At 41.5% G+C, this 65820-nt stretch overlaps 1 protein-coding gene across 1 annotated transcript; it reads left to right on the forward strand.

Moving 5' to 3' along the window:
- The first annotated feature begins 22301 nt into the window (after positions 1-22301).
- Positions 22302-52249, forward strand: LOC109918584 (AT-rich interactive domain-containing protein 3A-like). The gene is made up of 6 exons (XM_048604583.1): positions 22302-22347; positions 26802-26985; positions 35940-36184; positions 39581-39877; positions 44686-44775; positions 49609-52249. Exons 1-6 carry the CDS (start codon positions 22302-22304, stop codon positions 49764-49766), a joined length of 1020 nt encoding a protein of 339 aa, XP_048460540.1. The 3' UTR covers positions 49767-52249.
- Positions 52250-65820: the final 13571 nt, after the last annotated feature.

Genomic DNA, 65820 nt, shown 5'->3' on the forward strand with positions numbered 1-65820 from the left:
AACATCTTCATTTTGGAAACCCCTGGATGACCCTGGTAGAGTTCAGCCAGTATCTGGTGACGATGTTTGCTTGGGACAGTCACTCCTGCTCCCCAACATAAAATGCCGTCCCCAACTGTGATCTGGACCTCTGGTCCAAAAGGTTTTCAATTTTGGTTGTGAAGGCCCTTTCGTTTTCCCCAGTCACCACCAGATATTTCAGTTTTTCCAGGACTGAATCTTTCTGTGTCCAAAGTCTGATATTGTCAGCTGTGACTGGAAGTGTGCCCAGAAAATTTAAAACCCTTCCAGTGTTGGTACCACTGGTGGTGTATCTGCCAGTAAGAGGCAGCTCAATGCATCCTACAGCTGGTTTGGAACAGTTAAATTGCTCAGCAACATCCAAATCAGAACCAATCAAAATAAACATCAAGTTAAATGGTCACCCAGTCCTAATGGAGGTCAATACCGGTGCAGTCGTTTCATTGATCGCAGAACCAGTTTTTAACAAAATTCCCCCTGGACTCCAACCCTTATGTTTGTGCAAGACCTCAGCTAGACTGAGAACTGGGGAACCCTCACAAATTAAGGGTACAACTTCGGTTCTGGTCTCTTATAAGAAACAGCTGGTTCACTGATTGTAGTAAAAGGCTTGTACCTGAGCTTCATAGAATCATAGAATCCCTACAGCATGGAAACAGGCCCTTCGGCCCAACAAGTCCACACCAACCCTCAGAGTATCCCACCCAGACCTATGCCCAGACATTACGGGCAATTTAGCATGGCCAATTCACCTAGCCTGCACATCTATGGATTGTGGGAGGAAACTGGAGCACCCGGAGGAAACACACGCAGACACGGGGAGAATGTGCAAACTCCACACAGACAGTCGCCCGCAAGTGGAATCGAATCCGGGTCCCTGGTGCTGTGAGGCAGCAGTGCTAACCACTGAGCCACCTTGCCACCTTGATGGGGTGAAATCGGTTGAGAAAGATTCATCCAGATTGGCTCAACATTTTTCGATTAAAAGTGGCTGCCTGAGTGAAGCCATCCTAATTAAATATCCAGCAGGTTTTCAGGAAGGTTTAGGGACTTTCAACAGAGCTAAGATCACCTTGCATGTTTACCACGAAGTAGTTCCATGATTCTGCCAGGCCTGCCCAGTGGCATTTGCCTCATGGGCAAAAGTAGAGGCAGAAATCAGAAGGCTGGAAAGCGAAACAATCATTAAAGCTGTTAAATTTGCAGAAAAGGCAACTCCAGTTGTACTGACTCTGAAGCTCAACAAATTGCTTTGCCGATCTGGGGATTTTCAACAAACGGTAAACTACTTTTCGCAGCTAGATCTCGTGTCTCAGGGAAAGACTGAAAAGGTTGCAGGTTCACAAACTGTCAGGAGAATTACTAGTTGCTTTTCATCTGCCTCAATATTATTTGTCTGGAATAAGATAACACAGTCTTTCCATATACTGAGCCCAATCTTCAACTGAGATTGAACAAGTCAAGCTTCCCAATAACGGCATGATGCAAGAAATGCTTACCCCAACTCAAAGATGACTGTTGCGAGCGAATTTCTTCAGCAGCATGCTTTTCTCTCACTGCCATTGAAATAACTCCACAGAGGCCAGTATCTCATCACCAAGTCACCCTTTATTTACATGAGGAGAGACCTTGACAGTGATCCAGCTCTCAGAGTGAGCAGAACATCTGACAATCCTGTTTATTTCTGTCGGCCAGGGCTCCCTGATTGGACCAGATTTAACAGACTCAAGCAGGGAACTCATATTAAATGAGGTCCACCAAGCTGACCTTGTTACAATTATTACACTTAACCCCTTCACACTTAATCTCTGACAACTATCCTCGACAAATATTATCATTCTAACCTCAAAGCACCCTCCACGTCTTGCTCTCATAGCTGCCAGCTTTCCATAGAATCCCTACAGTGTGGAAACGGGCCCTTCAGCCCAATGAGTCATCACCAACCCTCAGAGCATCCCACCCAGACCCATCCCCCTATAACCCCCCTAATCTACACATCCCTGAACACTGTGAACAATTTAGCCTGGCCAATCCACCTAGCCTGCACATCTTTGGACTGTGGGAGGAAACTGGAGCACCCGGAGGAAACCCATGCAGACATGGGGGGAATGTGCAAGCTCCACACAGACATTTGCCCCAGGGTGGAATCGAACCCGGGTTCCTGGTGCTGTGAGGCAGCAGTGCTAACCACTGAGCCACCGTGATGCCCCTTTTAATCAAAATCCTAAGCACAAGTGCAGAAGGAACAGCCTTAAAGAGAGCTTGGCTATCACATGGTGAGGAGCACAACATGTGTGAGCAGGAACAGGTTCGGGAGACAGGGATAGCCCGACAGGAAACGTGCTCAGCTAAACACAGATGCTGAACCTTGAAATGCATCCACAACATAGGAACTCGTAGACCAGCAATGGGAATGGTTTGTGCTTCAGAGAAAGCACTAACCCTTGGAGAGAGAGGCTATCCTTTGAGAGGACATGGTCTCTTAAAAGGAGGGCCATGATGTCTCAGATATTTGTGCTAAACTCCAGCACTATGGAAACAGTAGCTGCCTTCCTGGAGAATTGGTTGCTGCATTTCACCAAGTGTTAACTAGCCTGATGGTCTGAGCATACAGTCTGCCATGTCACACATGTCTGAAGAAAGTCTGTCCTTGCTTCTCAATGCCTCACTAAAATACAGCCAAGTGCTGTCAGCCTTTGGCTAGCAGGGAAGTGCAGGTGAACTATGAAAGGGAAGATGTAAAAAGGACATTGTCACAGTGAGAACACTTCCCCCATAACTAAACTGGACTCCACACGCTATACAGCTAGGTCACTCTAATGTTGAGGTCCCTGATACACTCCAAACCCAGACTATATCTGCTGGGAACATTTCAAGTGTTGGAGCAGGGACTGAGTGGCCTGCCACCAGCTCTCCTGAAAACACAGCAGATTCACCAGCTAGGAATAACAGGAGGCAGATGAGAAAGCTGTCATAGCTGCAAACAGCTCCACATTTTGAGTGTGTATAACCATGTTCATGGCATTATGAGTCTGTTTATTTCAACAACCTTGAACTTCTCATATCGGTCTTCCTTGTTACATCCTGAAGGGACTATAATCACATCTGGTTTGTCTTCTTCCTATTGCATACATTGGTCATTTTGGGTCTTGCTCTTCCTGCAACTCTACTCCTTTCTGTAGCTTTGTAGTTCTGAAGAAGAGCCATAGTTAACACAGTGGCTCAGTGGTTAGCACTCAGCGCCAGGGGCCCGGGTTTGATTCCACCCTCGGGTGACCGTCTGTGTGGAGTTTCGACGTTATCAGTGTTTGTCTGTGTTTCCTGCGGGTGCTCTGGTTTCCTCTCATAGTCCAAAGATGTGCAGGTTAGGTAAGCAACTGCAAGCAACTTTATTTTACTCTCCACAAATGCTATCTGAGTGTTTCTATCACTTTCTGATTTTATTTCTGAGTTTCAGGATTTTGCTTTACTTCTATTTCAAACATATTGCCAGAGGAGTTATGTAGCACCTTTAATGTAGCATATGCCCCAAGGGGCTCGACATGATCATTATCAAGCTACATAAACCTCATGAGGACAAATCACCAAAAGCTTGGTCAAAGTCATAGATTTTAAGTAGAATCTATATAATGAAACAAAAGTGGACAGACAGAGGATTTAGGGAGAAAGATCCAGAATTAGGCCTGAGGTAACTGAAGATGCAATGACCACTGCTATAATGATTTTAATTGGATTTAAAAAAGCCAAACTAGGGGACAGTAGATATCTCAGAGATTTGTGGGACTTGAAAAAATTTGCAGATATAGGAAGCAAGGTAAGGTCAAGGAGAAATTTGAAAACAAAGATGAGAAGTTTAAAATCATAATATTAACCAGGTGAATAGATTTGGTGCAAGTTCAGCCTTGGGAACAAGTCTTTGAATGACCCTGAGTTCACAGTGACCTTATTTAACCAGGGATCAAATTTGGTCCCAAAATTGATTTAACACCCAAGGGACTGATGCAATGCTATTGAATTTCTCCTCCATTCAAATGTAATTCTCCATACAGATATTCCTGATATCCATTCCCCTTACACACCGTTTTGTACTCTGAACATTAATTCTTGAAATCTTGTGCCAAAGATGGACTGTGAATGCTGGAGATCTGAAGCTAAATTTAAAGTTGGTCTAAAAACAGGCCAGGTGAAGAAGTTTCTGAAAGAGAAAAATTGTGATTTATTTGGCACCTTTCACCGAAACTCCAGTTGGCTTTCACCAGAACTTCACTTTGATGTTCCAAAGGACATTTTGCATGGTTTGTTGTGACTTAGATGTGATGGCTGAACAGTCCAATAACACCAAAGTGTTGCATTTAGAATGATTACAGGGGCAAGGTACAAAATTGGCTTCTCTTCCTCACTGTGTCAGATTACATTTCGAATAACAATATGCTCAATTTAACACACTTTAGGAATGATGACCTCAGAAGTGGTGCTTTTCAATCTAGTAGTGAGATTTCTGGTCTCCCCAGTTAAAAATTTTGAGGAGAGCTTGTATACCCTTGGGTCGTATTTTCTGGAATTCTGAAGTTTAAGGCTGGTTCAGTGAAAGTTTTCAAGATATTAAGGGGAATAGACAGAAACTATTTCTGTTGTTTGGGTGTTGACAAGAATATAGTTGAACATTATAGTCAGAGTCTTCATTCAGAGGATGAGGGCATCGCTGGCTAGGTAGTATTTATTGCCCACCCCTAATTACCCAGAGGGTAGTTAATAGTCAACCACGTTGATGTGGGTCTGAAGTCACATGTAGGCAGTTTCCATCCCTAAGGGACATTAGTGAACCAGATGGGTTTTTCCCCAACAACTGGCAGTGGATTCATGGTCATCATTAGTGTCTTAATTCCATATATTTATTGAATTCAATTTCAATTCCACTGTCTGCTGTGGCAGGATTTGAACCCAGGTCCCCAAAACATTACCTGGGTCTTTGGATTAACAGTCCAGTGATAATACTGCTAGACCATTACCTCCCTGTAGTGAAGTTAGGAAATATCTTTACATGGATAGGGTGGTAGACATTTGGAATTTTCTTCTGTAAATAGCAACTGATGCTCCATCAATTGTTAACTTTCAATCTGCGAGGATTTTGCAGCAAAGGCAGGTGAATGGTTAGATTGCAGTTTAGCGGAAATCTCAGCGAATAGTGGAAAAGGCCCAAGAGGCTAAATGGCTTGGACACCTGCTCTGCTCTTATATTCCACTGTGCAGCATCTTTGTGGTTAGCACAGGGAAGCATTGACACAATAAAAGAAGCTCAGATGCAAACAAGCTCACTGCAAGAAGGAGAAAATGGGGTATATCTCCAGAATATTCATTCTTCTCTTTGTTTGACAAAAGGAGAACAATTATATTTCCAGTTACATAGGTAGTATCAATATTTGATTGATTGTCATTTAGAATGATTCTCCCTAGAATTTCCTCCCCTTTAAAAAAATAAATGATATCAGATTGTAGTAACAAAGCAATGGGCTGTTTCTTGTTCATTTGGGGTTGGTCACGGTTCTTTTCTAACTCAGTGACATGATAGCTGTCAAGGTTCACAACTTAAAAACAACTGCGTGAATGTAACAAGAAAATGTCTAGACGCAACACCATTTCCCCAACTTGAGAAGCCCTGCAAAAAAAATATGAGAAACAAAGTCACAATAATCAGGACTAATAGGACAACCATAGTGAGAATGTTTAAACTTGAGTATCAATATGTTCAGGCAGTGAGAGTCTGTGAGAGGTTTCAAGAGGAGATTTTTGAACTTCACTGCCCTCCTCTGTAAATTTACCTGTAGTTTGTAGGTTTATTTGGAAACACTTAAGTAGAGACATGTGTTTCATCATTGCCAGACTCCAGGCAGACAATCAAACTCCTGACCAGCCCCAACAATAACATGGGAGTAGAGTTTTAGAGGCATACAGCACAGAAACAGACCCTTCAGCCCAACTCATCCATGCAGACCTGGTTTCCTAAACTGAACTAGCCCCATTTGCCTGCATTTGGCCCATATCCGTCTAAACCTTTCTTATTCATTAACCTGTTCAAATATCTTTTAAATGCAGCCTCTACCACTTCCTCTGGCAGCTCATTCCATACATGCACCACCCTCTGTGTGAAAAAGTTGCCCCTCAGGTTCCTTTTAAATCTTTTCCCTCTCACCTGAGATCTGTGCCGTCTAGTTTTGAACTCCCCTATCCTGGGGAAAAGAACTTAGCTATTCGCATTATCTGTGCCCTTCAAGATGCTATAAACCTCTATAAGTTCACCCCCAGGCTTCTTACACTCTAGGGAAAAAAATACCATAGCCTATCCAGCTTCTCCTTATATCTTAAAACTTCCAGTCTCAGTGACATCCTTGTAAATCTTTTTTTCCCTCACCCTTTCCAGTTTAATAATATTCTTCCTATAGCAGGGTGACCAGAATTGTATGCAGCGCTCCAAATGTGGCCTTACCAATGTCTTGTACAGCCGTAACATAACGTCCCAACTCCCATACTCAGTGCTGTGACTGATGAATACAAGGATGCCAAATGCCTTCTTCACCACCATGTCTACCTGTGAAGCCACTTTCAAGGAACTATGTACCTGCATCCCTGGGTCTCTCTGTTCTGCAACACGGCCCGGGCCTACCATTAACTATGTAAAAGAAAGATGACCAGGGCTATACAAGGAAATGAGAACTCCATAATCTCATGACTGAAGCCAGAAGATGCCATTTTCACTCTCTGTACCTGGGAAGTCTGTGGTTCAGCCTCCAGCTCATAAATTCTCGGCTGAAGCTGCTCGAACTTGAGACACTTCCTGTGGATATGTTAATCTTGGATCACAGTAGCAACCAGGAGCTTCCACACATGCGGCTTTGACCCATCACATGTCCTCCTGTCCATATGAATATTGATTAATTAAGTGGATAAGGTGGTTACAAAGGCGTATGGCAAGCTTACCTTCATTGGTTATTTTTATATTTTTCCATGATCTGCTTACATATCTGTTCATCTAAGTCCCACTGGCAATTCTGAAACCTATATATAAGACCCCATCATAGTGATTGCACCTTTCTTATTCCTAAATTCTATCTATATTACCTAACTGGATGAGCATCCAAGCACAGCTATGACATTCTCCTCATTCAGTAATGCAACTCCTCCATCCTGAAACATTGAGCTGCCAGTCCTCTACCTCCTACATTCATGTCTAACTTTCTGTCGTTGTTGCTGACTGTCCATTTGCTTGGTCCTCCTCTCATTTACTCTTCCGGTTGTGGGGTCCTCCTGTGGCATGCTCCTTTAGCACATTAGACAAAGGGCAGATCTAATTATATCTAGGCCAGGTCATGTAAAGTTAATAGTTTAATTTTCTTCTGCTGAAACTTTGTTGCCTGTCGCCTGCTCCTTCAGCTCATTATCCATAGTGATCTAATTATATCTAGGCCTGATCAAATAAACTTTATTGTTTAATAGCCCTTGTTGAAAATTTGTTGAACAAGTTCTTTGATCTTAATAGGCAAATAATTGCTAGCTGTATTGAATTCATTCTCACAATCTCTGTTTAGAACTCCAAAACCGTAACCACTGTGTCCCGTACCAAACTGATGGCTGTTGTAGGTGAGCTAAACATAATTAAGAAACAAAAGCATTTAACCAGTTAAGCGAAGGTGGATTTTAATGAATTTAACCTTTTGTAACTCTTCTTTGAATATTTTTCATTTATCATAACGTAAATTTGTGTATGAAAGTTAAAATTCCAAAATCATTACAAAATGCAGAAGTATACGGCACAGGAACGGGCCCTTCAGCCTACGATGTTGTGCCGAACATGATGCCAAGTGAAACTCATCCTTTCTGCCTGACACTGGTCCACATCTCTCCACTCCTTGAATATTCATGTGCTTATCTAAAAGTCCCTTAAATGCCCCTATTGTATCTACCTCCACCACAATCCCTGGCAGTGCGTTCCAGACTCCTACCACTCTCTGTGTAAAAAGCCTGCCCCTCACATCTCCTTTGAACTTTCCCCCTCTAATCTTAAATCCATGCCCCCTAGTATCAGGCAATTCACCTATGGGAAAAAGATTCCAACTGCCAAACCTATCTTTGCATCTCATAATTTTATAGACTTCTTTCAAGTCTCCCCTCAGCCTGTGCTGCTCAAGAGAAAACAACCCGAGTTTTTCTAACATCTCCTTATAGCTCATACCCTCTAATCCAGGCAGCATCCTGGTAAACCTTTTCTGCACTGTCTCCAAAGGTTCCACAACCTTCTTGTAATATGGCAACGAGAATTGAATGCAATACTCTATGTGTGGCCTAACCAAAGTCTTATAAAGCTGCAACATGACATCCTGACTCTTGTACTCAATTCTCCGACCAATAAACGCAAGCATGCCATATGCCTTCTTAATCACCCTATCTACTTGCTTAGCTACTTTCATACAGCTATGGACTTGAACCTTGAATCTTTCTGTCAATCAATGCTGTTCAGAGTCCTGCCATTAAGTGTATACTTTTCCTTAACATTTGATCTCCCAAAGTGCAGCACCTCACACGTACACAGAATAAACTCCATCTGCCATTTCTCCACTCATATCTACAACTGATCTGTATCCCGCCATATCCTTTGACAACCTTCTACACTATCCACAACTCCACCGATCTTTGTATCATCTGCAAACTTACTAATCTACCCATCTACATTTTCATCTACGTCATTTATATGTATATCACAAACAGCAGAGGTCCCAGAATGGATTCCTGTGGAACATCACTAGTTACGGACCTCTAACCTGAAAAATACCCTTCCACCAATACCCTCTGCCTTCTATAGGCAAGCCAGTTCATATTCCACGTGGCCAAGTGGATCCCATACATCTTAATCTTCTGGATGAACCAGACTAAAATCCATGTAAACGATATCCACTGCTCTACCTTCATCGATCACCTTTGTCATCTCCTCAAAAAATTCAATCAAGTTAGAAGACAGGACCTGCTCTGTACAAAGCCATGCTGAATGTCCCTAATTAGGGCATGCTTTTCCAAATGTGCATAAATCCTATCCCTAAGAATTCTCTCCAATAGCTTCCCAAACACCGATGTGAGACTCACTGGTCTGTAGTTTCCCAGGTTAAGTCTATGTTCCTTCTTGAGCAGAGGAACAACATTAGCTACTTGCCAGTCCTCTGGGACCTCTCCAGTGGCTAGCGAGGATACAAAGATCTTGGTTAAGGCCCCAACAAACTCCTCTCTTACCTCTCTCAATAACGTCGGTAGATACCATTGGGCCCTAGGGACTTATTCACCTCAATACTGTTTAAGAGATCCAACACCACTTCTTTCTTGATCTCATAATGCCCGAGCATATTAGCATGCTCCACACAAATCTCAGTACCCTCCATATCCTATTCCTTGGTGAATACTGATGCAAAGTACTCATTTACGATCTCATCCACATCCTCTACCTCGAAGTACAAGTTCCCTCTTTATCTTTGAGTGGTCCTACCTTCTCCCAAGTTATCCTCTTGTTTTTAATCTGTCTACAGAAAGCCTTGGGATTCTCTTTAACCCTACTTGCCAAGATCATTTCATGGCCCCTTTTTGCTCTCCTAATTCCCTGTTTGAGTACTTTCCTGCTTTCCCGCATGGGCCCTGTCCAGTTTTAGCTTCCTAAACCTTACATATGCTTCTTTATTCCTTTTGACTAAATTCACAACCTCCCGTATTATCCAAAGATTCCTTCCCTTGCCATTCTTGTCCTTCCTCATTACTAGAACATGCTGGTCTTGAACACTCCCCAGCAAGTCTTTAAACAGTTCCAACATATCAGATGTGGACTTGCCTGATAATAGCTCCTCTCAATTACCACTCCCTTGCTCCTGTCTAATACTGATGTAATTTGGCCTCCCCCAATTTAGTACCTTCCCACAAGGTCCTGACTTAACCTTGTTCATAGCTAAGTTAAAACGTAAGAAGTTGTGATCAATGTTACCAAAATGCTCTCCCACTGAAAGGTCAGTACCTGGCCAGGTTCATTAGCCAATACAAGGTCCAGTATGGCCCCTCCTCTGGACTGTCCACATAGTGTATCTACATCATTGTTAGTTCTTATTTAAAGGCAGTCCTAGGTCAAGCAACACTAAAGGAGAATATCAAAGGTTAAAAAATACAAGAAGATGAGATAAATTTGGATGTAAGTTTGATTTGAAAACCAATCTGTGCATGCCCGGAAGATGGAAAGACATTCCACAGTTTTGGAGTAAAGATAATGGTAACTTGCATTTCAATATTGTTTTAAAATGATGTAACAGTATAAAGAATCTGGTGAATCAGTTAAGGGAGAGCATTGTTCTTTCACCTATAATTTTAATATAAATCCAATGTGCATGCAGTGTAGGTGAACGTTTATTTTCCCTGCTGGTCAATGAGCGTAAGACTTAATTCAGTTCCCATTTGGTTTAAATCCACGATTCAAACAGTCAGTAATCTAACACTAATTGGCTCGTCTTCCTCAGAGACCCAGAGGCTAGATAGTGTGGGAAATGGAAAATTCTTCCTTCTGGCGTAGCACATAGTCTGCTGAGATTTGATTTAAAATGTATCACAGATAAAGGACTTTGATCCAGAACTGTCCCTGACCCAGAAGCACTGGATGTTGTTCCTGATAAAAAAAAAATCTGTTTTTATTGTTGTTGATTTCATCTTGTTAAGAATATAGCGCATCATTTTTTAAATATTAAAGCCATAATTGGAGAAATATGCAATGTTTTGGATAATAGAAATTTTCTTTATGTTTTTAAATTCCAACATTTAAACAATCTGCAGAAGCACTGCACATATTGACAACAGTTGTGTAAAATTTTAAATAGATGGATGTATCGCAACACAGGAAATATGTTGAGATACCTCAGGACACAATTTATATGCCACAATTGTGTGGTCAAATTTATTGTTCATGAGTTAGAGCAAATATGGTTCCTCGTATATTCTGTTTAGTTTCAGTTAAACACTTAAAATAATGAAAGTTTGATATATGCTATTGCATCTCTTGTGCCATCTCTGAAGTCTGATATCTGGACAGAATGTCATTCTGAAAGTTACTGATAGCCTAGCTGATCCCGTTAATGACCCTGCTGCAGAATTCTTTGGGCTAAAGAGTATGTTAATTGCTGTTCCTGCAGAAGGTATGACGAGCCTCGATTATGATCCAGAATCAGGTTCTGCAGAGATTCACATACCAACCAGAACTTAAACAAGTCTCTTGTCAGCACTTCATCCTTCTCCTCAATATCCACTCCATCCACCACTTGCATACCATGGCTAAAGTATGGTTTATGGTGCACTGCAGCAAGTTGTCAAGACTACTTTAGCAGCACTTCCCAAATCTTACATCCAAAAACACAAAGCTGCAGATACACGAGAACACCATTTTCTCTAAATTCCATTTCAAGCACCACCACTCCCCAACCTCCTCCCCACAACCACTCCCACCCCAAACCCCCCACCACCAAACATCATGAATGGGACACGAATCCCATCATCACTGGTCAACCACTTTTTTCCTTCATTTTTCAGTTATTTAAAGTTGTCACTGTTGTTGGGCCATTGCTTCCCAGAACGTGTCTTTACCTGCCCAGTATCTAGACCATTTTCAGTTAGTCCAGTCATCAAACAGAATGAACTAGTTGTTTTACTCGGCTCCAAGATACATAACGTTTTTCACCTTGCCATCTGAAGGCAGTAAAATAAACTTTACCTTGGTACTGTGCTACAAATTGTAACCAGATGTGCTAAATAGTAGCCAGGTGTGTGAACAGAAGCAGTGGTAGAATTACATTGGTGTAGGCTTGATTGGTGCTTCATAGATTTGATGGAAAAGTAACAAGTAGTCATGACTGCACTATTGAACTTGGATGTAACGGTAGCCAGAACATTTATATTCTGCACCTAGTGTATCAAAAGACTGGAAGACTGTTTTCTGTTTCTTGTGCCTGGCTATTAACTGCATCTTTGCTGTGATAAAAAGAACTAAAGATAAATCATTGACAAAAATGTTTCATATCTATTTACTGTGTAAAATCATTGAATCATTCAACTTCAATGTGCGTGATAATTTTAGTTGGCAGTAATATCTGTTCTTGCGGAGCTTGCAATGTATTGTGTGAAACACTATGGAAAACCTTAGGGCAAATTTTAAGCTGGTACTCTAGCATCTCAATTTTTGTGCTTTTTCACTTCTTATTTTATACTGTACAATTTTTTTTTGTATTCTTGCCAACCCAGCTTCCCAAATTGCTGATTTTTCTGCAGCATAACTCAGTATCAAATCAAAATGTTCTCTAATTATAGGGACAGGTGATCTAACTTTAAAATAAGAACTGAACCATTTTTAAAATTTTGATTCAATTCTTCATTCCCTTTCTTGCCACTAACTACACAGCAGCTGAGAAATATGTTGGTATTACTGCTTTGATTTCTGGTGGTTCGGAGAAGATGATGGCCTAGTGGTATTATTGCTGATCTAATAATCTCGAGAACCAGATAATATTCTGCAGACCTGGGTTCAAATCTCACCTTTGCAGGTGGTGGAATTTGAACTCAATAAAAATATTTGAAATTATGAGTTTAGGGATGACCATGGAACCATTGTTAATTGTCATAACTTGTTAACACATGCCCTTTAGGGAAGGAAACTGCCGTCCTTACCTGGTCTGGCCTACACGTGACTCCAGACTGACAGCAATGTGGTTAACTCTTAACTGCCCTCTGGGTAATTGGGAATGGGCAATAAATGCTGGCTTGAGCAGCGACACCTGCCCCACTTGAATAGAAACAAAGACAAAACAAAATAGAAAAGACACAAAGTGAGCACCTAAGCCTTCAATAATTCATCTGTCCAGAAGGTGCCTGTCTACCACACTGGATAAAGCAAGAAAGGAAGTGCTGAACACTGCCTGAAACGGGCATTAGTCCCTTTTTAAGTACAAGACAAACAATACTGAAAGGAATACGGAGCAGGAAGAAACAGAAGTATCTCAAAGCATTGCCCTCCTCTAAACAGCGCCCTGCTTGATTGTCACCCCCACACCAGCCCTGGACCTCCTGTGGTTTGCCTGCCAAAATTTAAATAAGATCAATTTCTGAATTAAATGGTAGTCACCTCTCTGCCGTGGGGAAACAAACAGCTAGATAGTTATCCAAATGTCAAAATCACTTTTTTTTGGAATGTGATGGGAAGTGTCCATCTTGATTTTTATATTCTCATTCTTGTTTTCAAATCCTTCTATGATTTCACCACTCCCTGTCTCTGTAATCTCCTCTAGTCCCACAACCCTCTAAGGTATCTATCCTTCTCTAATTCTAAACTCTTAAACATTCCTGATTTTAAGTGTTCAATAATTAGTAGTCATGCTTTCAGTTGCTAAAGCCCTAAGCTCTGGAATTCCTGACTTAAACCTCTCTGCCTTTCCATCTCATTCTGCTCCTTTTAATGCACCCCTGAAAAATTTACCCCTTTTTTCCTCATCTGGCAGGATATCACCTGATGCAGCTGAGGGAGTTTTACTGCACATGTTTTTTTTTTCCTCCCCCTTTATTCATTCATGGGATGAGGGCATCGCTGGCTAGACAGCATTTATGGCCCAGAGGGCAGTTAAGAATCAACCACTTTGCTGTGGGTCTAGAGTCACACATAGGCTAGAACAGGTGAGGGTGGCAGATTTCCTTCTCTAAAGGACATTAGTGAATCAGATGGGTTTTTCCTGACAATCAACAGTGGATTCACAGTCATCATCAGACTCTTAATTCCAGATATTTATTGAATTCAAATTCCACCATCTGCCATGGCGGGATTCGAACCTGGGTCCCCAGACCGTTACCTGGCTCTCTGGATTAACAGTCCAGCAATAATTCCACTAGGCCATTGCCTCCCCACATGTGATGCATTTCGGAATGTTTTATTATATTAAACACGTTATTTGAACGTAAACACAAAGAACTGTGAATGCTGGAAATCTGAAACAAAAACGGAAATTTCTGGCAAAACTGAGCAGGTCTGGCAATATGTGTTGAGAGGAAAACAGAGTTAACATTTCAAGTCCTTCGACTTCAAGTCCTGGACTTGTAATGTTAACTCTGTTCTTTTCTCAGCAGATGCTGCCAGGCATGCTGTGTTTCTCTCGTACTGTCTGTTTTTTTTTTGTTTTGTGAATATAAGTTGCTCCTGTTTTTCTGAACTACTATCATTATGTATGAATATAGAGTGCAAGATCATGATGGAATGACAGTAAGATGGTTGACTACTCAAGGCATGACAGGTGGCATCAGACGTCATTTACCTTACTCATAATTAGGCATCGTGTATTTTTGATTCAAGCACTGTGCCTGTAAATTTACTTATTTGTTTTGCTGGTGATGTTACAGTGACTACCTCTTCAGGAAAGTATGGGTAGAACCATGTTAAAATTGCAAGGGCAGAAAAGGGTTAATCTGCGGTGCGAGCTTTGCGTCTTTGCCTTTGTGCTGACAAGAAAATTTCAGTGTTATCTGTGATTACTCTCGCTTAGAATGATACATGACCCATCGCTGCCAGCAGCTGCTGACAAAAGTTATACTGGTCATGGAATTCTTCTGCTTTTTATTGTCGGTGCATTTCAGGTAAAATACATCTGATTGAATATTGAAAACGGATAAATCTCCTTTATCAGAGGCTGGCAATGTAGCCTGAATCCATTTTTAAAACCAAACAAAACACTCAGCCACAACAGCCACAATTCTTTTAAAGAAATCTTCTTACAATTAAGTTGCAGGTACCTTGCTCCAGCTTGATTTTCATGCCTTTGTTAAGACTGCTAGACAGATAATGGGTTCCTTCCTCGTAAGGATGAAAATTTCAGTGTATTTAATTATATCAAGACAAAACCTCCAGTCAGTATGTTTTGTGTTTTTGAGTAATGTGGCCAGCTATCTCTCAGAATCTTCCTTCACTTTGCTGTACATTACATTTGTTTCTCATGGAGCAATATTTAAGAGATTGCTGTTTAGTCTAAGATATCGACAGTTCATTTTGGCTCATTAATCTGGCCCTTGCTTTCATTTATTTTAAGTTGTTAAAATGTTTTGTTTTTGGAGTTTAATGGTACCATATGAGACAGTAGTTTCCAACTGCAGCCCAGAAAGATGATGTGAGATTAACATTCGTGATTTAGCGTAGTATAGTATTTAGTTTGTTGTGAATTCTCAATGAAACCGTGTCCCCATGGCTTCTACTCAGAGATGTCTTTTTGTATCTTGCAGAGTTGCTTCGAAGTAAGATGATAACTGCAAATTGCTAAGTCTGAATTACTGAAGAATGGTGAATTATCTTGGTCCATGCACTAATTCACCATTACTGATAGTCACAAATGACAAAATAGTGCAAACTTAGCAGCATTGGATAATGTAGTTTAGGGAGAATAATAACTTTGCACATGTTTACACCAGCAGAGTTTGCCTATAATGCTTTGCGTGAACATAGGAACTCCCTTCTCCCATTTATTTCTTTCTGAAGATTTGAAAATCCTTTATTCATTCACGGGCTAGGCAGAATTTATTGCCCATCCTTAATTGCCCAGACAGAAGTTAAGAGTCAAACACATTGCTGTGGGTCTGGACTCACATGTAAGCCAGACCAGGTAAGGATAGCAATTTCCTTCCTTAAAGGACATTAGTGAACCAGACAATCCTGACAATGGATTCACAGTGATAGCAGGAACTGCAGATGTTGGAGAATCTGAGATAACAAGGTGTAGAGCTGGATGAACACAGCAGGCCAAGCAGCATCAGAGGAGCATCTGAAGGAGGGTCTAGGCCCGAAACATCAGCTTTTCTGCTCCTCTGCTGCTGCTTGGCCTGCTGTGTTCATCCAGCTCTACACCCTGTTATCTCAGTGGATTCACAGTCATCATTATATTCTTGATTCCAGATTTTTATTGAATTCAAATCCCACCATCTGCCGTAGCAGGATTTGAACCAGGTCCCCACAATATTGTCTGGTCTCTGGATTAACAGTCCAGCAATAATACCACTAGGCCATTGCCCCCCCAGTATGGAATATGGAAATTAAATATGTCATCACAATTTGTTTTATAATTGCACAAAGTGGTTCCACTAATCTCCATAATTAACCATATTTTTTCTCACATTTCCTTAGCAAACAGGATGACATTGAGATCTCAGTCAATGTTGTGCCGATCACACCACCAGTAAGCGTGTGGGAATTGTACAGAACTAGGGATTTTGAGTCTCAATCAGTGGGCAAAATACTTTCACCCTCATTGGAAACTAGGGACATTGATACATTTGAGATGGCATACAGTTCACTGCTGCCCCAAAGTGCTGAAGTTGTAATGCATTTCAGCATAAAGGAATCAAATTTCATCATATCTTGTTTATTTAGTTTCAATTAAATTACTGTATATTGATTTACTAATTACTTGATCGCAGATTGTCAACTTTGTCAAAGGTGTGTTAGTTAGATCAGAAATGCATTGATTTAAACTTAGTGTTGATTTTCTTTAGCAGATAGAAATTAATTTTTATCTGAGCTATATATTATGAAGGCTGCAATTAGATCAATAATCAAATTTAATAGGCAGGGCATTTGATAGTTGTTAACGTTTTGCTCTGAGAGTTTAAAGGATCTTTACTGGTTAACAGTTTCCATCTGCAGAATAGAAAATGGTGCAAGATTGACAAGAACGGGGTCAATTGCAGTGCCATATATCCCATTCGAAGTTGGAACCACTTGTTCAGGACAAGTGGCAGATGGAGTTTAACCTTGAAAAGTGTGAGGTGATTCATTTTGGAAGGACAAACTTGAAAGTAGAATACAGAGTTAATGGAAAGATTCTTGGCAGTTTGGAGGAGCAAAGGGATCTTGGGGTTCATGTTCACAGTTCCCTGAAAGCTGCCACCCAGGTGGATAGAGTTGTTAAGAAGGCATATGGTGTGTTAGATTTCATTAATAGAGGGATTGATTTCAAGAGCCGTGAAGTTATGCTCCAGCTATACAAAAACCTGGTTCGGCCACATCTGGAGTATTGTGTCCAGTTCTGGCCGTCTCATTACAGGAAAGATGTGGAGGCATTGGAAAAAGTGCAGAGGAGATTTACCAGGATGTTGTCTGGAATGGAGGGAAGGTCTTACAAGGAAAGGTTGAGAGAGCTAAGGCTTTTCTCTCTAGAACGACGAAGGATGAGAGGTGACTTGATAGAGGTGTACAAAATGATCGGAGGTATAGATAGAGTAGACAGCCAGAGACTTTTTCCGAGGGTGGAGGTAGCTATTACGAGGGGGCATAGTTTTAAAGTGGGTAGATATAGGGGGGACGTTAGAGGTAGGTTCTTTACTCAGAGAGTGGTCGGGGCGTGGAATGCCGGAGAGGGTAGTGGAGTCGGCCTCATTAGGGGCATTTAAGCGGCTATTAGATAGTCGTATGGATGATAGTATAAGGTAGGAGTGGAGGTTAGATAGACCTTAGGATTAGGGTAAAAATTCGACATAACATCGTGGGCCGAAGGGCCTGTACTGTGCTGTACTGTTCTATCTATGTACAAGTTGGATGCTTTCAAAGTATATAAAAAAATGAAGTCCTTCAAATAAGCAGCCTTGGTGCAATCTGGGATGAACACTACGCAAAAACTAAATAATCAATTTGTAATATGGCTGAGACTACTTCTGGCACGTTTTAAAATCTGAAACAGGTTTAGTCAAATTCAGAATGTGTGCAAGTCGATGAGCAAACCACATAGACAGGGATTAGATGATTCAGCGCAACCACTGTCGGTCATGACGTTAGTTGAATTCCTCTTCTGGCAATCCAGTATCGACATAACAGACAAAATTACATCCTCTGTCCTATGACCTTTCTAAGATCCATTCAATGGCATTGCAGCTTCACAGCCAATGGACCTCTGAAAGCACTTTGCCAGCAACCGGCTCAAATGTCCCATTAAAGTGCTTTGTTGAATGAGATTCATGACGGCTTGCCCTGCTATGATTCAGAACGACTCCTCATACAATTCTCTGCTCCTCACCCCATTTGTTAATCATCCAGGCTCAGCGGTGCCCTTCTCGTGGAGTCATGGGCAGGAGAGGTGGAAGTCCTCACCGTGCCAGTGGGTTTCACTGTTCACGTTGCTCACAATGTATTTAAAGGCCAGCTGCACTACACTTCAGGTGCTGCATTCCAAGAACTGGTCCTTTAGCTGTGTTGCTCAACAATTATAAGCAAGGACACAGCCCAGAAAGGGAGGCTGGCACCCTGCTCTGTTAAGAGGGTGCAGGAGTTGCTGGTGGATGGGGTAGTTGAGAGGAGGGTGATGATTTTTCCTACTGGCTGCCACACAACCAGAATCAACCAGCCCGGACCCAGGTAGCAGCCTCATTCAGTACTATATTGTGAGTGAAGAGAAGTGCAAAATGAAGGTTAATGATCTTCTACATTCCGCACAGTTGAGTGTAACAATTTTTACTCTGCTATCTCATACTCACACAAACAACACTCTCTAACTCTGCCATCGCATGTGCCTCTCACCAAGAAGATTCTCACGGTCTACTCTTCTATGCCTCTTACAATTTTGTATACCTCAATCAGCCTCCTCTAGTCCAAGATAAACAAACCCAAGTCATAACTGAGACTATTCATCCCAATATCCTGGTGAATCTTGTCTGTACCTTTTCCAATATAATCACATCATTCTGATAGTATGGTGACCAGAACTGCACATGGTATTCCATCTGTGATCTAACCAATGTTTCATAAATTTCTAACAAGACTTCCTTGCTCCTATAATCTATGCCCTGGCTAATGAAGGCTAGTGCCCCGTATGCCTTCTTCACCACCCTGTCAAACTGTGCTTCTGGGATCTAGGGGACTTGTACACCAAGGTCCCTTTGTTCCTCAGTACTTCCTAGGGACCTACTATTTAATGTGTATTTCCTTCCCTTATTAGACCTCCTCAAAAGTCATCAACTGAAATGCAATGTCTTTCTCCTATGTAAATAATGATGAGAAGTATTCATCGAATACCTAACTCACATCCACTGGCTCCACACACAGATTGCCCCTTTGGCCTCTAATAGGTGCAACCCTTTCCCTGATAATCAAAGAGTCTTGGAGTCATGCAGCAGAGAAAATGCCCTTTGCCCCATCAAGTCTGCACTGACAATAACTACCACTAAAGATGCGCTAATCCCAATTTCCTGTGCTTCTCCTATATCATAGAATCATAGAATCCCTACGATATGGAAACAGGTCCTTCGGCCCAACAAGTCCACACTGACCCTCAGAGCATCCCTCAATAGCGCAAATGTCCTTCCCCAGACAAGGAGATCAAAATGCACACAATACTCAAAGTGTGCCCTCACCAAAGCCTTGTATAACTGCAGCAAGACATCCCTTTATTCCGATACTCAAATCCTGTCACAATGAAGGCCGAAATGCCATTAGCTTTCCTCAGCGCCTCCTGCACCTAAATGCCAGCCTTTAGTGACTCTTCCACTGTGACACCCTGGTCGTATTTCCTCAACCGCCACCATTCAGATAATAATCAGCTTTCCTGATTTTGTGACTGAAGTGGGTTACCTCACATTTATCCACATTACGTTGCATTTGCCAAGTACTTGCCCACTCAGCCAGCATGTCCAAGTTACCCTGCAGCCTGTGGCCATCCGCTAGTCACTGTCTGCCACTCTGAAAATGACCCATTTATTCCAACTCTCTGCTTCCTGCCTGCCAACCAGTTTTCTATCCATGAGAATATATTACCTCCAATACCATCAGTTTTATTTTTCCTTACTAATCTCTTGTGTGGAACTTGAGCAGGTCTCAGAGATTTATCTACCTTTATGCTTTATAAGACCCCCCAGCACCTCCTATTCTGTAAAGTGGACTGTTTTCAAGACATCAATACTTATTTCCCCATACTCCCTAGCTTCCATGTCTTTCTCCATAATAAATACTGAATGAATTACTCAGTTAGTATCTCACCCATCTCCTGTAGCTCCACACAAAGACAACCTCGTTGATCTTTAGGGGGCCTGTTATCTCCCTCGTTGCTCTTTTGCCCTTAACATACTTGCAGAATCACTTTGTATTATCCTTAACTTTATCTGCCAAGGCTATCTTATTTCCCCTTTTTGTCTTCCTGATTTCCCTCTTAAGAATGACCCTACTCCCCTTATACTGTTCAAGAGATTCAGGTGATCCCAGCCATCTATACCTGATATATGACACTTTCTTATTCTTGACCAGAACCTTGCTATCTCTATTCATCCACTGTTCCCTACTCCTGCCAGCCTTACCCTTCATTCTAACAGGAATATGTTGTCTGTGAACTCTCGTTATCTCGCTTTTGAAAGTCTCCCACTTGTTGGAAGCCCTTCTACCTGCAGACAGTCTACCCCAATCAACTGTTGAAACCTTCTGTCTCAGACCATCAAAACTGACCTTACTCCAATTTAGAACTTTAACACCTGAGCTTGTTGTGGAGCTGGGTTTTGTCAAATCATTCAAAGCAGAATTGGACTGTTTCCGGAAAAGGAAGAACGTACAGGATTACAGGGGTGAATGTGGCAGAATGTCAGTGTGGGAACTGCTCATTCAGAGAGCCAGTGCAGACACAATGGGCCAAATGGATTCCTTTTGCACTGTAGCAATTCTGTGAGAGATATGAAATGCAAAACTGTATTTTTTTGAAATTACTTTTTTTAAAGAATACCAGCATGGTGTTAGCACTTTAAGTGAATTGGCTAAAATAAAAATGTGTTAGTTTGAGTAAAAAACAATGTTTCAATCGAGTAAAGATACATCAATTTCAGTGAAGTATTGATTTTATACCACTGGCTTTCACACATTGAATTGGATTTACCTAATACATTCGTGCTGAAGCTAATAAAGGTGAAGAAGTTAAATAAGACATTGCAAACAAAGATTTCCAACTTAGACCCTTGCTGGTCACTGCTTGTAGATCATGGCATTCATAGAAGAATTTATCTCAAATTGACTCATTTTACAAAAACAGATATAAGGACAGATTTTTGCTCCCAAGGCAGGGAGGTTGAGTTTGGACATTTTCTGTCTTTCCACATATCCCTCAGTTTAAAGACCTCCAGATCTAGTTTTTTCTCCAGGGATTTGGGGCGCAATTGAGCCAGGCCCACAATCCTGAAGTGATGAAGAAAAGGCCAAATGACAAGACTGGCTGGTGAGAGGGCACCACCCCACCCAACCCCCAGATTTTATCCCAGTCATTTTAGAGTCTGTCAAACCCCTAGCTCCATTCCTCATGCCTCATGCCTTCAACTACCTCACATCCCCCCACCCCCCACCTCAAACCCACATGTCACCTCCACAGTCTCTCACCCAAAATGCAGCCTGTGCTGTTAGCCCCAGAATGGGGATTTTGGAGGGAGATGGCAGGAGGGGATGGCAGTAAGTGGGACAGGGAAGGCTGAGGGCAAAGCAGAGGTAGAGGCTGGGCTGATGAGCCAGGGGTTAATATTTGAATCTGTAGAAAATGTGGACATAAAAAATATCCACATTAATACCCCCTCATCATTCTGAAGGTTCATGGAGTCTTCCTGACTGCATGAAAATCTGGCCCGAAAACATATTATTGTAGTTTGAAAATGGCATCTGTTGGTTTGCCTCAACACGACTTTGAGTTTAATTTTCAATATTCAGAAAGCATTGAAATAAGATTAAATTGCATTATCTAACTTCTTGCTAACAATGTAAATTAACTGAAATAACTGCCTTTCCTCTATAGAATTTTGTAACTGAATATATTTTATTTTAAACAAATTACAACTTCACTGAAATGGGTTAATTTCATAAAAACAGGTTGAGCATGTAATTAGGCTTCTTAGTATTTTGTTTTTTCAATACTGAAACTGCCAGTTTGCTCACACAATGAAAGCTGTTAGACATGTGCACAGTTCTTATGTAAGCCAAACCAGATTCCACTTTGTTAAAGTGTTTACCCGGATGCATAATAGTCTGTTGGATGTGTACAGAGTAGGTAGATTCTTACATAAATCAGTATGTAATGCTGACACTTTGCAACTCAGTGCTTCAGCTAAAACCGTCTTCCCATCGTGCATGATCGAACATGTTTCCAGCAGCAGAAAGTAACCTCTACTAGTAACCTATTTGCAGGGATCACCGATTATTTTTGGTCAGTTGCTGGTTGATTTTGGTTCTTGATTCAACCGTAGTCATGGTTGGTGGTATCCATGGTTTATTTGAAGTTGTTCAAGTCTGCAGTGAGTTATATGACACCTGCTAAAGGATTTAGGCTGAACTTCAAGAACTGTGCACAGAGCACTCGCTCCCACATGTAGGTACAGTAGTTTACCTTGGATCACTACATGACACGGAGCACAAGTGACGCAGCAGGACAAACAGATGGAAGAGGGAGAAGTAGGAGAAACGTTCTGAGCAGAGGAATACCTACCCAGGATATTCAAGGAACAATTCTCTCACCCAAATCTGCATAAGGAACATTATGTTAAGGAGATCCTCATCTGGCATCAGCCACAGTTGCAACCTCAGAGCAGGATAAGGACACCGTGGCCAATCACTGTGAAGATGATTATAGCCGTGAACCTTTATGCATTTGGCTTTTTCCCAGGTTAAAGCAAGCAATTAGTCATTGTTCATCACATGCTAAACAATCCTGAGTGCATTAACAGCCACACTCAGAACCAAGTTATGAAAATCGGTTGTGCTTGTGAGGTTCGTAATATTCGCACTTGCTGGAAGTGAATTGAATTCATACGTAGTGACTCATTCTCTGCAAGCAAGAGAACTACATTCACTAACGATCGCTGGGATCTATAGCTGCCTGTTGCTGGCTCTATAGAAAAACCTCACCGAGCAGAGTTGATTTACCAATCAATCAGCGCTCCGTTCTCCTGTCGATTTTTTTTGGTTCTTTCGTGGGATGTGGGTGTTGCTGGCTGGGCCGCGACCTTTTCAAGGGCAACTAGAAGTGGGCAATAAATGCTGTCCCAAATAGCAATGCTCACATCCCATGAATAAATAAAAATAATAAATTGCTGCGACTGTTTGGAATTTGGTATTCCTGATGAGGACAAGATGGAAATTCAAGATGTGGCTCCACTGTAATTGGCTAGGCCTGCATTTGACTCCAGCTGCAGGCGTGAAAAGAATTTGCTGGTGTACTCCGCTGGTCCCTTGCACCCCCTTCACATTGGACACATCCAGAAAACCAACACTTTGAATTCTGGCGACTTGACAGGAGGTTCAATTTATACACTAATTAATAGTGTATTAATCTCAGAGAGCATTAATCTCTCTGAAGACCAGAACAAAATTAAAAACATGAAGTGGATATTTTAAAACACCAAAAGTTTCTATTTTTATTTTGATTCACGGGGAAAGATGCAACATTTTTAAATAAAAATTCCATGCCAATGTAATTTCCAAGTTCTCCTTGAAGGAAACACTTGTGTGCACTGAGATTTATAAAGCCAGGCGTATATTTAATGAACTAGTCTTCATGCTATTATCATAAATCTACAGCTTACTACATGGCTCTCTTGGATAACCTCGGGTTAATTAGAAAGGCCAAACATACAAAAGAACCACTTACACACACATTATCAAGTTCAATAATCTGCCTTCTATATTGATACATCATCTCATATCTCATGATATCTGCAGTGTGGTTTGAGCATTTAACAATCTCAGCAAGTGTGATGGTTTTGTTCAAAAGCTGAAGCAATGTACTCTGGATCCTATTTGAAATTGCTGTGCCAAAGTATTGCACACATTAGACAGGATGCAAATGCTAGTTCAGGGCATCAATAATTTAGAAAAATGTTAATTGTACCTTTGGATTTAGGGCTAGATTTTCCTGATCTTTCTACCAAAGGCTGCGGATATCTGCCTTGATCCCAACATGACCAGAGAAGCTACAAACAGGATCCCAATCACAAGGAAAAACCCACTCCCAAAAGTAAAATCAAGGCCTTGCTGCAGTAGAATCTTTCCTGGAGCACCAGATAACACTGAGGCTTTCATCAATATGCGATTAGAAACAAATGAGACCTCCACAAGGTTCTTTTTCTCTATTTGCTGCATTTCCCAGGCCTGTCTTTTCTAGAGCTTGGCTTGCTGTCTTGCTCACATGGCAGTTCAGGGGAGCGATTGAATAGGAGGGAGTTTTCGGCTGAGGACCCAGATTTTGATACCTCCCAATCATTCACATGTACTTGTGTACAGTCATGAGTGAAAACACTGGCAAGTGCAAGAACACAGAATTCAGTTCAGGGCAGTAGGTCCTATTTGCTCATTTCAGTACTTCTTCTGCCTCTATTCTTCTGCCTCTATTCTCCACCCTTCATTCTTCGAAGATGAGGAAACAAGTCCCCAAATACACACCATACAATCTTTAACCTGCATTTGTAATCATGGAATGCAAATGGTTGGTTCTGTTCAATGTTTGTTCATGATCCCAGGGCACTTATGTTAGGGAGCTTAATGAATCCTGGGTCAAATCTATATTTCATCCTATTTTCCAGCTCATGCTTGATGTCCAATTTAAGTTGTGGATTGGCAGAACTGCTTCATTATTGGAAGAGTTGACAACATTGTGAATGTGGCTGAACATGGCAAATTCATTAACAGTCTCAAACTTAACTAGGGAGCGACATGGTTGTGTGGGGGAAGCAGGTGATCACTGATGGGGATGAAGATGTTTGGGTTGAGGAACTTCATAAAATCATAGAATCCCTACAGTGTGGAAGTAGGCCATTAGGTTCATCTAGTCCAAACTGACCCTCTGAAGAGCATCCTACCCAGACCCACCCTATCCCTGTAACCCTGCATTTCCCATGGATAATCCACCTAGCCTTCACATGCCCAGACACTATAGGTAATTTAGCACAGCCAATCCACCTACCCTGCACATCTTTGGACTGTGGGAGGAAACTGGAGCACCCGGAGGAAACCCACGCAGACACGGGGAGAATGTGCAAACTCCACACAGACAGTTGCCTGAGGCTGGAATCAAACCTGGGTCCCTGCTGCTGTAGGCAGCAGGGCTAACCACTGAGCCATCTTGCCATGACATCCTGAGATTGCAATGATTGGCCTCTAATGAACACGTTTGGTTTCAATGCCTGTGTTAAAGCATTGGTATGCTCGCCTTTATTTGTCAGTGCATTGAATATAGGAGTTGGGTGGTCATGTTGCGGCTGTACAGGACATTGGTTAGGCCACTTTTGGAATACCGTGTGCAATTCTGGTCTCCCCACTGCAGGACAAATGTTGTGAAACTTGAAAGGATTCAGAAAAGATTTACAAGGATGTTGCCAGGGTTGGAGGGTTAGGGAGGGGCTGAATAGACTGGGGCTATTTTCCCTGGAGGATCAAAGGCTGAGGGGTGACTTTATAGAGGTTTATAAAATCATGAGGGACATGGATAGGATGAATAGCCAAGATCTTTTCCTCGGGTTTGGGGAGTCTGGACGGCATAGGTTTAAGGTGAGAGGGGGAAAATTTAAAAGGGACCTGAGGGGCAACGTTTTCACGCAGAGGGCGGCGCATGTATGGAATAAGCTGCCAGAGGAAGTGATGGAGGCTGGTACAATTACAACATTTTTAAAAGGCATCTAGACGGTGTACGAATAGGAAGGGCTTAGAGGCAACAAAAACAGAAGTTGCTGGAAAAGCTCAGCAGGTCTGACAGCATCTGTGAAGAAAAATCAGAGTTAACGTTTCGGGTCCGGTGACCCTTCCTCAGGGCTTTGAGTGATATGGGCCAAATACCGGCAAATGGGGCTAGATTACTTTAGGATATCTGGTCAGCATGGATGAGTTGGACTGAAGGGTCTGTTTCCATGCTGTACAGTTCCAAGACTCTGACTCTATTCAACTACTTTCAGGTGCCCTGGAATTTGAATAAAATCCAGACTGTTACATTTAGGTCCATTGATGAACATCACTGAATATGTACTCATTAATGAATACTAAATTTTTCTCATTTTCAGTTAATTTTTTTTCCTTTTACCAGAATGATCATTATTACAGACAGTTAGTTTTCACTTGTGTCACATGATTAAACCAGATTAATACTGTAACTTTAATAATATAAGCAGGATCAATGATTGATATCAATGCATTTGATCAGACTGAAAAGATGCATTCTATTGGTTTATATTACTCCATAGGTTAGCTGTTGAAATAAACGATGTAACGGCTTCTAGAAGAGAATTAACTAAATGGGAACATATAAAAGTAATAAAACAATAGATATAACTGAATGCCGGGAAGAACTTGTATGGTTTATTTTTCATTTGTCCCACAATTATCTTAAAATATTAAGTTTGGTGTCACCTAAACACTTCTTGTTTAATCTCATCCCTTTCACTCTTCACACGAATAATATCTTGCAGTTTGGGTCAACACCACGCTGCTTGGCTCCTCCATTACAAACAAGTTAGAGCTAAATATTCTGGATCTAGCTTCTCTTTAAATTATCGTTGAACACAATATAATAGTAATTTTTATATTAATTATCTTTGCAACATCGATACCCGGAGAGGAGGAGAAAGTATTTTTTTTCTTTTTGACAGAAAGTGAGCAATTAGGTGTTTTAGTTGGTCAAATTAATTGGCCTATAACTGTGGGATGTCTGTCGATTTGTTGAAGCTAATGCAATTGATTGTGGATATTTTTTTCATTTACGCAGGGACTCCAGTGAATCGGATTCCCATCATGGCCAAGCAGGTGTTAGATCTGTACAGTCTGTACAAGCTGGTCACTGAAAAAGGTGGCTTAGTGGAAGTCATCAATAAGAAGATCTGGCGTGAAATCACCAAAGGCCTCAACCTCCCTACCTCTATCACCAGCGCTGCTTTCACCCTGAGAACCCAGTAAGTTAAAGAAAAGTATTTTATAGTTAATATTACAGTAAAACTATCTGAGAAACAGCCCCATATAGGGAACACTGCTTACACAGTATGATAGTGTGATTCTTTAACCGGCTGGTATCAGGACTATAACCATTGCTTACTTTCCCTGCAGTTGTCCGCTCGATGCATTGCCAAGCTCAGTTGGGTCACTAAGGTAGAAAGAAGGAAAATGTTTTGGGTGGTGCGTAAGTCAGAAAACAAGACTTCCTAACAGTCAATGCAAAATCACTGTTGACTGAGGCAGTGAGCAGACTAGCCAACTTCAAAACTGTGGGCTGTGAATATAATGGCGAAAGAAACAAAGAAGCACTTTAACAACCGTGAGGATTAGAGAAATCATCTGCCCATTCCAACCATTCCTGGACGGCCCTTCCTAACAGCATTGTAAATCAATCCACAAAAGTTAACCAAAAGTAGTGTTTCAATTTAAACATGAATTAAAATAGAAATAATTTGCAGTGCATGTGAAAGAGAAAATATTCAACAACTTACATTTAAATATCCCCTTCAAAGTAGGGTAATAAAGTAAAGTTGCCATAATCTTACTAGACCGTAGGGCTGCTATCTCATTAGAGAGAGATGACCTGTTTAACCTGAGAATCACTACATCTCAGGTGAGGAGAGAAGTTCAGAAACAGAGTTCTTCATGCACCCTCAGCCAGTGCAGGTAATATCCAAATGTCACTAAAAAAAATTTTTCCCCAAACCACATCGTTAGTTGGGTATATTAGGTGACATTACCAAAAGCTTGCTCAAAAAGGCAAATCCTAAGGATTGTCATAAAAGAGGAAACTGAAGTAGTGAAGTAGATGGGCTTAAGGAGTGAATTCCAGCACTTAGGGCCTTGGCAGCCGAAGATACGGGCACCGTTGATCAAGTGAGTAAATTCAGGACACTCATGAGGCTGGATTGAGAAGAGCATGGTTATCTCAGAGATTTGTGGAGATAGAGGGAATGACAGAGTTAGGGAGGGGCAACGTCATGGATGATTTCAAAAACAAGAAGGAATGTTTTAAAATCGAGATAATTTTGATGAGTATTTACAGATTGTGGTTGGGTGGGGCAATGATATGTGATCTGCAATGGAGGAGTTTTTTTTACATTCCTTCATGGGATGTGTGCATTGCTAGATAGGCCAGCATTTATTTCCCATCCTTAATTACGCTGAAGAAAGCGACAGTGAGCTGCCTTCTTCACCTGCTATAGTCATTGAGGTTTGGGTCGATTTACAATGTCGTTAGGAAGGGTCTTCCAGGACTTTGACCCCGTGACAGTGATATACTTCACAGTCAAGATGGTGTGTAACTTGGAGGATGTCCTGTTCCCTTGTATCTGCTGCCCTTTTCCTTCTAGGTGTTAGTGGGTGCAGGGTTGGAAAGTGCTGTTGGGATATCCTTGGAGAATTACTGCTGTGCATCTTGTAAATAGTACACAGCGTGGCCACCACGTGTCAGTGATGGAGGAAGTGAATGTTGAAGGCAGTGGATGGAATAGTAATCAAGTGAGATAACAAGGTGTAGAGCTGGATGAACACAGCAGGCCAAGCATCATCAGAGGAGTAGGAAAGCTGACGTTTCAGGCCTAGACCCTTCTTCAGATATGGAGGAGGGGAAGGGGATTCTGAAATAAATAGGGGGTGAGTGGGAGGCGGATAGAAGATGGATAAAGGAGAAGATAGGTGGAGAGGAGACAGACAGGTCAAAGAGGCGGGGATGGAGCCAGTAAAGGTAAGTGTGGAGGGGGAGTTAGGGAGGGGATAGGTCAGTCCAGGGAGGTCAAGGGGGCGAGATGAGGTTAGTAGGTAGGAGATGGAGGTGGGGCTTGAGGTGGGAGGAGGGGATAGGTGGGAGGAAGCACAGGTTAGGGAGGCGGGGACGAGCTGGGCTGGTTTTGGGATGCCGTTAGGGGGAGGGGAGATTTTGAAGCTTGTGAAGTCCACATTGATACCATTGGGCTGCAGGGTTCCCAAGCGGAATATGAGTTGCTGTTCCTGCAATCTTTGGGTGGCATCGTTGTGGCACTGCAGGAGGCCCAGGATGGACATGTCGTCTGAGGAATGGGAGGGGGAGTTGAAATGGTTCGCGACTGGGAGGTGAAGTTGTTTATTGCGAACTGAGCGTAGGTGTTCTGCAAAGCTTGGTTTCCTCGATGCCTTGTAGATAGTGGACAGGAGATGGGTCACTCAGTGCAGAATTGCTAACCTCATACGTGGCCTTGTAGCCATTGTATTTATACGGCAGGTCCTGTTCAGTTTTTAGGCAGTGGTAACTCCCAGGATGATAATAGTGTGGGATTGAGCAATGGTGATGCCATTGAACATTAGGAAGCAATGGTTAGTTTCTCTCCTGTTGGAGATTTTCATTCCCTGGGACTTCTGTGACATGAATGTTACTTGCTACTTATCAGCCCAAGCCTGCATATTGTCCAGATCTTGCTACATATGGACATGGACTGCTCCAGTATCTAAGGATTTAGGACATAACTGTGTAAATTTCCACGCTGTCAGGTAGATTTCAGTGTTGCCGTTGTACTACAGTAGCTAGTTCTGGAGTAAAAATCTTTGGTATCATTGCTTGAACGTTGTCAGGGCCCAGAGCCTTTGCAGTATCGAATGTCATTAGCAATTAAAGAATAGAATAGAATCCCTGGTCATAATTCTTTGATATCACATGGAGTGAATCTATGGAATCCATGCGACGGAAATTGAAGTCCCTCACCCAGAGTGTATCCTGTGCTTTTGCCACTCTCAGTGATTCCTCCAAGAGGTATTCACCATGGAGAAGAACTGATTCATGAGCCGAGGGAATGGCACTAGATGGTAATCAAAAGGTTCAGATGTCAGTGCTGAGGACATCTCCTTCCCGACTGTGCAGTAGTGTACCATCACCTCTCACGTTAGGTCTCTCTCCAGGTTTGGCAGGATATACCCAGAGATTATGATGGCGATGTTGGTGGCAATGGTGATGGTGATGGTGATGGTGATGTTGATGTCTGGGGCATTGTGTGTCATCTGTGATTCTGTGAGTATGTTTATCTCAGACTGTTGCATGACTATTCTGTGAGGTAGCTCTCCCAATTCTGTCACAAGCCACGACATGTTGGTAAGGAGGACTCTACAGGGTCAACAGGCCTGTGTTCCTTGTTGTCATTTCTGGTGCCTAGGTCAATGCCAGGTGATCCACCCTGTTTCATTCGTTTGTTTATACTTTGTAGCATTTTGATACAACTGAATGGCTTGCTCCAGGCCATTTCACAGGGTATGAAAGAGTCAACCAGATTTCTAGGAGTCTGGAGTCAGACGTAGGCCAGATCAGGTAAAGATGGCAGATTTCCCCATCTCTGAAGGATATTAATGAATCAATTAGGTTTTTAACCACAATTTGCAGGGATTGCATGGTCGCCATCTAGCTAGCTTCTATTTGCAGATTTTATTGAATTCAAAATTTCACCGTTTGTCTTCCTGGGAGTTGAATGTAGGCCCAAAAATATTGGCCTGCGGTTTTACGTTGCTAACCCAGGGACCCTAATACTATGCCACGACCTATGAGGGGCTATGAGGTGGGGTCTGCAATCCAGAGGGGTTAGGTGCTATGATATGGGAGCTGCACCAACTTAAACACTGCATTTTAGTTTAACACAATCACAAGCTTCAATAATTAGGGGACTTGTAAAGGCCTCTCAAGCTCAGCTCAATCGGTAATTCCTATAGGCTGGTTTGGTATCCCATTTTAATTTAGGCAGCAGCAATCAATGTTTAGACCAGTGTTTATACAGTATAGGTGCAGCGCTGATAATTTTCAGACCTTTAATTGCCGTTGTGTTAGGAAGAAAAAGCAAAAGTAAACACTCTGTTAAGCAATAGAGAAACAATGCTGAAGGACACAGCAGGCCACCTGTTGAGTAATTTAAGGTCATCTACAGCACAAAAGGAATATTTTAACCAATAAAGTCTGTTCCTCCCAACAGATTTTAATTTAACGACATTTTCTGACATTGACAGCAAAGTCAATTCTAAATCTAGTGAACTGAATGAAAGATGTGCAGGTTAGGTGGATTGGCCATGCTAAATTGTCCTGTAGTGTCCAAGGATGCGCAGGTTAGGTGGATTAGCGCATGTGTTCAGAGTTATGGAGATAGGGGGGGTCAGGGTGGGATGCTGTTCAGAGGGTTGATGCAGACTCGTTGGGCCAAATAGCCGCCTTCTGCACTGTAGTAATTCTGTGAATTTGCTGTTCTATCAATGATGCTGAGTGCTGTTTAAAGCTTTACATATGGAACATTATCAAATAACATATGAAATTCAATTGGAATAGTATCAATTGGATAGTGGGTCCCTCCTTATTATTTACATATTTCCCATCTAGTAGGTTCACGAACCATGGCTGTTGTTTCTGAAATCATAGTGACCATTCTTCCAGCATCGACAGGTGAATGTCAGCAGATCCTGAATCATGCTCTCAAGCAGTTTAAAACCACAAATGTTGCCTCCATTTTTGGAGTTTCTATTCTCCATAATAACACAGAAATGTAAGATTCAGCAGAGGGTTAACTTCAATGGATCAGTTGGAGAATGTAAGGAGTGGCTAATCTGAGACTGTCCATTTTGTACACCTAACAAAGTTTAAAGTTCTGGCCTCTCAGCAGAAGAGGTTCATTTTATTAACGAGTCCACAATAACATGTCCACAAATTTCTTGTCCACCAAATTTCATTTGTTGAGAAGAATCTTCCCTGTCCTTTTGGGAAACTCACTAGAGACTCTTGTTCCACAACTTTTGTCAGTGGTCTGTTCTGCATTGTTTTGTAAAAATATTTCTCCTGCTTATCGTCTTCTTTTGATGTCCTTAATTTGTCCTTAGGATATGCATGCAGCTAGAAAGTTTACTTGGATCTACTTTATTGAAGCATTTTGCCAAGTTAAAAACTTGCATCATATAACTTACCGATTTCTCTGCTTGAGAGAAAAACTTTATGTTTTTTTGGGGCACTCTGATAATATGATTACAAGTACATGATTTTCTGCTTTCTTTTCTTCAAAGGTGATAAATATCATAGATATTTTACAATTTCCTATTATCTTGTTGCATATCAGACATAAGTTACCTTCCATTATATAAGTTCTTAACTATAGTCCTATATTGAAGTCCAAAATAAATTACCCATAATATCATCCAAATAATCACATGTATTTTCAGACCATCTTTCCTATTTGCCACCCCTAATGTTCTGTCTGATCTTTAATGTGTCAACTACATTTTGCTTAGTTAAAAAGAATTATCTCCTTGCTGTTGCTGGTTAAAACCTGCTGTTCTGTTGTCTTCATGCCCTTTTCACATAAATGATATTGCTGTTCCTTAACAAATAAAACTCCATATCATCTGAACAAAAAGTCACTGTCAGAAGTTCAGTTGAATACAATTGTCTAAGATCAGTTCAATCTTAATGGATCTAAAACTTGCATTAAGGCTAATTTAGTATCTTCATCTTCCAAAGTAACAATTTTGAAAGATTTCAGTAACACTGACTGTAGTAGTGGAAGAACAGAACAGCATAAACAAAAAGAGTGGGCCATTTGGCACTTTGAGCCTGCTTGGTCATTCTGTAAGATCATGACTGATCCAATTATGGTCATGATTTTACTCTCCTGCTTGCCATTCATAGCCCTTGGCTCCTTCTAAATCAAAAATCTGTCTGATTGAGCATTGGTAATAATTACTGACCCAGGCTTGACTTCTTACTCAGGTAGAAAATTCCAAAGGTTCATGATCCTCTGAAAGTAGAAATTTCTCCTCATTGCCATCTTTAAAGGGAGGCCACTTACTTAGAAAGCATGCCCTCTAATTTTCAATGTCTTCATGAGAGGAACCATCCTCTAAGCAGCTCAGCTGTCAAGCCCCCTCAGAATTCTATGTTTTCAATAAGATCATTCTTCTAACTCCAATGGGTACAGGCTCAACCTGCCCACCCTTTCCTCAAATGACAATTCTTCATGTTATGAATTAACCTAATGAACCTTCTGTAAACTGTGTCCAATGCAAATACATCCTTCTTCAAATAAGGGAACCTAAATTGTTTAATGTTTTTGCGAAGATTTGTAGCTCAGGTTGTGGTTGGAGTTGTTGGTTGGTTTGCTGAGCTGACTGGTTTTGGTCCTCTACGTACAACTACAGTACAAAACCAGAAATAGGACTACTCACCATGACAGAACAGACCCATATAAATTCAGAGCCAGACAAAACAACAGCGCTTCAACAGAGGCTAGACAGCATTGAAGATGTCACCTAGAAGGGAGACAAAACATTTGCACAAAAACCAGTCAGCTCGGCGAACCAACCAACAACTTGAACCTAAATTGTGCATAGGACTCTAAATTTGATTTCACGAATGTCCTTTCAGCAAGATTTCCCTACTTTTATTTTCCAACCCCTTTGCAATATAGAATAGCATTCCATTTGCCTTCTTAGTTACTTGCTGTACATGCATGCTGACTCTTGTGATACGTAGACACAAGGAGATCGAAATGCCTTTGTACTGCTGCATTCCACAACAGTCACCATTTTAACAATCATCTGCTTTTTGTGTTCAACCTATCAATGTGGATAAGTCTGTATATCCTATGTTACACTCCATTTGACAAACTTTTGCCCAGTCTTCACTTACCCATATCACTTTGCAGACTTTCCATATCCTCCTCAGAACTTGCTTTCCTGTCTGACTTTGTATCATCAGCAAATCTATCTTCAATACATTCAGTCCTTTGTTAATTTGTTGAACTTTGTAGAAACGTGGAGGTTTCAGTCTAATTAAAGTGTAGGTGTATTAATGCCAAAGGTAAATAAAATAGTACAAACTGTCGTTCCCACTTCATTCCTCCAAAACAAAATATTCCAATCTGTAATTGTAATTCTATTCATTAGTGGGTCATGAGAGTTTATAAAGTTGAATTCTGGCAAGCTGCAGATGCCAGTTGGCAAGCCCAGAAGAGCTACGTATTTGCATCTTCCAAAAGAACAAAGAGAACAAAGAACAAAGAAAATTACAGCACAGGAACAGGCCCTTTGGCCCACCAAGCCTGCGCCGATCCAAATCCTCTAACTAAACCTGCCGCCTACTTTCCAAGGATCCATATCCCTCTTCTCCCTGCCCATTCATGTATCTGTCTAGGTACATTTTAAATGACGCTATCGTGCCCGCCTCCACCACCTCCACTGGCAACGCGTTCCAGGCACCCACCACCCTCTGCGTAAAGAACTTTCCATGCATATCTCCCTTAAACTTTTCCCCTTTCACCTTGAAATCGTGACCCCTAGTAATTGAGTCCCCCACTCTGGGAAAAAGCTTCTTGCTATCCACCCTGTCTATACCTCTCATGATTTTGTAGACCTCAATCAGGTCCCCCCTCAACCTCCATCTTTCTAATGTAAATAATCCTAATCTACTCAACCTCTCTTCATAGCTAGCACCCTCCATAACAGGCAACATTCTGGTGAACATCCTCTGCACCCTCTCCAAAGCATCCACATCCTTTTGGTAATGTGGCGACCAGAACTGTACGCAGTATTCCAAATGTGGTCAAACCAAAGTCCTATACAACTGCAACATGACCTGCCAACTCTTGTACTCAATACCCTGTCCGATGAATGAAAGCATGCCGTATGCCTTCTTGACCACGCTATCAACCTGCGTTGCCACCTTCAGGGCACAATGGACCTGAACACCCAGATCTCTCTGTGCATCAATTTTCCCCAGGGCTTTTCCATTTACCATATAGTTCGCTCTTGAATTGGATCTTCCAAAATGCATCACCTTGCATTTGCCTGGATTGAACTCCGTCTGCCATTTCTCCGCCCAACTCTCCAATCTATCTATATTCTGCTGCATTCTCCGACAGTCCCCTTCACTATCTGCTACTCCACCAATCTTAGTGTCATCTGCAAACTTGCTAATCAGACCATCTATACCTTCCTCCAGATCATTTGTGTATATCATGATGTATAAAAGTATGTGTAAAAGTTAAGCAATTCATCCACCAAGGCCAGAATGTTACATTTCCCAAGGAAATGGATTGGCAGGTCCAGCAAGGAGTTGTGGCTAAAAATTTGGCATCATTGCCAATGTCCAATCAATAGTGACTTAACAGCCAATCAATGATCTCCTTCCACCATCACTTAGATTTCTCCCACAGGGAGTAGGCTGGTGCCAAGTGTCCAAGGCACAATGTGAAACCTGACAGTATTATTGCCAGACAAGGAAGTGACTGCCTCCTGCTCAGCTAAGCTGTGGCCATGAAGATCTGTCCCCCTCCCCACCCACCTCCTGCATTTCCTATCCACTTTCCCAACTTTGTTAATCCAACTGCACCTCCCCCACAACTACAATATAACTCAGCCCCAAATTAACCTGCAGGTAAATGGACCTCCCCACCAAACACTATCACCATTCATTAGTTTTCCATAAGTTCCCTATTGTGTATTCAACAAATCTGACCTTTCTGAGCAGCAACTGAATTTTAATTTCAAAATGAATATGAATGAGAATTATCACTTGCATTTTACAGTGAATAATGCAGTAAAATACAGTGAACCCGTCCTGCTTCAGGGTGACTTGTGTTATGGTAGTAGCTTTCTTTACAGATTGTAATTTAGTAAGCACGTCACACTAGTGTTCCAAAAGGCACGATTTCTAAAATTAAGTTGAAGGTTTGATTTGAAGGAAGAGTGGTATGAAGTTTAACATAAAGCTTACTATGTTTTGTTCTGGTAGTGTTTGGTATTCATGATGGGTGCAATAGATTCAAAGGTGTCACAGTCCCAGAATTACACCAAACACACACTGAAGAGAATGAAAATGAAGCAATATGAATTATTTTTCAGAGAGTATTTGCACCTAATTTTTTTTCTTTACATTTCCTTCCAGATATATGAAGTACTTATATCCATATGAATGTGAAAAACGAGGGCTGAGCTCACCTGGAGAGTTGCAGGCAGCTATTGATAGCAACAGACGAGAGGGCCGAAGGCAGAGTTATGGATCTACATTGTTTAATTATTCCCCCGTGGGGACACCAACTATCTTGTCTTCTCCAAAGATACAGATGCCTACTATAGCTATATCCACTCATAATGGCAGCCATATTAGCCATGGGTTTTCTGTAAAGAAAGGTATTGTGTTTAGACTTTTACATAGTAAAACACTGAATTAACGGAATACAGTCTTCAAAAGGCACAATTCCGCACAGTTGGCATGTAACTTTATTTCGACATAGAGACGGGAAGAAATATCCCAGGCACTCAAATTCTTTCGTGCTTTGAGTTAAATAATTAAGTTATATTTACTTATTCACAGTTGATATGCTGAAGTTTGCACCATAGGCTTCTTTGTCCAAGAGTTCAATTTATTAATGAGGAGAAATCAAGGTTGAGAATGTACATTCACATTAAGCATATGTACAATTATGAGACTAAAATTAATCCTTGAAGTGATCATGTAAGGAACAGCATTTCCTTACACTATGGTGTTGACTATTTTGGTCATCTTCCTTCATTCTTGTATGTATATAAAGAAAGCTTAGGTCATTACTAAGTATGGGCTGAGGTTTTAAACCATGGTATGCTTCTTCAGTATGTGTCATTGATATCTGTCAATAATAAGTGCATTGATCATCTATTTTGTAACGTGGGAAATAATGGATATTGAGGAGAGAGTTGCAACATAATCAAAAAATTTAGATCCATAAACAGTAAATATAGGAAGATCTAATACAACAACAGGACATTCAGATTAGGCCAGTGACGTATTGTTTTATGGTTGAAGGGAATACTGCTGATGATGGTTAATATTCCAGGCCATCACTCCAAGGTGGATTAAGGATTTCCTGGGGTCCCAAGAAAAACCTCATTCAACCAGCAGCAACCCTGTCCCTCCTCAGCCACAATCCATTTAAACATGAATGTATGGTAAATGGATGAAGTAATGTGCAATCAATTGTTTACACACTGCCTTAATAATAAGGAAAATCGCATCACAGTTATTGACTTAAGCAAACTTGATTAATTTTGTCAAACAAGACATGTTTACCCAGTGTTCCGACCACCTGGAACCCGAGGGAACAAAAGTCGTAAATGAGAGTATTATTCAGTATCTGACTATTGATCCTTTGTGGGTGCTGTGCTGAATGATACTATCAAATAGTTCTAGGTATGAAAGATTTCAGAGAGATGGAGGTCAGAGATGTTTAGGGGAGTATAAGTAGAGGTGATCAAAATTATGTGTTTTTGATTGACTTGATCAATTGAGTTGATAACCAGGCAATCTGGGAACAAATGAAAATAGTTTTTCAAGACAGTGAGTTGTTACAATCTGGAATAAGCTGATTGAAAAGCAGTGGAAGCAGATTCAGTTGTAACCTTTAAGATAAAGTTGGCTGCGCAATTGAAAGGAAAGAAATTGCATGCTTATGAGGAAAAAAACTAGGGTGTAGGTCTCATTGGACAGCATTTTCAAGGATCTGATATAGACTCAATGGGAAGAGAATGGTCTCATTCAGTGCTATATCACTCCATAATTATAAGCAAAGAAACCTGAACTATGATTCAAGCAAATACAAGATTTCATTATTAAATTATTGAAACAAAGGCACAGTGTTGTTTTTCATAAATGCATAAAACCAAATTATAAAATGTGTATACACATTATAACCTGGTAGCCTATTAAGCAGGAAACATATTTATGTCATAATGTCGATGCATTTTTTTTCAAAGTTGTACTTGGATAATATCAAGAATTGATTTGCTCCATTTGTCACGTAATGCCCACTCTTTTGAATTTCCAATCCATGTACCAGTCCTTGCAGGTCTAAGTTTCTTCATAGCAAAGGAAAATCAATGAAATTACATTGTAGTCACCTCTCTTCTGGCTGTGCCCGATTCACAAAGATCACTGATTCATTCTGAATTTATAGAATTGACAGCTGCTCAGTGCACAGGAAGCTCTTGTCCTTTAATGTTGTAAATACTCAGTTATTAATGTTTAAGGATTGAGATTGTGGGTAATTTATTGCAGCAACATACTCTGGTTTCTTTACAAATCATTTCACACCTGTTCATACATCATGAAGCCTATTCCACTTGTCCTTCCTCCCCTTTGGCAACAGCATAAAAACTGCCATTTTCCAGCCCACTGCAATTCTGAAGAAAGGCTATTGGACTCCAAATGCTAACTCTGTTTCTCTCATCATAGAAGTTGCCTGATCTGCTGAGTTTTTCGAGCATTTTATGACTTTATTTCAAATCTCCAATATCTACAGTATTTTGCTTTAAAATATTTTTTGTTAAATTTTTACTTAACTTATCTGGAGGAATGAGACAGTTTGTTTTTAAAGTTAATTTTCAGTGCCAGAGAGGTTGTTTGGAGTAATGGAGAATGCATCTATTAATGCTGATTGACAGTTAGCAGTCATTTGAATTTAAATGGCAGGTGAGTCATTTTTGAAAAGCTTTCAAAGGATGTGAGCATCTCAGACAGCAGGTTTTGCATTTTCACATTTAACTGCACATGGGCAGTCCCTGCGAAATGCTGGCCATTTTACACAGGACCATTTGAATGTTCTTTGGCCCACCTTGTGTTTAGCAGCAAAGTATAGCCCATGATGTTGACATGTTCTTCGAAAGATAAAATGAAGTACCATCTCTTACAGAAATAATAGGCAGCTCCTCCCAGTAACCACCAAAAGTAGAGCAGCAGCTGCAAGCATTGTGAAGATACCATTTTTAATAAGCAATGACTCTTGTGAGAAAAAGTGTGGGAAATTTGGTTTTAATACATGGTCAAACAGGACACAAGAATCTCTGATCATTGCCACAATTAACCTAAAAGTGTTTTTTTATAGTATTTTTCTGGCATAAACAAATTGGTGCATAAAAATAATGGATATACTAGAATGTTTTATATGAAGAAAAATCCAGAGAGATTCTATTGGTTAACCGGGATATTTCTTGTAGAATTTCTGAGTAGCTCTGGAACACCCTTAAGTTGCTGCTGGGGCACAAGGCAAAAAATCACTGATGACTTCACCTCTGGAATGAGAATTCATCTCCTCATCAGGAAAGGTGCCACTTAATGACTTATCCACCTCAACCTCTGAATCCACCAGAATTGTGTACTTCACATTATTTTCAATTGACATTGATGCCCCAAAAGGTACTTTTTTTTTTCCCCTTTAAAGTGCACCTTCCACAATGCAGTGCAGAATAGATTACCCGTACTGTCAACTTGGGATTCTTTGGAGGCTATGAGCTAAAGGACACAGGAAGGCGAGTTATAAAAATATCAAAGCCTCTGAACAAAGGTTTTTAATTTCAGATGTATTATTTAAACCTAGCAGTGATTTTCACAGATAATCTTAAGGATTATTTTTATTTTTGTAATCCATCAAAATCTGACCCTTGTAAACCTTATGACCTGACCAAGGTGTGGCAGTAATGTAGGTTGTGGTCTGATTATGTATTTGGTGGAATTCTTTGGGTCATGGATTGTTTCCTTCTTTATTTCTGTTCTAGAAGAATCAATGCTGTCAACAGCTGGACACAATCGAATAGCAATCCCACTCAGTATCGCTGGTCATCATGTGACCACAGCTCAGGCTGTTGCGGCCCAGGCAGCCACTGCACAAATTGCAGCAGCTCAGGCCGCGGCCCTGGACCAGCTGCGTGAGAAACTGGATTCTGGGGAGCCTCCGGAGAAAAAGCTTTCAGTTGTAGCAGAAGAGCAGCAACGACTTATGCAACAAGCACTGCAGCAGAACCTGTTGGCCATGGCGTCACAGATCCCTATGAACATTAAAATCAATAGCAGAGGTAAGGCGAGGAGGTGAAATTCATGTGAAGGTGCTAGATTCTGTCTCAGGTTCCTCATTAATACTCTGCCTTGTTGCACATCATCATCACAATAAGCATACATTCTCCTTGTTCACTTGTAATCTTAAATTCTCTATGACTAACGTGCTTTCCTTTCTTTACGTATTTGCTAGAATACCTGTTTCCTTGTCATCTCCATTTTGTTGCAATAGTAACAGGCTTATGTGTATATTTTGTTGTGTTGAAACCTATACCCATCTCACTGTCTCTGAACTTAATTAATTCTTTTCCCTCTTGTCAATGTATGGCTCTCCTGACCTCCTTCCATCTGTCTTACAGGATTTTGAAATTTAAATCCAGTTAGTTTCTGCTTGAATTAGTCTTGTTTTTCTACATTTACTGTCTTCTTCCCTGTGGACATCAACGTTTGTCTAAAGTTTTTTCAAGAAGTAATAATTATATGTCTTCTGACTAAGTGTTAAGATATTCTATATAGTTGTACATTTGAGATAACATGCTGTGTAATTTGTTCAAATAATCAGATAATAATGTTTACTTTGCATGGAAAAATCCTAGCAGATTACGGTAAAAGACCTTTTATTTCTGTTTCGTGATGTGATGTTTAAAGTACTTTTGACAGCATATCATATGGTCCCCACCTTTCGTACTTTCCTATGAAGGCCTGCGGATTTTATTCAATTGTTTTCATTCCCCAGAAAGTTGAGATAGGCCTGTGCTGCAGAATAAACTATCTGCTCACATTTCATATTCAAGTGTCAATATTGGGAATGCACTGGCAAGTTATATCCTTGGCAAGGTCTGAGTCAAATCTTCAGCAGTCTGCCACAGTGGTGTTTTAACTACATGGAGCATCAGCTGTTGCAAGACGTTATCCAGATGTCTACGATGAGAACACAGCCTCATATATCCAATTTTTACCATGTCCTATGATTGGGCTGTTGAAAGGCTGTTAAAACTGCTGCTGAAGTTCCACATTTACAATTGGAGAAAATATAAGGGTGTGGTGTGCATTGAAGTTCTATTTGTGATCATAATAGAAAAGTACTCACACTTTTAATGGCAGTTGTGTTGCATAGCATTTCAGTTTTGAGGGCTCCTTGTACTTTCTGTCGATGAAATGAGGATAAGAAGCTCCATATGTGAGTAGTCTATTGACCAAATGGTGGTTGTACTCTTATGCTGCAGTATACAGAACCTTTTTGGAGTCACCCTGGCTCCAAGATGGTTTGCCTGGCAAAAGAAAGTTCAGTTCTCTGCAGAGATAGCAGGAACTGCAGATGCTGGAGAATCCGAGACAACAGGGTCTAGGCCCGAAACGTCAACCTTTCTGCTCCTATGATGCTGCTTGGCCTGCTGTGTTCATCCAGCTCTGCACCTTGTTGTTTCAGTTCTCTGCAGTAGGTTTGGTCATCTGACCTGGCACAGACGAATGCACACTTGTTATGATCCCAGCTGATGTGAATACCACGCAAGTCAGAGTGAAAAGAGGAATGAACAAAAATGGCAGTGTGCAAAAAAATTAAATCTTCAAAGAGATGATTACGATAGAGACAGGACATGTACTGACAAGAAGTAAAGAGCATGTAGCAACAAAACTGACATTCCTGAGATAATTAAAGTGACCAGACTTTAAAAGAAACTTTTAAAAATGTGACACATAAGGGAGTAGAATGAGCTGAGTTGTTTTTAAAGGGAGTTGCATGGATCCGGTATGTGGAATGGGTACTTCTGTGCTGTATCATTTTATAATTCTGTGATTCGATGAAATAATATCAAGGGCAGAATAGAAACTATAGATGGAAGTGGGAAAACTTGGAAAAGGAGCAGAGACATAGGAAAAAGCCCTGCAGTTATTAAAAAAAAACAAACTAATAAAGATTTTATAGAGACATAAACCTGTAAAAGCATTGTTAAGGAAAGTTTAAAATGGGTTAGAAATGAAAAAAATAAATCTCATGCTGAATGAAGGTTGCAATGCAGAATGAGTACTTTGCATCACTTCTTACACGAGAGAGTAATAGTGAAAGGTAATAAAAAGGTTACACGATTGGCTAGAATAATTATGAGAAATAAAGGGAAATAGCACTGAAAGAAATTGTTGAATGTGGAGTGCAAAAGGGCACTAAGTCCTGATGGTACATAATGCACAATATCGGGAGTAATCAGTAGGCATCAAGTGGTGGTGGGGTAGGTAGCTTGAACAGGGACCTTCCCTGCCTGAACTTAATTCTGGTGGAGATGAGAAAACAGTGGAGGTTAGGGTATGCTACCCCTCTGTATGATTAAGTGCCTTTTCGCCTCCAGGAGAACATGATGTCATTTTATGGATTAGCTTATTGTCAGTAATTTTCAATGTTTTAATTAACGCAAGTGCTGGAAGATTTTAGCTTTCAAATTGATGCCATTTCTGCTCCCTTTTCATTATGTTTCTTTTAAAGCCAGTGTTTGTTTTGCAACACATAATGGTTTTGATCCAAGGACTTCATAATTCACTAGGGAAGCTTGCAACATGTATGTTATTTTAATGGCTGATTTTTGCATCATGTAACTTTCACCTTCCTGAGGCTCGTCGTGGTGCCTTCACTGTCTTCAACCTTTAGCCTATTCTTCCTAGCTTCTGTTTTAATTGCATAAGATTGAATGAGTGATGTTTTCTGTTTGTACTTGAAAACATCCTGTGCAGAAGTTGATACTGTAAGCTACATTTCTTCCTCTGAGCTTACCCTCTGGATGTTGCACCTTTTGATGGTATGCGGCCTGTTATATGGAAGGAAAACATTTTTGGTGCATACTGTGGTGTATAATGCAGAGAAAATTTGCAGAACTTGAAGGTACAGAAGGATCATGGTTTCCTGGTACGTGAATCACAAAATGTTAGTTTGCAGGTACATTAGGTGAATAGGAAGAAAAACATGGAATGTTTATACTCATTGCAAGAGGAATAGAATATGAGTTGGGAAATTTTACTGCAGCTATGTGGTGAGACAACATCTGGAGTACTGTTTATTGAAGAAAATACAGATAAAAATTGCATAAGAAGCAGTTCAGAGTCGGTTCACTAGACTTACTCCTTGGATGAAAGTGTTTATCTTAGGCAGAAAGATTGAACAGGTTGGACCTTTATCCATTGGAGTGTAGAATGAGATGATTTGATTAAACCACATAAGATCCTGAGGGGTCTTGACAGGGTGGATTCGGAGAGGGAATTTCTCTTGTCATAGAAACCAGATGTAAGGTGAACAGTTTCAAAATAAGAGCCTTTGAAGAAGGAGATGACGAAACTTTTTATTCTCTCAAAGTGTCATTAACATGTAGTACTCTTTCATAGGAAATAACAGAGGCGAGGGTGGGCTCGGGAGGCGGAAGGATTTGGTGTTCATTGGATATATTCAATGCAGATTTAGATAAATTTTAACTGACAGGGAATCTAGTGTAGCAAGCAAGAAAGTGGAGTTGAGACCACAACCGGGTCAGCCATTACAACAGACTTGAAGGGCCATATCGTCTTCTCCTGTTCCTAAGACCCATGATCCTATGCACTCACTGGATGGGTACTGAAGAGGATTCAAGAATGATTTTAAGAGAATTGATAGCAATCTGAAGGGAGGAAAGAAGCTGTGGTGTCTGCATAATTGGATAACTCTTTCAAGAAGTCAACAACGAACTAAATGACCCTCTGAGTTTTAAAATTCTATGATACTAGCTGTACTTGGTCTGTGGTTGAATGCCTGCAAAGCACACACTTCATGCTGACTGTTCACTGAAATCCAGATAAGTGACACACCAGAAGTACAAATACTGCTTCATATTCAATAGTTTGTTCAGTGAAAGAGAACTTGAATATTGCTTTTAAAAAAATCACTTGAATTGAAGTTTTTCATCTTGTATTAAAGAATTCACAAGAATACCAATGTCAAGGTTGAAATAACTCTACATAGGCCAGCATGGTGTCATCAAGTCATCCTTTATTTACACATGCATAGTACTTGACACTGGCGTGGCTTCATCAGAGGCAGGTCTCGGAGTGAACAGAACTTCTGACACTTCTGTTCTAATCTGTCAGCCAGGGCTCCCTGATTGGACCAGATTACTAGCCCCAATCAGGGAACTCATATTCTATGAAGCCCACCTTGTTATAATCACTACAGTCGGGAACAGCATCTTTATACTATATGAGATGAGCATGGTGATTGGTTGGTGAGTGGACTTTGATTTGTAGAGGTGTTGCCTTGGAGAGTGCACCAGTTAGATGATTACTGACAATTAATGGCTAAGCTTTGTTTAAATTTAAACCAGATGAGCGAACTTTGATCGGTCAAGGATTACTTTCTCTCGTCTTATGCCCATCATCATAGATATCCTTTTGGTTTACAGAACATTTTATAACTAATCTAGAGTCAACCTTTTTATTACAAAATCGGGGTGAAAACTAAAACTTCATAATGTAGGACATATCAAAGTGTAAAAGAGGAGGAAGAACTAAAAAGAAGTGGTTAGATGTCAATTACTCCCCATACTTTATTTTAAAAAACTTACAGAATCTAGTTAGAAAGAAAAACTGTAGATGATAAAGAATTTCATTAATTGGGCCAAATTTTACCTTAATTAAAACATGTAAGGAAGGGGAAGAGAAACATTTAGACTATTTGTTAAGAGAAACTTAGTAATCAAATATCGCAGTGCGATCAGGTCCCAGGAGTCAGCTTATCATCTCTAGTTTACTCTCTCAGCTATCTTACTTTTTGACACTCATATTGGTATTTTCTTCTTCTTGCTTTCCCCAGCAGATGACAGACAAGAAACTGCATTGAACCTGTCTACAAATGGCATTAGCAGCATCAACATGTCAATAGAAATAAATGGAGTTGTCTACACAGGTAAATAGAAGGCTGTTTTCCGATGTAATTGCAAGCAGGAAATCCAATAACTTATAGCAGTGCAGTGGCGTTAAGTTCTATACACAATTTGATGTCTTTACTATAAAATCCATTCTAATGAAGTGGCAGTCCAATGCAGTTAAAAAAGTTAAATATCTTGAAATTGCCCTTGTTGATTTGTGGTCGATTGTGCTCATTGTCTTAGATTGAGAAACAGACTGCTGAATCCAGACTGTGTTGTTGAGCTGAGGGTTTAATTACCATTGTGTAAGCATTGGTAGTTCAGAGTCTTCTTTGCCATGTTCACTTGCCCTTTAACTTCCACCCACTCCATAAGGAACAAATAGAAACATGGAATTAAATAAGATTGAATGGGGAAGTAGGGGGGTGGAATGGAAGTGTGGATAGGACTGGAATAGTTATCAGGAATGTTGTACCAAGCACAGAAGCATACAGTACTAAAAAAGATCGACAGCTTAGAAAGCTGTTGCAAACATTATCATAGAATCCCTACAGTGTGGAAGCAGGCCATTCACCCATTGAGTCTACACTTTGACTGCAAACAGCAGCCCACCCAGACCCATCCCATTGCTGTAACACTGCATTTCCCATGGCTAATCCACCTAGCCTTCACATCCCTGGACACTTTGGGCAATTTAACATGGCCAATCCAGCTAACCTCACATCTTTGGACTGTGGGAGGAAACCAGAGCACACCCAAGCAGACACAGGGAGAATGTGCAAACTCCACACAGGCGGTCATCCAAGAATGGAATCGAACCTGGGTCCCAGGCGCTGAGCCACTGTGTTGTCGTGACCAGAAAAAAAATGTAGCATGTGGAACTGTAGTGAAATATTCACCCATCTTTCATAGTTGGTGCAGCCTTTGTACTTTGAAGCCTCTCATGAATTGCCTGACACCATGCTAACCATAATCAGCCATCCATAGACCCTGTTTATATTTCCAATCATTCTACAGTGTGCAAAGGAATGCTGGTGCTTACCCCTTTTATGTTGCAGGAAGGATTCCAGCACCATAGGACTATGGGAGCAGGAGCAGGAAATTCAGCCCATCAAGGCAGCTCCACCATTCTAGAAAATTTAATTGGAGAGGGTTCAGAAAAGATTTACAAGGATGCTGCTGGGAATGGAGTGTTTGAGTTTTAATAGTAGTTTAGATAGGCTGGGTCTTTTCTCACTGGAGTGTAGGAGGTTGAGGAATGACCTTACAGACGTTTATAAAATCATGAAGGGCATGGATAAGGTAAATAGCAAAGGTTTTTTCCCGAAGGTGAAGAAGTCCAAAACTGGGGGCATGTTATTGAAGTGAGAGGAGATTCTATGATGCTGTGACTCCCACTTACCTCTGATTCCCCTGTTAGTCAAGACTGTATCTACCTCTGACTTAACAGCATTCAGTGAATCTATATCCACTGCTCTCTGGGGAAGAGAGTTCCAAAGTCTCATGATCCTTCGAGTGAAAATATTTCTCTTCAACTCATCCTTAAATGGAAGAACCTTGATTTTTAAACTGTGCTTCCATAAACTGGGTTTTCCATCTGGGAACATGCCTTTTTAGCATCCACCTTGCTAAGTCCTCTCAGGATCCTAAGTAGGTGGATAACATTGACAGTTGGCCCTATCCACCATCTTCAGAAACAAATTTGCCAATTGTGTCTAAATGCGTGCTGATTGTCCTTCCTGGTGCTCTTTTATAAGACACTACAGAGGCCTGCTTCTGTATTCCATATTGTACTGAAGAGATTGACCTGAGGTGTTCACCATCATAGCATTCTTGTGTGCTAATACGGAAAATTCAAAATAACATTCAGTATCTTCAGAACTCAGATCTAAAACAGTATAATGTAGGGTATGTAGGGTAGTTTGATCTTAGTAGGATAATAGGTCGGCACAACATCGTGGGCCGAAGGACCTGTATTGTGCTGTACTGTTCTATGTTCTAAAACTGAAATGCAGATGCAAAAGGTTGGAGAAACTCAACGGGTCAGGCAGCATCAAGTCCAGGAGGTTGACAGAGGAGAACATCGGAGGATGTTCTAATGAGGAGAGGTTGGGTAGGTTGTGTCTACTCGTTGAGTAGCTTGTGTCTTTACACGTTGGAATTTAGAAAACTTAGAGATGACCTTATCATAGAGAAAGAGCAGTTAACATTTCAGGTCAACGACTGAAGAAAGCTAACATTTTCATGGTGCAAAAGGTTTCAGTAAGTACAAAGGCAAACAAAGTGGTGAAAGGAGAAGGAATAATAAGGAGAGTCTGTGATAGAATGGAAGTCAAGCAAGTAAGATTAAATGACAAAAGGGATGATTGTGAAAATAAAACAAAATTTTAAACTGAAATTATTTGGCATGACAGCATCAAATCCTATACTGATCTCCCTGTTCAGAGCTGAAGGGAAATACACTCAGGTAGATTTTGCATTTGTAAGAGATTGCACACTTTTGCCCAAAAATAATATAATCACTGAAAAGAAGATCGTTATATTCTTTGTGGCTCCAATATGGAAGTTCATTGAAAATTCACAGGCAAAGTGTGGCAGTTTTCTTCACATTTCACTATGTTATTATCTCATTAATTTTCTCTCGTATTCTTTTTAGTCTTAGTTGTGTTGGTGCAGCAGGCCTTGTCACTTAATCATAAAATCCCTACAGTGCAGAAAGAGGCCATTTGGCCCATCAAGTCTACATTGACCCTCGAAAGAGCATCCCACCCAGAGACAGCCCTCTAACCCTGTCTCCGTAACCCTGCATTTAGCACGGCTAATCCATCTAGCCTGCATATATTTGGACTGTGAGAGGAAACCAGAACATCCAGTGGACAACCACACAGAAATGATGAGAACTCCACACAGACAGTCGCCCGAGGCTGGAATCAAACCTGGATCACTGCTGAGCCACCATGCCACCCTTAACCCAGGTTTCTCCATAATTAAAATAGAAAGTACTATAAATTGGAGGATTGTGCAGTCAAAATGGATTTGTCAATATTTGCTCAAGATCAGATAACCAATAATTTACCTCTATATTTATTACCTACTAAAATTGTACACATGGTCCTCAATTCACAAATATCAGGCTTCTGAACAAACTCACACACAGGGGTGTATTAATATTAATTTTAAAGAGCTGACATGTGAATGTTTCCTCACACTTATAAACGGCTATGTTATATTGCCCTAAGACCATAAGATGATAAGAAATGGAAACAGGAGTAAGCCATTTGGCCCCTGGAGCCTGCTCTGTCATTCAATGGGATCATGGCTGATTTGACACTCCTCATGTCTACTTTTCTGCCCTTTCCCCACAACCCTTGATTCCTCTACGGATCAAGAATCTATGTAAAGTCTTAATTATGCACAAGGATTCTGCCTCACAGCTCTGTAGCAAGGAGTTCCAAAGACTCACCACCCTCTGAGAGAAGAAATTCCTCCAAATCTCAGTCTTAAATTGGTGCCACTTTATTCTGAGACTATGCCCTCTGGTCCCAGACTCTCCCATGAAGGGAAACATCCTCTGAGCATTTACCCTGTCAAGCCCCTTAAGAATCCTATGTGTTTCAATAAGATCATCTCACATTCTTCTAAACTCCAGTGAATAGAGACCCAACCTGTTTAGCCTCTGCTTTATAAGACAATCCCTCCATACCAGGGATCATCCCGGCATTGTGTTCCAACTTTCGTACAAATCGATTTGTGAAAGTACTCAAGAACAGAATTCATTCACAACCCAGAGACTGTCTAAATACCTTACAAAATCAAGTTGATAATGCAAGTGATACACCTCAATAAACTGTGAATTACAGTAAGAATTATATTGTTGTTCCTTGTAAATGTTAACAACTATTTATACAGGAGTGTCTGACACCGGCACTTTGGCATATGAGCCAATTTAATGCAATATAAACTTGCATGGCCTTATAGAGTATGTAAGAATTGATCTGTCAGCCCCTCAAACTTGTTTTTCCATTTTGTTATGTCAAGGCCAATCTTTACTTCAACAACATTCACCTGTCTTTGATCTATGTATGTTTATGCCTTTGCCAAACAAAAGTACATTCATCTCCATCTTAGTAACCTAAACTGAACTGGCATCCACAGCCTTATGGAAATAGAGTTCTAGGCACCTACTGGCACTTGTCTGAAAATTGCTTCACATTTAACTCTTAAATGGCCTGGTACTAATTTTAAAGATTGAACTCCCTCACTTGTGAAATCCCGCTATAAGAGAAAGTAGTGTATTTGTGTTTATCAAATCCTAATGTCATTTTAAAAACCTCCATTTGATTTTATCTGCCCCACTGACAACCATGATTCCATTTCTGAAGAAGGGTCTAGGCCCGAAACGTCAGCCTTCCTGCTCCTCTAATGCTGTTTGGCCTGCTGTGTTCATCCAGCTCTACACCTTGTTATCTCATGATTCTTACTGTGCTGCAATTTTAAAGATTCCTGCAAATGGGCATGTCGTCCTCCTCGTTGAAACAGACCCAGAGCCTCTTTATGCATGTACAGCATTTGACTGGAATTTTTGGGTACAGCGAGATAGAGGAAGTATCATGTGTGCATTGTCCATTTCTCCCAGCCAATGACTGGTTTCTCAATGGACAGTTGGAGGAAGTAGAATAAACTGTGGCATTTTTATTTCAGTTTTAAACACAAAATTGTACTATTTGAACTTCCAACCCACCCTAAGACCAACGTGTGTTCAATTAGAAATTGGAATAGGATATACCTATCTATCTGTTGAGAATATGCTCACGTGTGTTTGTATGTGTGTTCGTATTAAATAGCGAATTCTAACTTTTACCTTTTCTCAGGGGTTCTCTTCGCACGAAGGCCAGTCATTCCCGCAATGTCTGGCAGCAACGGGAACAACAGCAGCTCTCAGGTCATGCCTAGTCCGGCATTAGCAGCACAAGCCCAGCCTTCCTCTTCCTCATCTCACGTTCACACTCCGACCAGTTCTGCACCTTGAAGCCTCAACAATACACAGGAGATCACACAAGACAGTCCCTGAAGACTCTGGTGTTTTTTTGACAGTGTAATTTTTTTTTGCAAGGAAAGTTTGCAATGAGAATGTTAATAACTTTGCAGGTGAAGTGATGGGGAAAATAAACTCAATCATGCATGGAGGGTCACATTTACTATATTGTACAGTTAATCACTGTTGGACTGGAATCCACTCAATTTTCGTGAAAGAAAAACAAAATCAGAGATTTTAACTTAGCGTAAATCTGTTGCTTTCTGTAAGTGGGTTGACACTTATATTTCTAAATGGACATCCACATAAACACAGACTCTTCAATGAAGATGGTGATGAGATTCAGGATGACCATTTTAATTGGACACACTTGTCCGTTTTATTGCGTACTGCAGAAGTGCTCAATTTTTGGAAAATTTATTAGATGTGGCCAAAATGAAGGGGAGAAAAAGGAAAAAAAAAGCGATTGATCATATTTGCATCCTAATAATGTTTCATGATTGAGGGGGATTGATTATTTTGTTTCAATAATCAGTTGTTTTCAGGAAAAAAATATAACATATACTGTAACTCAGCTTTTACCAAAGAGAGGAATAATTTATCAGGATATATGGCATCAATCACAGGGCTGAATTCAACAATCATATTAATATAAAAGTAAATATAAAAGAAAAGTGAAAATATTACAATATTGAAGCAGGGGAACAGTTTTTAAATGGTCTGATTGACACCTTTATGTTTATGGTGTTTGGTGCGAATGACACTAAATTACTGAAGGAAGTTTAATCTTCATAAGACTACAGAGAGAGAAAACAGCTTGGGGATTGTTCATACGGTACTGGATCTCGAAAGGAAATTGCCATATCAGGCAAGAATCTTGGGAATACATCTGGGGCCTGACCTTTTACAAAGCTACAACTATGTTACAGGGATCAATTCTGTCTTATCATCCACGTCCTGTTGTTCACAATGATGGCTGCACGTCTGTCCCTGTGCAGCGATAATATGGAGATTTATGATTAAGTGCACAAAGAGAAAGAAAAAGAAGCAGTGGGGCAGTTTTATCAATTAAGTGGCTTTATTGAATAGGGCCAGATGATCATGTTGACAGTGATGCACTGACCCAGGCTGTTGAATGGAGTCAAGGGGGAGGTGGAGGTGTGTCTGTTCAAATTAATGCTGTCAGAATCCAACAGCTCATTGCAAAGGCTTGTCAAGTCTATAGAATTTAGTCTGAAAGAAGTATCTTGCTGGTATATTGATTTCTTTTTCTTGACTTCAGATATACTCAAATGGCAACCTCTGCCTCTACCCCTGTCCATTTGCTGTTCACAGATGCAGCCGAATACCTCGTGAATCTTCTAATTAACATTTAATGAGAAAAAAAGAGATGCTCATAATATACCTCATAGAAGTCATTTTATTTAATTTGTATTTTTATTGTAAAGCCACTTGTGAAGCATTTATTTTCACCAGTCACTGTTTTTTTTTAAATTTTGTAATGTTGTACCAAAGAAGGGAATATTCTATTGTACACCTACCTCATTATTCTGAATAGCAGATTGTCAACTCCCAGTCGCATCATTAGGATCTTTGCAGGGTGTTAGGAAGGGAACAAGTTGCCATTAGCTGGAATTCTAGCTTACTGTGAACCAGGTATAATGGTGGCTTCTTTTTTGCTGTGTACCAAAGATCAAACAATACATTTCACACTTCGTTGAACAGTAGCACGTTGCTAGTAAATATTACTTGTGTCCATTATGTGTTGTTCACTTTGTTTAGGCTTTTTTGCAATGCTACACAGTAGGACTTTAGATTCTAAAATGGCTTACTAGCTCTGTATGAAACTTTATTTTTGTTTTCTTCTTGACTAATCCAGTGCATTAAAGTGAAAGCTGGATTGTGGTGCTCAGGGGTATCAATCAAAAAAAAAATGACTTTCTTTGCCATTTGACTTCTCGTCCATTTAGAAAATGCTGCTTCTTTGGAGAATTCCTCTCTCCAATTTGATGCCCATGGAATATGCATAATTGGAATGTATACTTGACTAAAACAGTCAACCAAACAGTTTCTTAAAGTGTCCCACTCACTCTGGATTTTTACCAGTAATGTGTGTAATTGCTAATCATTTATTGTCAACAGCAGCACAATTTTTCTTACCAAATGAAAATTTTTCTATTTGCCCATAGGAACAATATTATTAGTCAATTAATATTAGGATTGTTTTACTATTAGGAAAATAAATAACAATTGGTCAAGTCTACTGAATTACCCACATTTCTTTACCCCCACCCCAATTTTCTGAATGAATTTACATATGCGTCTGTAAGTAATAAAACTGTTTTCAGTAAATCCTGAAACCATCTTCTGGATTAGAATTTTAGAAAGGAAAGAGATGCTATATAAACAAATACACTGTCAAGAGTATGTTTGTGTTAAAATGGTGTTTTGCTTTGGCATTGGAGTTATTCTTTGTAAACCGGTCAGAAATTAAACTGTAAATTGAAAGTCTATTTGAATGTGTGTGTGTGAATTTCTGCAAGCAGTTAGCATTTTACACACTAATAGATCTGCTTTAGTCAGTTTTTCAATAGATATGAAGAAATGCCTGACGTCAGACCTGTTTCTTAAGTCACTTTGATCCACTTTGCTTTGGTCTGAATTTTTCTCTCATGTTGGGGTTACAGCTCCAGGGTTGGTGAACTGTCTTGCCCAACTGGACGCTCTTCCAGTCTGAGTTAATAAAACTCAGTGTAATAGATGGTATTGGGGTTGTATCCAATTCTGGCATCAGCTTGGATCCACTTAACTGCACTTTGAAGAAGTGTGTCACTGAATAATTGATGAAAGAGAATCCCAATTCGTTGTCTCATTTACTCCATCAGCTAAAATCATCAGACTAGGGATTAAAGTAGAATGCTGGAGAAACTCAGCAGGTCTGGCAGCATCTGTGGGAAGGAAGCAGAGTTGACATTTCAAGTCCTCTGTCCCGATGACAGGTCACCAGACTCAAAATGTCAACTCCGCTTTCTTCCCACAGCTGCTGCCAGACCTGCTGAGTTTCTCCAGCAATTATCGTTTTTGTTTCAGACTAAGGATTAGAACCGGCATCTTTCAGGCCTATCCTAAAACAAAAGCAGAATAGTGTGGATGCTGCAAATCTGAAATATAATCAGAGAATGCTAGAGGAGCTCAGGAGATCTGGCGGTTACTATGGAGAGACTCCAATGATCAGAACTAAAGGGAAATGGATTTAATGGCTTTCTTACTGGAGAGAAAGTGAAAGACAGCAAATGGAACAGGCAGGGAGATCAGGGAAAGGTTAGAGAGTGAAGGAGTTTAGAGTGAAAGTGTCACCAAATAAAGGGCAAAGATATTTTAACTTAGATAAATGCAGACTTATCTCAAGGAATTGTCTACAAAACAACATTCTGCAGAAGTTGGAAATCTGAAATAAAAATTGAAAATGCTGGAAACACTCAATAGCCCAGGTATCTTCTGTGGAAAGAGAAACAGAGTTAAAATTTCAGAGCAATGGCCCTTCACCAGAACAGGGGAATGATATAAGGTTTCGCAGAAGCAAAGTGGGTTTGTGGGAAGCAAGATCAAAGGGAAGATTGCTGATAGTGTGGAAGGAAAGATGATTAACTGGCAGTGATAGTAGGAACTGCAGATGCTGGAGAATCTGAGATAACAAGGTGTAGATTTGGATGAACACAGCAGGCCAAGCAGCATCAGAGGAGCAGGAAAGTTGACGTTTCGGGCCTAGACCCTTCATCAGAAATGGGGTGGGGAAGGGAGTTCTGAAATAAATAGGGAGAGAGGGGGAGGCGGATAGAAGATGGGTAGAGGAGAAGATAAGTGGAGCGGAAACAGACAGGTCGAAGAGGCGGGGATGGAGCCAGTAAAGGTGAGTGTAGGTGGGGAGGTAGGGAGGGGATAGGTCAGTCCAGGGAGGACGGACAGGTCAAGGGGGCGGGATGAGGTTAGTCGGTAGGAGATGGGGGTGCGGCTTGAGGTGGGAGGAGGGGATAGGTGGGAGGAAGAACAGGTTCGAGAGGCGGGGACGAGCTGGGCTGGTTTTGGGATGCGGTAGGGGGAGGGGAGATTTTGAAGCTAGAATACACCTCCTCCCACTCACCTTCCTGCAAAAATGCCATTATTCCCAATTCCTTCGCCTCCACCGCATCTGCTCCCAAGGTGAGGCATTCCACTCCCGTACATCTCAGATGTCCTTGTTTTTCAAGGACCGCAACTTCTCGTCCTCACGTACCACCCCACCAACCTCTGGATCCAACGCATCATCCTCCGACACTTCTGCCATCTGCAATCCGACCCCACCACCAAAGACATCTTTCCCTCCCCACCTTATCTGCTTTCCGGAAGGACCACTCTCTCCGTGATTCCCTTGTCCGCTCCACACTCCCCTCCAGCCCCACCACACCCGGCACTTTTCCCTGCAACCGCAGGAAGTGCTACACCTACCCCCATACCTCCTCCCTCACCCCTATCCCAGGCCCCAGGAAGACTTTCCACATCAAGCAGATGTTCACCTGCACATCTGCCAATGTGGTATACTGTATCCGCTGTTCCTGTTGTGGCCTCCTCTACATCGGGGAAACCAAGCAGAGGCTCGGGGACCGCTTTGCAGAACACTTACGCTCGGTTCGCAATAAACAACTGCACCTCCCAGTCGCGAACCATTTCAACTCCCCCTCCCATTCCTCAGATGACATGTCCATCCTGGGCCTCCTGCAGTGCCACAACGATGCCACCTGAAGGTTGCAGGAACAGCAACTCGTATTCCGCTTGGGAACCCTGCAGCCCAATGGTATCAATGTGGATTTCACAAGCTTCAAAATCTCTCCTCCCCCTACCGCATCCCAAAACCAGCCCAGCTCGTCCCCGCCTCCCTAACCTGTTCTTCCTCCCACCTATCCCCTCCTCCCACCTCAAGCCGCACCTCCATCTCCTACCTACTAACCTCATCCCGCCCCCTTGATCTGTCTGTCCTCCCTGGACTGACCTATCCCCTCCCTACGTCCCCACCTATACTCACCTTTACTGGCTCCATCCCCGCCTCTTTGACCTGTCTGTTTCCGCTCCACTTATCTTCTCCTCTACCCATCTTCTATCCGCCTCCCCCTCTCTCCCTATTTATTTCAGAACCCCCTTCCCCTCCCCCTTTTCTGATGAAGTGTCTAGGCCCGAAACGTCAGCCTTCCTGCTCCTCTGATGATGATTAACTGGCAACAGTTTTCATGGTCCAAAAGACGAAGGAAGTGATAATGGGTATAGTAAAGAACTGGAGATGAGGTGTGAATAGAACCACTTGAATGCAACATGTAGAAATAGGAAAGAAAGAAAACAAAACAAAGCCAAATGATGACAGAGGTAATGTTCTAAAATTGTAGAGTTTATTATTGAGTAGAGAAAGCTGTAAGGTGTTGAAAAACTAGATGCTGTTCTTTGAGTTAGCATTGTGTTCCATTGCAACAAGAACAGAAAGGTCAGAGTGGAAACTGCAGTAATATGACTCCTACACACTTGCTGGGGTCAGTTAGCTCAGTCGCTGGAAAGCTGGTTTGTGATGCAGAGTGGGTTCAATACCTGTACTGGCTGTGATTGCCATCAGCACCTTACCTTCTGAACCTTGTCACTTGCCTGAGGTGTGGTGATCCTCTGATTAAACTCACCGCTAGCTGTCTATCTCTGTAATAAGAGAGTGGAACAATGGAAACTTTAACTTTATACTCTTGTGAGCAACAGGCTTTATTGAACATGACAACATAGAGCCTGACAGGTCCAGACCCATTGCTTAGCTTCACTTGGAGGAAAGGTATAATTCTTTACAGGAGCAAGGTGGGGAAATTGGAATGACAAATGAAGGAAGCTCAGGGCTTCCAACTCTGATGTCACCATCCTTTAACTTGGCACTCTGCAGCCAACATTTTGTTTCATGTTTTTGTTTGCTGGTTCAGATCTTCCTTTTCGTTCTTAATCCTCCTCTGCTTACCCACTACGACAAATTCCACCTCCCCCGCCCGCCGCCGCCACAAACACACACACACACAAAACTTTCACTTACTCAAAATCTTCCTATCATTTAATTGTTCTGTCTTTCCTTGGTTCTGATGAAGAGTCATGCACCTGAAGCATTGAGCACAAAGTAACTGTGGAGGCAGGACTCTGAGCTGTGGACAGGGAAATCGCTGCAATTATCAAGAGAGCAGGAGGGTGCCAGCCGATCAGGCGAGGTGAGAGGCAGGGCCTAATGAAATATTTGGTGAAGGAAAGTTTTTTTTGCTGCTTTCACTGATAATGGTGCCTCTGGGGCCTGTTGATGCCTGCCTCAGCTCTACTGTGTTCTGAGGAAGGGTCACCAGACCCAAAACGTTAACTCTGTTTTTCCCTTCACAGATGCTGCCAGACCTGCTGAGCTTTTCCAGCAACTTTGTTTTTGTTCAGCCCTGCTGTGTCTGTGTGTCCAACATTGTGCTCTCCATTAAAGCCTATTGAACGCTGAGTTATACTGTTTGTATAAGGAACAGCATTTGGCTCATTCCATACCAATGGTTATGCAATGAGCAAAGTTGGTGATTATGTTCGATTATGAAAAGTTTGTTGCCCTTGGATAATTTCTGTGCTTTCAGATATTTCTTACAACTCAGGCTTCAATGACAATGACATTATGCAATCCTGAGGTTAATATGATCTTTCATCACCATCTTGATGAAAGAATAGCTGCTGATACCTGAATTGATAAACCAATCTGTTTCCCTCAGAGTGTGCCACCAACCCCTTCCCCTCCAACCTCCCCCTCTGAGCACTGTCCATCAGACTGTACCAACAGGCCCTCCCCCTCTGAGCACTGTCCATCAGATTGTACCAACAGGCCCTCCCCCTCCGAGCACTGTCCATCAGACTGTACCACCAGGCTCTCTCCCTCTGAGCACTGTCCATCAGACTGTACCAACAGGCCCTACCCTGCCGAGCACTGTCCATCAGATCGTACCACCAGCCCCTCTCCCCTGACCATTGCCCCTCAGATCATATCACCAGGCCCTGCCCCCCTTCACTGTCCATCAGACTGTACCACCAGGCTCTCCCCCCATGAGCACTGTACCTCAGACCATATCACCAGGCCCATCCCTCTGAGCAGATTCCCTCAGACTGTACCACCAGGCCCTCCCCTTCTCATCACTGTCCTTCAGACTGTAATATCAGGCCCTCCCCATCTCATCACTGTCCCTCAGACTGTACCACTAGGCCCTACTGCTCTGTGCACTGTCCCTTTAATTTTGTGAACTTCTCATATCCTCCTGAAAGTTGGCAGTGAAATGGCTTCCACCTTCCTGTTTCAATGTTGCCAGTTTTGACTTATCTGGGATCGGATGGCCTGTGATCTCTTCTACCACTCTTTAATCCCAAACGGAATGTATAATATACTCGGCAGTACAAAAATGATTATTAATAGCTTTCTTAACTACCTAAACCTGTTATATTGACTCAAGCTCACTGCCTTACTACCTTCCCACTGGGCACTTCATTTTGTAGCCATCACTGCACACCATCAAGGTTTCTACTCAACTGTTCCCACTCCATTCTTTGACTTTCTCCACCATGAAACCTTTGGGTGGGTTATACTAAATACCACCGTTAACTCCATATATACTACCTGACCTGCTGAGTATTCCCAGCATTTTCTGTGAAACATGGCTTATAGCTTCTTTGCTTCATAATGATACACTCTGGATTAAAACAGAGTATTGGAGAAACTTAGCAGGTCTGGCACCACTGTGGAGAGAGAACAGAAGTCTCCTCTACAGTTCTGAAGAAGAGTCACATTAGATTTGAATTCTGTATTAACTCTGTGTCTCTCTCCATAGATGTTGCCAGTCCTGCTGAGTATGTCCAACAGTTGCTTTTTCTTTATTTCAGATTACCAACATCTGCAGTAACTTATTTTCATATATTCTAGATTTCCTTTCTTCATTTTCCATAAGACATGGCATTTGCCAGTTTTATCAGTATTGAGACCACCAGAGATGACTTTGTACAGCAGTCAGACTATATATTACTCAGTTCTGAGGAAGGGTCTCCAGACCCAAAATGTTAACTCTGGTTTTCCCTTCACAGATGCTGCCAGACCTGCTGGGCTTTTCCAGCAACTTTGTTTTTGTTCCTGATTTACAACATCCGCAGTTCCTTTGATTTTTACATATTAGTCATTGTACACATTCTGGATTTCAAATTTTACAGCTCTGACTTTAGCCCAGCCCATGAGTGTGAGCATTGCAGATGGGGATTGGTGTGATGAGAAAGTGTAGCATTGAAATTGTGGCCAACAGAAGCTGCTACATTAATATATGATCATGCCCCTGCTATTGAACTCCTGAGATTCTGAAGCTTCATTGTGACTTGAGTAAAACTGGAAGCTTATTTGCAGGGCAACAATAAAACATCTGCATTAATTGGTTACAATGAAGATACCAATCAGAAGATAGTTTACTCCCGAGTAAAGTAAGTTAATGACATGGAAAGCAAGGAAGAAAAGAACAACAGGAATAGTAAGAAGGGTTGTTGGTAATATTTGTAACAAATAGAACATGAAAGAACATAAAGGACCACACTGGGATAAAATGGATAATCTGAAAGACGAGGGCATGTTGGAGTTCTTTTCATCAGTAATCACAGAGAAATATGTGCCAATATGCCAGAGGCAGTAAACAAATTCTCATGGGGACCAACCAAGTATCTGACAAATACAGGGATAAGAAGGTGATTAGATGATTTCAGAATGAGTAAAATAGCAAGCCTTTCTGTGTAGCGGATGTCCAGTGGAAATAGAAGAAATAAATAAAAGAGGTTTTTATAGAGGTACCCTGCAGTTCATTCAGAAATGGAGGGGAGTAATTTGGAGATCTGGAAATAGAAGATTAAACATTCAGTAGCCAGTGCAGGAATCATAATGCACAATTAAACTCATTTCCTTTGAAAATAGTGCCAGAAGCATAAACTAGTTGTGCTCATTTCCACAATAACAGAGTGCATCCAATGCTAAGCATGCTGCTGAGTGGCTACACACTCAGTGTAAGACCAGTATGGCCCTTGTCTACATCAAAAATCTGTCCTAGTCCACCCATGTTGACACTGCGGCCAAGAAAGCACAGCAACGCCATTACTTCCTCAGGAGGCGAGGGAAATTCAGCATATCCATAAAGGCTCTTACCAATTTTTATAGATGCACTACAGAGAGCATCCTATCTGTATGCATCACAGTGTGGTTTGGCAATTGCTTTTCCCAAGACCAAGAGAAACCACAGAGAGAACCCCTCATTTTTATTGCTTAGGAGAGCTATAAGGGGGTATGAGAAAACCTTGGCGGATAGGATCAAGGATCAAGGAAAACTCCAAGGCTTTTTACACATATGTGCAGAACAAGAGAATGACCAGAGAAAGGGTACGGCCGATCAAGGATTGTAAAGGGAATTTGTGCACAGAACCGAAAGAGATAGGAGAGGTCCTTAATGAATACTTTTCTTCAGTATTCACAACTGAGAGGGACCTAGTTGTAGAGGAGGACGTAGTGAAACAGGCAGGTAGGCCAGAGGAGGTTGATGTTAGTAAACAAGATGTGCTAGGAATTCTGAGGAAGTTGAAGATAGATAAGTCCCCCGGGCCTGATGGGATTTATCCAAGGATTCTATGGGAAGTGAGGGACGAGATCGCAGGGCCTTTGGCGACGATCTTTTCGTCCTCACTGTCCACGGGTATAGTGCCGGAAGATTGGAAAGAGGCAAACATCATTCCCTTGTTCAAAAAAGGGAACAGGGATAACCCCGGAAATTATAGACCAGTTAGTCTTACATCAGTGGTGGGCAAATTATTGGAAAGGGCTCTGAGAGACAGGAGTTATGATCACTTGGAAAGGAACAGTTTGATTCGTGATAGTCAGCATGGATTTGTGAGGGGTAGATCATGCCTCACAAACCTTACTGAATTCTTTGAAGAGGTGACCAAACACACGGATGAAGGTGGAGCAGTGGATGTGGTATACATGGATTTAAGTAAGGTGTTTGATAAGATTCCCCATGGTAGGCTCATGCAGAAGGTAAGGAGGCATGGGATAGGGGGAAATGTGGCAGATTGAATTCAGAATTGGCTGACCCTTAGAAGACAAAGGGTGGTAGTGAACAGAAAATATTCAACATGGTGCTCAGTTACGAGTGGTGTACCACAAGGATCTGTCCTGGGTCCTCTTCTATTTGTGATTTTTGTAAATGATTTGGATGAAGGAGTGGAAGGGTGGATTAGCAAGTTCGTGGACGATACGAAGGTGGGTCATGTTGTCGACAGTGTGGAGGGCTGTTCTAGGTTATTAAGGGACATTGATAGGATGCAGAGCTGGGCTGAGAAGTGGCAGATGGAGTTTAACCCTGAAAAGTGTGAGGTGATTCATTTTGGAAGGACAAACTTGAAAGCAGAATACAGGGTTAATGGAAAGATTCTTGGCAGTGTGGAGGAGCAGAGGGATCTTGGGGTTCATGTTCACAGTTCCCTGAAAGCTGCCACCCAGGTGGATAGAGTTGTTAAGAAGGTGTATGGTGTGTTAGCTTTCATTAATAGAGGGATTGAGTTCAAGAGCCGTGAAGTTATGCTCCAGCTATACAAGAGCCTGGTTCGGCCACATCTGGAATATTGTGTCCAGTTCTGGTCACCTCATTACAGGAAAGATGTGGAAGCGTTGGAAAAGGTGCAGAGGAGATTTACCAGGATGTTGCCTAGAATGGAGGGAAGGTCTTATGAGGAAAGGTTGAGAGAGCTAGGGCTTTTCTCTTTAGAACAACGAAGGATGAGAGGTGACTTGATAGAGGTGTACAAAATGATCAGAGGTATAGATAGAGTAGACAGCCAGAGACCTTTTCCTAGGGTGGAGGTAGCTATTACGAGGCGGCATAGTTTTAAAGTGGGTAGATATAGGGGGGACGTCAGAGGTAGGTTCTTTACTCAGAGAGTGGTAGGGGCGTGGAATGCATTGCCAGAGAGGGTAATGGAGTCGGCCTCATTAGGGGCATTTAAGCGGCTATTAGATAGTCATATGGATGATAGTATAAGGTAGGGATGGAGGTTAGATAGACCTTAGGATTAGGGTAGAAGTTCGGCACAACATCGTGGGCTGAAGGGCCTGTACTGTGCTGTACTGTTCTATGTTCTATGTTCTAGAATTGTGAACGCAGCCCAGTCCATCACTCAAACCAGCCTTCCATCCATTGGCTCCATCTATACTTCTTGCTGCATCGGGAAAACAACCAACATAATCAAAGACCCCTCCCACCCCAGTTATACTTTCTTCCCCCCTCTCTCATCAGGCAGAAGATACTAAAGTTTGCGTACACATATGAACAGATTCAAGCACAGTTTCTTCCCTGCTATTTTTTGAGTGGACCTCTTTAATGTTAATGTTGATCTCTCTCTTCACTTTCTCAGCAACTATATGTAACCTGCATTCTGTCCTGTTGCCCTGATGTGATTGTATATTACGATCTGCCTGTAAAGCATGTAAGACAACACTTTTCACTGTACCTCGGTACATGTGACAGGAATAAATCAAATCAAATCCATTACAGCTATAGCTTATACCTCTGAAAGTCACCGTGAATGAAGTGAGACAACAGACTAAAGACACGGTTCCAAGGTTCTGGGTGCAGTTCACACACATTGACATGGGTGGTCAAGATCAGTGAACATATCATACTAACCCCATCACCAACACCAGGTGACTAACTCTGGAGGAGGAGCGGTGGGTGGGTTTGCAGGTTGGCTGTTGACAAGACCTGAGGAGCAGTGGCTTCGGTTGGGTGTGGGGGAGTGGGGCTAACAAGGCCTAACGAAGGAGGAGTCGCTAATGGGATCAAGGGAGCAGCCTGCTTGGTTTACTCCCAGGGTTCAGAGGGCACCCAGTACTCCACCCAACCTCAGGCCTCCAGAACCCCTGCTTCCCTTCCACAGAAACACGATTACATCCTCCCAGAACTACCGCAGCAGCCCTGTCTGGATCCCCATTGTGCTCCATGGACCCATCACACTCCTCCACCTTCACTCTCATGCCCAAATCACTTTGCACCCTTCACTGCCATAGACCGTCACTGATCAGTGCCAGACCAATGCCCCATTCTCTGATTGAGGGGGATTGTCAGGCCTGAGTGTTACTGATGCCAGCATCCTGCATTGCTCCCATCCACCAGGAATACCTACCTACCTCTGAAAGCCACTGAAGCCCAGCCCTGGCCATGCCCAAGGAGAGTGGTGCTAGCCACAAGTGCGACTGCTCCTTCATGGCTATGGCGGTGCATGCTCACAATGCTGGCTCTGGATTGGACATGGCATTGGCACCAACAATAATTGGGCAGGAGTAAGAGGAGATCTCGAGCAGAATCCTCCATCACTGCCCTGAGAATTTCAAGACAAATAATGTTCCAGGAATCCCATGGCCAGGCCACAGAGCACCAAGCCAAATTCCAGAACAGTGCTGGAAAATCCGGGATGATTGGTCACCCTGCACCAATAGTTCAATGTGCCAACCACACATCTGGGATCTGACGTTCACCATCATCACTGCAGATATGGGTGCTGCTCTACGAGAATGATGTAAGAGGCAGGCTCTCCACAGGGTGTGGAGGGGATATACCAAGGAAAGGGAAAGCATAGCTCCATCTCATTGGAGGGCAAAATTGCCGACATGTTCTGTGGCAGACAACTAAGATAAGTACTATGATGGGGCAAGTTACCATGGCAATGTGTGACATCGAGGGGCCCACGTAAAATTAGAGTCAACCGAAGTCAAAAGGGAAATTCTCTGCTGCATACAGCCATAACTAGGACATAGAAAGATGATTGTGCCTGTTGGAAGTCAGTCATCTCAAGGACATCTCTGCAGGAGTTCCTCAGGGTAGTATCTCAGACCCTTCAGCTGCTTCATCAATGACCTTCCCTCTGTCAAGTGGTCAGAAGTGGAGATGTTTGCTGATGTTTGCAATATCCAGCACCATTTGCAACTCCTTAGAACTGAAACAGTCCATGTCCAAATGCAGCAAGACCTGGACTACATCTAGGCATGGGATGAAAAATGGCAAGTAACTCTCACACCACACAAGTGGCACGCCTTGACCAACTCCAACAAAACAGAATCTGATTATAGCTCTTTGACATTCCACAGCATCACCATCACTGAATCCCCCTTTATCAACATTCTGGGGGTTACCATTGAACAGAAACTGAACTTGTCTAGCCATATAATTACAGCGGCTACCAGCCAGAAGCTAGGAATTCTGCAATGTGTTATTCAACTCATGATTGCCCAAATCCTGTTCACCATCCACAAGGCTCAGGTCAGGACCGTATCAAAAACAGAAAATACTGGGAAAACTCAAGTCGGTCTGGCAGGATCTGTTGAGGGAGGGGAAAGAATTATTGTTTCATATCCAATAGACTCTTTTTCAGAATGGTTTTATTTCAGATTTCCAGCATCTGCAGTATTTTGCTTTTGAGACAAGTAGAATACTCTCTACTTGCCTGAATGGGTGCAGCTTCAACAACACTCAAGAAGCTTGACACCATGCAAGGACAAAGCAGCACCCACTTGATTGGCACTACATCCACAAGTATTCACTCCCTCCAACACCGACGCTCAGTAGCAACAGTGTGTACTATCTACAAGATTCACTGCAGAAATTTGCCATGGTTCCTTAGATAGCACCTTCCAAACTCACAAACACTGCATCTAGATGGACAAGGGCAGCAGGTACTTGGGAACACGACCACTTGCAAGCTTCCCTCCAAGCTGCACACCATCCTGACTTGGAAATATATCACTGCACCTTCAGTGGCCCAGGTCAAAATCATGGAACTTCCTCCCGAATAGCATTGTGGGTCTACTTACACCAAAGGGACTGTAATGATTCAAGAAGGCAGCTGACTACGACCTTCTCAAGGACAACGAGTCTGGGTGGGATGCTCTGAGGGTTGGTGCGGACTTGTTTCCATGCATGTAGGGATTCTATAAACAATGGATGGGCAAAAAAATACAGAGCCAGTCAGTGAAACTGACTCCACGTCCCTGAATGAAATTGAAAAAAGGAACTCTGCATCCTGCTGTGGACAAACCGTAGTCAGAAGCAAACCAAATATTTTTGACTGTAGCTCTTGCAATTAAAAATAAAACTCTTTAGATTAGACCAAGTTCAGGAGTGCCACTTTGAAATGACATTAAAGATTGGAACAACCAAATTAAATCAGAACAGCAGAAGGATACAAGTAAGTAATTCTGCTCCTCAGAAAGGAGGAAATTATTGTGGTTTTATAGAAAAACCTTGCCTGATAACGATTAGATTAAAGCAGTTCATTTTGCTGGAGGGAACTGGGCCCAGTACGATGTGGCTGAGTGGTAATGAAGAGGTAGCTGAATTGGAACATCATTTCATGACAGCATTTCTCAGAAACTGATTATCTGATCAACAAGGCATGTTGTTAAATACGTTTGTAACTGTTACTGCATCACCTGAAATGAACAAGAGAGCTTAGGGCGATAAGCTCTGTTGCTATTTTTGCAGGAGATAATTGACAAACTGCTTGACATTTGGATCTTTGGTTAAAGACACAGTGGGCCTGATGTTTCCCTTTTTAGTGAAAAGGAAGAAGAGCACAATTGATGAAATGTTTACAAAATCACTGCAATCAGAGCTTTGCAAGGTACTATTTGTGAAAATGGAATTTTGTTACTAGCATTGACGATGTAGCTGGAAATCTCAATCTTTAAGTTCATTGTAATCAGGAATGAATATCTCAATATCACTTGTTTAAATTCAAGGTGCCATGAACCCTGACAAATACACTTTGGGAGCTTCTGGTATACTAAGGGAATCAAGGGCTTTGTGGAAAAGGCAGGAGAGTGGTGTTGTCAAGTATTGGGACAGCCATAATCTCGTTGAATAGCAATGAACATTTAATGGGCAGAATGGCCTAATTCTGCTTCTATCTTATGGGCTTAAGGTGAGGGGCAGTTTTATTCTTTGCTGTGCTTCAATGTAAACAACTGCTCATTAGAGTACATACATGAAACTTTGACTGAGGGCATTGTACACACGTAAATTTTCAAAGGAAACTCAGAAGAGCTACAAAACAGATATGCAATTCTTCACAACAAAAATTCCTTCAAAATGAAAGTTATTCAACTAGTAAAGGTTGCCAAGTGAAACAAAGTATGTGGCAAGCACCTGACCATCCTAGTGAACAGAATCAAAATAATTTGAAACACTGTCTGCCAAAATCTGCTGGTATTAAGGCGAATATAGATGGAGACATTAGCCCTTTGGCAACCTTTCCTGGAATTAATACTGTAAAAGTACTTGTTATGGTGGTAAACCATGGAATTTTGACTCCAATTTCTGGGATATATTGAGGGGACTGTATGATCTGTTCAACTCACTGATTGCGTATTGGTAAATGTGTTCACTTTGCATAACATATAAGTTGCATTTCCAGTTACCTTCATGAAGAAATGAGCTAGTGTTGAAGACAGCAATCTTGGATATCAGTCTGTGCCATGATCTTCTAGTAATGGAGTGTGATGGATTGCCTTAAAAGAAACACAGCTTTTTTACAATCAGGGAAATGCACATTCAGTTGTATGGTATTGTACCGCTCGTAAGCTAGATGTACATTGATCAAATAGAAACTATTTGTGGATCAGATTGGCAGAGAAGAAAGGTATTGGTTCCTGGGATTTCCTGTGGTGGTAAGGTGGTTTAAGGGTCCCAACCTGAAACGTCAACTTTCCTGCTCCTCTGATGCAGCCTGCTGTGTTCCTCCAGCTCCACATTCAGCTTTATTGGGATTGGCTGACGAGAAGGAGCAAAGTTGTCCAAGATAGCAATTTGCAGATGGCATTATTTTAGCATGGATTTTCTCACATTGGCATTATATACGTGACACAGCAGTGCGGAGGGGAGAGTGTGGGACACAGCAGCGTGGAGGGGAGAGTGTGGGA

The sequence above is a fragment of the Rhincodon typus genome, chromosome 1, assembly GCF_021869965.1.
Source record: "Rhincodon typus isolate 14 chromosome 1, sRhiTyp1.1, whole genome shotgun sequence".
NCBI lineage: Eukaryota > Metazoa > Chordata > Chondrichthyes > Orectolobiformes > Rhincodontidae > Rhincodon > Rhincodon typus.

Coding starts and splice junctions, on each gene's coding strand:
- LOC109918584 (XM_048604583.1), top strand. CDS start 22,302: ATGGTTGGTGGTATCCATGGTTTATTTGAAGTTGTTCAAGTCTGCA. Junction 22,348..26,801: donor TGAAGTTGTTCAAGTCTGCA/GTGAGTTATATG, acceptor TCATTTACGCAG/GGACTCCAGTGAATCGGATT. Junction 26,986..35,939: donor GCTTTCACCCTGAGAACCCA/GTAAGTTAAAGA, acceptor ATTTCCTTCCAG/ATATATGAAGTACTTATATC.